The sequence below is a fragment of the Molothrus aeneus genome, chromosome 4 (assembly GCF_037042795.1).
Source record: "Molothrus aeneus isolate 106 chromosome 4, BPBGC_Maene_1.0, whole genome shotgun sequence".
Classification (NCBI taxonomy): domain Eukaryota; kingdom Metazoa; phylum Chordata; class Aves; order Passeriformes; family Icteridae; genus Molothrus; species Molothrus aeneus.
In genome coordinates this window covers 13,121,331-13,191,068 of record NC_089649.1, presented here as the reverse complement: position 1 = coordinate 13,191,068, position 69,738 = coordinate 13,121,331, and the positions used below count along the sequence as shown (strand labels likewise).

General features: G+C 46.0%; 5 protein-coding genes across 7 annotated transcripts in view; 1 reads left to right on the top strand and 4 right to left on the bottom strand.

Annotated features, from left to right (window-relative positions):
* Positions 1–9,485: 9,485 nt before the first annotated feature.
* On the bottom strand, positions 9,486–13,465 carry LOC136556155 (ovocleidin-116-like). The gene is made up of 4 exons (XM_066549207.1): positions 13,406–13,465; positions 11,801–11,854; positions 11,566–11,658; positions 9,486–11,465 (listed from the first exon to the last, which is right to left on the bottom strand). Exons 1-4 carry the CDS (start codon positions 13,463–13,465, stop codon positions 9,486–9,488), a joined length of 2,187 nt encoding a protein of 728 aa, XP_066405304.1.
* Positions 13,466–16,591: 3,126 nt separating this feature from the next.
* IBSP (integrin binding sialoprotein) lies at positions 16,592–20,138 on the bottom strand. The gene is made up of 6 exons (XM_066549012.1): positions 20,085–20,138; positions 19,955–20,005; positions 19,764–19,835; positions 19,526–19,579; positions 17,473–17,574; positions 16,592–17,177 (listed from the first exon to the last, which is right to left on the bottom strand). Exons 1-6 carry the CDS (start codon positions 20,136–20,138, stop codon positions 16,605–16,607), a joined length of 906 nt encoding a protein of 301 aa, XP_066405109.1. The 3' UTR covers positions 16,592–16,604.
* Positions 20,139–29,745: 9,607 nt separating this feature from the next.
* Positions 29,746–56,328, bottom strand: DMP1 (dentin matrix acidic phosphoprotein 1). 2 transcript variants are annotated; one of them, XM_066547941.1, is made up of 7 exons: positions 55,803–56,328; positions 54,515–54,585; positions 39,855–40,063; positions 32,679–32,752; positions 32,538–32,579; positions 31,825–32,079; positions 29,746–31,710 (listed from the first exon to the last, which is right to left on the bottom strand). In XM_066547941.1, the coding sequence occupies exons 3-7, from the start codon at positions 39,877–39,879 to the stop codon at positions 30,400–30,402; spliced, it is 1,707 nt and encodes a 568-aa protein (XP_066404038.1). In that variant the 5' UTR covers positions 39,880–40,063; positions 54,515–54,585; positions 55,803–56,328; the 3' UTR covers positions 29,746–30,399. The 2 variants fall into 2 exon arrangements, with proteins under 2 accessions (XP_066404038.1, XP_066404039.1); XM_066547942.1 differs by lacking the exons at positions 39,855–40,063; positions 54,515–54,585; positions 55,803–56,328 and adding an exon at positions 33,596–33,833.
* LOC136555353 (SPARC-like protein 1) lies at positions 47,682–60,533 on the top strand. Its single transcript, XM_066547940.1, has 11 exons — positions 47,682–47,717; positions 50,876–50,993; positions 51,096–51,149; positions 53,631–54,782; positions 55,486–55,555; positions 56,229–56,356; positions 56,928–57,048; positions 57,795–57,931; positions 58,379–58,527; positions 59,432–59,580; positions 60,108–60,533. The coding sequence occupies exons 2-11, from the start codon at positions 50,940–50,942 to the stop codon at positions 60,134–60,136; spliced, it is 2,043 nt and encodes a 680-aa protein (XP_066404037.1). The 5' UTR covers positions 47,682–47,717; positions 50,876–50,939; the 3' UTR covers positions 60,137–60,533.
* A 2,040-nt stretch (positions 60,534–62,573) lies between these two features.
* The window catches only part of NUDT9 (nudix hydrolase 9), an 8,116-nt gene continuing 951 nt past the window's right edge, over positions 62,574–69,738 (bottom strand). For both annotated transcript variants that reach the window (XM_066547944.1, XM_066547943.1), the window contains exons 2-8: positions 69,257–69,493; positions 68,125–68,220; positions 67,550–67,636; positions 64,773–64,884; positions 64,450–64,596; positions 64,116–64,200; positions 62,574–63,168 (exon numbers count right to left, since the gene is read on the bottom strand). In XM_066547944.1, coding sequence (XP_066404041.1) covers positions 62,993–63,168; positions 64,116–64,200; positions 64,450–64,596; positions 64,773–64,884; positions 67,550–67,636; positions 68,125–68,220; positions 69,257–69,493 — 940 coding nt within the window. In that variant the 3' untranslated portion in view covers positions 62,574–62,992. The remainder of the gene's footprint in view (positions 63,169–64,115; positions 64,201–64,449; positions 64,597–64,772; positions 64,885–67,549; positions 67,637–68,124; positions 68,221–69,256; positions 69,494–69,738) is intronic.

The window sequence follows — 69,738 nt, the reverse complement described above, 5'->3', positions numbered from 1 at the left end:
AACAACACATGGATCCTTACCTCTAAGTACTCATCCATCCAGTTTGGAGAACTAAGAATACCTGATGACCATGCACTAGAGAGAACACAGCCAGAAAGAACATGCAGCCATTAATTTCACCACACATAAAGTGTTACTGATACAGAGAATGTCAGAAATTAAAACATCCCCTACACTGAACTTAGCAACACCCCAGCCCAGCAACACAATTATTCCAAAAACTCTTATGTACTGCAAGCATTTCAGCACATCTCAAGCAATTATGTAAGACACATTCATTAATGACCTCATGAACAGAGAAGAAAAAATTCCACTGGATTTTGCTAGAATTTCTTTTTTTTTAAAGTAGTTCTCTTCCAGACAGGATATTATATTCTAGGCCTGAAGTTTTTGCACAGAATTAAGCAGAACCCAGGAATGTGACAAAAACATCTTTCTACCCTATGTCAGAAATTAGACTTTGGAGAGACGCTTTATCTCTCACGTACCCATCACTATCTCGTGGTTCCACGTCATCATCACTTGCCAGTAGCACGGCTGAATTATCATCTGCTCTGGAAACAAGTGGGTGCTGCTGGTTCTGCTCCCATTGCTAGAATGGGTTAGAAACAGAGGTAACTTAGGAATCACATGAACACCTTCCACCCTGCTCCTCTGTTTCAGTTCCCTGGCTGGATTTAGGCTGGAAGTGTTTCTTTCCCTCTTTCTCCCACAAACGGGCAAGTTCAGCTGTGATAGCCATAAACTCTTTGTATGAGATGAACAGCTGCTGAAGAAAAAAATCCACCCCCAAACCCACAATTATTTTTGAAGAATTGGAGCTGGGTAATGCAGATTCTTCCATAAAGTTCAAAACCTTTGCCAGCATCACTGCTGCATGTTTCTGCTTTGCCATGCAAAACTCAGTGAATAAACTGCCCTGTGGGCCAGATCTTTGTAAAATACTTCTTGGAGTAAAAAATAGAACTGGATTAATAAACTTTAAATACTTGGACTAATAAACAGTTGATCCCCCAGCCAGCTACAGCTGTGCTTGTACCTAAGTGACAGGAGTACCTCAAATGAATGTTGCAGCTAAATACTTTGTATTTGGGAAGTCAAAGGCTTCCTCATCTTTCCTTTTTCCTTAAATCACTGGCCTATATCTTGTGTGTTTCTAGAACATCTTCAGTTTTGAATTGGCACCTTATATTCTATTACCAATGATTGCTAAACATTCTCCCCAAGTTTTAGAGCAACAAACATTTTAAATTACTCTTTAAATCACTCTGCAAGTGATACTCAGAGATGCTGATGCATTCACAGGTGCATTTGGGGTTGACTGAGAGCTATATCTGAAGTAGGTAAGTCAGATCTGTGTTTCAGCCCTGAACATTTGAATGCCAGAAGGCAGGCCTGGCAGCACAAGAGAAAACTAATTTGGCTGTGAGATAGAGAGAAGCTTGTCATTCACTACTTACCACAATACTGCCAGAATCATTGCCAGTTAGATTGATGTCTTCAGAGTCAGGAGAGTCAGCTGTGACACCTATGAATTCCTCACCAGCTGAAAACCAGAATGTTAGAATCAATACGAGAAATTGCAGAGGAATTAAATGGGCAGTGCCAGAGGAGCAGGCTGAGGTAGGATTCATCTGTGCCCTGGGTCTCTTCTTTTCAGGAATGTGTCCAACATTTCACTTCAGCTTTGCTCTCAACAGTCCACAGGAGAGCATTGCCAGCCCTGTCCTCTGCAAAAAAGAGGGGCTGAACTCCTCAACAGTTCTGTTGGATGACAGCAGCTTGCAGGAGACAAGATTTATCTAACACGGGGGAATGTTTATCACACAGGAAAAAAAAACCAAACCAAAGCTGGAATCATAGCAGGTATCCTGATTTTACAGTACCCTACTGTAGAGGTTCCCTTGAGGGATGGGGCACAGCTAATGACAAAGTTTCCTTATCTGCTTCCCAGGTGGGAGATCCCAAGCTTAAGTTTGCTGCCCTGTGTAGTGGCAGTTGGGGCAACTGCCAGCTGCTCAGAGTGGACACTAAGGTACTTGAGCAGCACTTGGACCTTTGCTACACATTCATCTCCCACTGGTGCAAATGTTTCATAGTGCAGTAACAAACCCATGTGCTTGCCGGGAGCCTTGCTGTTTACAGACGCCATACTTGGTGCTTCCTAAAATCCCACATTTCCCTTCTTCCCCACTAAAGGGCCTAGAGGCTGTCAAATGCACACATTTGAGTGGACCCCAGCCCTCCAGAAGCAGATTCTGTCCTTACCAAGCTCAAAAGAAAGTGTACAACTTTCCTCGAAGTCTACTGGCTCTGGCTCTGAAGCTCCACCTGCGCTAGGAGCCAGCAACCTGCTCAATTTCTGAGCTTGACTAGAATCACCTGCTTCTCCACAGTGCTTTTGCTGATTCTAAGAGGGAGCAAAGCCTTAGCATTTTCTGTGGGCATAAGGGTAACGTGGCCCCCATTTTTGCAACACCAATGAAAGCACGAGGGTACAGATAGCACTCATGAAAAGGCTGGAATATGCATCACATGGTGCTATGGGTCACTCCTCCCTGAGCACATGTCATCAAGGAAAAGGAGTCGCCCCTGATCTCTTGCCAGCTGTCTCACCAAGAAAAAGCCTATCCCAAAATGCTTGAAAATGAGGAGACTACTTCACATTTTTATCAGGTCATTATTCACACTGTAAGCATTCCTGAACAATTGCTAGCACCCAGAGAGATTAAAAATCTTCCATCTCCCAAAACATGAAGTTACGTGAAGTCTTAATAGGCTTCTGTTCCCATGCATTTGCTACAAACTCTTTAAATCCTTTCCAGAAGTATCCCAGACAATGTGTTTTAGGAATAGGATTTGCATTGAGTAGTAAAGTACTCACTGTGCTCGTGGTGTTTCATGACCTAAAACCACTGGAAGCGTAAGCGTGACAGGTATCAGAGAAGGATGTCAGAGAAGCTGCAGTGATTGATCCCTGAGATTCCTTTAGGTAGCACACTGCTACAAAACCCTGACTTCTAGGGGTCAGAGGGCTCTTCCAAACCTACCAGAAGAGAAGAGAGGAGATTATCTATCTGGAATACCTGTTCTCTTAAATACCACCCCTGCTCTAGAATTCCCATCCCTGAGTCCCCAGTTTCTGTACAAGTTCAGTACTGGACTGGAGCCTCAGACACCTGCAGCTGAGCCAGAAGCCCAGAACAGCCCCTCAGCATCAGAAACCTTTTCAAAAATAGTCAGCACTTACCTGTGTAGTCAGCCAAGAGTTTTCCTCATAAATGTCAGCGAATCACCTTCTGTTCCCACCAGGGATGGAGAAGACATATGCTGCACAGAGGAGACGGACACTCTGCATCTGCTTCTGAGCAGAGGACCCATCAACTGTCTTAACAGACCCCAGGTCACCTGGGCACCCAGGGATGGAATCCTTGTGGCAACGGTTTGGCTGTGGCAACATTCCATTAACGGTAGCAGAAGCCCTCTTTGCACCCTCCTGGTGTCCCAGAATGCTTTGGCACGGAAGGGACCTTAAACATCAGCTGGTTCCAATCTCCTGCCATGGGCAGGGACACCATCCACCACATCAGGCTGTGCAGACCCTGGCCAGACTGGCCTTCCAGGGAGAGGCATTCCACAGCTCCTTCATGTTTTTTAGTCTGTGGCTGAAAACTCTCATCAGACTGTTTTAACTTTAATCCCTAGTAAATAGAAATTAAAACTAAATGAAGAGATTTTTTGAGTTTGGGTTGAATTTTTTTTTCTAAATTGGTGAAAGTCTAATAATTTAGATTCTTATTTAAAGTCTCAGAAGTCTTGAATTTTTCAGGTGTTCAACTATTCCCATTCTGAGCATTTCACAAGAGGATTGGGAGGAGATTTGCTCTGCTCCTGGAGACAGCACCTTCCCCTTGAAGCCTTGCTCTGCTATGAAAGGCAACACAGCAAGGAAAGCGAAATTAAAATTCAGTTTTTCTTTTACCCTGTCTGCCACTGGACCTGTGTTCAAAGGGTTTGGCTGGTGCTCCTGAGAGTAGCAGTGAACCCATCCCAGCCCTGCTGGATACAGGGATGCTCCTCAGCCCCTGGTCCCATGAGTGCTCTTGGGTGTGGGGAGGATGGTGGAAATTCATTCAGTGCTGTGGATAGCATATGGATATTTTCAGCTCACAACCTACATGAGGAGGATCATTTCTTAAAATAATTTCTCTGTTGATACAACAGTTGCCCTTAGGTAATGGGAAAAGTATTGAGTGGTTAAAGATGATTGGGGATGACTTTCCCATTTTTCTCAGTCCTGTGTCTGGAAATTGAAGCAAAGGCTGCTTTTGGTCATCATACACACATCCTTCATTTCTCATATTCAGTGCCTAGCACAAAGTACTTACTTACTCATATATTAAATATGTATTTGGAATTGATCTAGCACCTTAGCATTTTTATTTCAAGCATTAGATCTCTTTTGGGATTTTTATTATCTAAAACTCTACCCTTTGGACCCAACATTTTTGGAAAGCAGGAGTGTTTAAAATGAGATGAAGCACAAATGGATTTACTGGCATATGAAATATCCCATGTGTTAAGGCAGGGAGCCTGTTCACTCACTCTACAGGTACAGCTGAGGTTGGCTGAGCGAGCTCAGTCTCACTTGTATTTTGGGGTGGAATTTGATGGCTTTTTGCAGGAATGTGTCAACAGGGATAAGGGAGGAGGGAGCACTGAGGAAAAGCAGGGTCAGCTTTCAGTAAGTCAAACATTTGAAGGCTGTCAGGCTTGATCTTCCTCATCACTGGTGGACAATGGCAGCAGGGGGCTGGGAGAATTTATTGTAAGGCCCAACATTTTTTAAATTAAAGCCACTATTGAAAATATTCATCACTTGGTGGTGGGAGGGAGATAAAGCTCCTACCCCTTCTCTGCACATTGCAGGGAAGCTGGAAAGGTGACATACCTATTTTATCTCCTCCCATGCAGGCCAGCATTGAAGCAAGGTGAAAGATCTCTGAAACACCGCCTGCATTCCATTTCATGACAGAAGAAGCTTTTGTCTACCAATTTCCCAAAGTTATTAATTATAGCCAACAGCCTAAGCTGAACCCAGACTGACTGGCTTGGTATATTAATCACCTGGAGGAATAGCATTGGCATTTTCACACAGTGGCTACAGTTTGCCAGGATTTTTAGGTGGGAGAAGTTTTTTCCAGACAACCTCAGGAAGTGTGAAAAACCCGCAGTTCACTGGCCAGAGATTGTCAGCTCTGTACTCTTCCAAATCAGGGGTACCCTGATGATCAGAGCAAGGCCCATAAAGTAATTTAAGAAGGTTGAATGTAGTATAGGATGTTGTTTAACAAAGTATCCAGCTGCAAGGCAATTGCTCCCCAAAGAAACCTTGCAGACTAGTCCCTCTAAAGCTACCATGAGGATGCAGGGAAATAGGCAAGGATTACCAAAAGAGGCCCCAGACAGATTGTAATATTGGCTAATAATATTTTTACTTATGTCACTGAGATTTGCATTTTACTCCATGCATCAAAATGTGCCTTTAATTGACTAGAGCAATGGTTCTGACTTCAGAATATGTTTTCCAAAATGTTTACAGGGAAGTGTGGGTGGATGGTCTATTAGAGACTGTTCAGAGTAAGTAAAAACATTTTTTAACCCCCCTGATAACAGGCAGTACTGTGTGGCTTCCTCTGCAGAAATAAAACCCAAGTTTCCTATTGTTGGGGCTGCTTTGCACCCTCCTCGACATCAATGAGGCAAAGGATGGAGGTTTTGGGGCATCTTCCATTGTCCAAAAACCTGGATGTACTCAGGCCCCCTGCAGCTGCCCAGCCTTGGCTGCCAACTTCGGAGCAGGAAGGCTGAGCACTGGGAGGAAGGGTGTGCTGGGGGTGTGCACAGTATTTCAGTCCCTGTCAGTCCCTGGTCTTCGGTGTGGGATGAAGATGGATCTCACTGAGTAACTACAGTAGGTGGCATGGAAAATCATTATTGTTCTGTAGCCATGCTCAGTCTCTTTTGAGAGATGCTGCTTTCAACTGCTCCCTCTGGCTGTCTGCTTTTGCTCTCTTCTGAAAAACCATGGTGTTACAACGGGGAAGGCATTCTTGTCTCTCTGGGAGGTTCCCGCTACCACCCCACAGCCAAGAAAACATCTGAGAAGGGCTATTTGTGATGGGCACCACCTGCCCTGTCCATAGAGCCAGCATTGATCTCTGGAGCTGAAAATATACAGTTCAAAACTCCATTTGAATGGTTCCTCAAAGTGCACCATTGGTTTTTAGGCTTCTTTTAAAAAGCATTTTAGCAGTTCTTTGCAACCTTGCTGGCCTGAAGCAGCAGTGTGTACCCATACTTGCCTGGTCACATGACCACAATTAACATTCATAAGAGTAGCTGGGATTTTTAGGGACAATTTATTTTTTGTTCTGCACCCTCAGACAGTACATATCACTCCTCACTTGGGTTCACACTCTTACAAGGTGGGATGAATGACCTTAAATCACTTCAGCAACAGCCTCTGCTGCCCCAGAGTGAAGAAACACCTGTAAATAAATCACTGCTGCCCTTGATCAATAAAACAAAACAAAACAAAACCCAAAACACAAGGAACATAATGTAGATGTATATTTATTAAAAGTCTAAATTAAATCTTTTCTCAAAAACACACAGCTCAGCCGAGCCAAAGAGCAAAAGGCCACAGAAGAACCTCTCCCAGACTTGGTGACTACCTCTAGCTCAGCTGTAAGCTTGCTGTGGGTGTTTGAGCATGAGGGGTGGGCACTGTCACCCTGCCAACCCCCATCCTGCCAGACCTCATCTGCTCACCCTTCAATGCAAGGGAAAACCAGCTGCCTGCTTTGCTCCAATACTCTGGGAAAACCTTTTCCTAGGGAAACTTGCAATTTTTATATTCAGTGGCCTCTTGTGCTATTTGGCAGGTGAGCTTTGAAAGAGCAGGACCAGGCAGCATTGTGGTGCTGAGCAGGGGGCTCAGGGTGAGCATACCAAAATACTGTATTCTCCCAGATGTAGAGCCAGGGTCACAGCACAAAAATTCCAGGTGCTTTTCCAGTGACTGTGCAAGGAGGTAATGCTGGTTTAGGGGTATGCCATTTATACCTGAACTAGCCAGTTTTATACCTGACCTCGCCATTCAGGCAGAGCTCCCCAGGACCTCGGGGAAGCGGTGGGACAAGATGCCAGCAATGCCCACGCCAGCATCAGGCAGAACCGGGCATCATTCAGTAGGCACAAACCATTCCCAGCAACAGGCTTTTTATTCCACTAGATGGTGCCCAGCCCTCGCTTAAGGATGTTGCTTAATCTTTTGGACAAGGGTATGGTCAGGACTGAGGATGGAGGGGCCTGGGCACTTTGCCGGGGCTGCAAACTCCTTGGTTCCAACCCTGTCAATGGTGAGGCCCAAAACCATGCTCTTCATTCGCCAGGCAGCCATGCCGAGCCCTAGACCCCCAGAGCATTGCCATAGTCCATAAATTCAGGGGTGTGATGGGCCATGGCAATTCTAGGGGTGAGTTATCCAGCCCAGACTGGCAGCAACTCTGCAGCACCTTTTAGTCTGAGCTGGATGGGACAGCATGGGAGGTCCATGAGCCCTTGGGGGTCTTCTTCATGCTGCCCCAAGCCTGGGAAGCTGCAGGCAAATCCCTGCCACAGGCTGCCAAAATCTCCATGTTTCTCCAGCACTGGGACCAAGGTACACAGAGCAGCTTCCCCGGAGACACCAGGGTCTAATGACCTGGTGGGGGCCATGGTGGGCACATGCAATTTTGACTTTTTCTGCTGGAGAGCACGAGCAGTAGCAAAGCATAGTCCCAAGAGCTGGTGGTAACTCATAGCACCAGTGAGACGCCGTGTCCTAGTGTTCCAGCAAGAATCAACTATGTGTGATCCCTAAGTACCAAGTTGCTGCAAGAAGCTATGGATGTTTCATCCCTGGAAATGTTCAAGGCCAGGTTGGATGGGACTTCGAGCAACCTGGTCTAGAGAGTGGCATCCCTGCCTGTGTCAGGGGAGTTGGAACTAGATGATCTTCATGGTCCCTTCCAACCCAAACCATCCTGTGATTCTGTGTTCCATAACAGGATCTGCCACTTCCCTGCATGCAGGTGTGCAGAGGGCAGGGAAGCAGGTACTCTGTGAGTACTGCATTGACATCACGGCTGCTCCTGCCTGCTCCTGCCTGCTTCCTGGATAGGCACAGCACTGGTGGAGAGTCCCCTGAGCATGTGCTGAGGCAATACCTCTCCCCTCGAGGCTCAATGCCTCTCCCACTGTGCCGTTCACTCTGGCATGCTCCTGAACATGCCTGTGTCCTGAACACAGTCTCAAGCTGTGCCAAGGGAGATACAGGCTAGAATTAAGGAGGAAGTTTTCACAGAAAGAGTGGTCAAATACTGGAATCATCTACCCAGGGAGGTGGTGAAGTCACCATCCCTTGATGTGTTTAAAAAAAGACTGGCTGTGGCACTTGGTGCCATGATCTAGTTGAGGTGTTAGAACATGGGTTGGACTCAATGATCTTAAAAGTCTCTTCCAACCTAGGAATTCTGTGATTCTGTGATTCTGTTTTAGCAGCTTCTCAGACAGAAAAAGCAACCTGCAATTGCATAAACGGTGATTAACTTTGATTAACACTGAGGGCATGGCTCCCGTGTGTCGAAGCCCAGCCTGGCCTGTGTGCAGGGGCCAGTGGCAGGAGTGGTGGTGGCACAGTCAGAGTGTTATGGTGCTCCTGGAAGGACAGTGTGGCCAGGAAATGTACCATCAGGAGGGCATGATGGGGACTTCTTGCTGGGGGAGGTGGATGAACTGAGGGGGAGGATGCTCTGTGGGCCTGCCTAGCAAGCCCAGGGATGCTGGTGGCCCTGGGCAGGATCTGGTATCCCAAGGGAGGGATGTGTAGGGCTTGTTGGCTAAATTGCAGTCCCACTAGGAATGGCAGGGCCAGGGATGTGCTGGGCCAGAAATCCCCTTATGCCCAGGGACCAGCCCACCCCCAGCATGCTGCTTGTGGCAGTGACTGCCTGAAGTCCCATTCCAAACACCAGAGTCAGCAGATCCACAGGTACAGAAATGCCTTTATTTCTCCAGTAGGCTGAAGTGAAACTGCGAGGACAGAGGCTTTTTCTCACTGCTTCTTGAGTTGCTTCGCATCAGTGCACAAAGATCGCTACCCTATGCCCTGTAGCATAGCTGCTGTTCCCTGGCTGTCCAGCACAGCACACCCGTGCATTCCTGCTGCTGTGCCATGCGCAGCCTCCCCCAGATGAACAGCAGATTGCATGAACCAGTGATTTTTGGCTCCTGGGCTGTGAAGCACTGTGTGCCCCCCAGCAACCTGCCCCTCACCCAGGCAAGAGCAGAGCCTGCAGGGGGGATGCCAAGGGAAAAACACGGTGAGTTACCCCCCAACTCCACCGCTGGAGCCTACCTGGGTGGATACTGGGCACGCCTCAGAGGGGCCCCTGGATCCAGCGGCCTTGGGGGTACCCTGGGGATCCCCACCCTGAGGGCTGCAGTCCCGTCTGTCCACTCTCGCTGTGGCTGCCCCGGTCCCCCTCGGAGGACTGGCTGCTGTCGGCACTCCCGAGGCCGGGATAGGGGCCGTGGGGGCCGCCGCCCGCCCCGCCAAGGCTGTAAAAGGCTCGCTCACGGACATGGAGCTCGTCAGCACGTTTCACCTGGTCCAGCTGCCGGCTGCGGCCCAGTGTTGCAATGGTGCCTGGCACCCCAGCCCCCAGCCTCCTGCCATGGTGCCCAGGCAGGCGGCCACCCCCGGCCCCCAGCCCTGCTGTCCCACTCTCTGCACCTCGCCCCCACTCCTGGCCCCTGCCTGCTGCCATGCTGCCCGTGGCTTGCCCTGCCTGTGGAGCGGGGCTGGCTCCTGCTTTGACAGCATGAGATCTGCCCCCAGCATCGCCATCATAGCTGCCAACACTTTTCTGGGCCCCGCTCGACACCCAGCCACTGGGCTTCCCAGTTGGGAGTGGTGTTTTGTCCATCCTGGGTGTCTTGTCCAGCCCTGCTCCCCCTGGATGGACCCTCATCCCTGCCCCGGGCCGTGCCTCCACATGGGAGGGTGTGGAGGTGGCTATCCCCACTTCCCCACTGCCTCTTCTGCCGAGCACAGTGCTCATGCCTGCCTTGCGGCTGCTGGCTGTCACTGACGGGGTGGTGCGGTCCCTCTCGGTAGCGGCTGGGTGGACGCTGCCCCCCTTGGCTGGGACTGTGATAGTGGCCTCCATGTCACCCCTGTGGTGGGGGGTTGCGGTAGCCACATGGTCTGGCTGCTTTCCCTTGGACTTCTGCCCCTCTCCTCTCACCTCATCATCATCTTTCCTATGGATGCTGGCCACTGTGGGGCTGGTAATGTCACCACTAGTGACTCTCCAGGGAACAGGGGTTACCAGTCCTCTATCAATACCAATGGTGGTGGCACCTTCCTCATCCTCTCCAGTGAGACGGTTGTCCCTGAGGCTGCTGGTAATGCTGTCCGCATGGGTTGGGGTGGCTGTGGTGGCCAGACTTTCAGGCTGCCTGCGGGCAGGCATGCTGTCATCTTCATCTCCACTGGGTGCCACAGTGATGTCCAGCCTGTGGAGGGGCCTGCTGCTTCCCACAGAGGGGATCCTGTCATTCTCCCTACTCACTGTGGCACCAGCCTGGGTGGTTACCTGCTCCCCCATATGGATGTTGGCCCTCCCAATGAATATGTTTACCTCATCATCCTTGCCTGGAGAGACCTGGGTGAAGCCATTGGCCCTGTCTGTGCTGCCCAGGCTCCCGTGGGTGATGGTGACGCTGCCTGAATCGGGGACATAAGCGTATTCATCCACACCTGCAGCATCCACTTGGACATCCTCCATCTTAGTGACAGAGGACAAAGCAATGTCTCCTGTCCCTGTACCCTGCTTAACACTCTCCTGCCCTTGGCCAGAGACAGTGGCCTCTCCACTGCCCTCATCCCCTGCCCTTCTGGTAGTAGGGGCCCTCCCCGCAGTCATGGCTCCCCCCACCGGAACCACCCTGGGGGCACCATCATCCTTATTCTCACTCCTGACCCTGGACCTGTTCCCTACCATGACCTCACTGGGGCGTTCACCCTGAGGAAGAATGGGAACACCGCCATCAACTTCCAGCACCAAATCCAGATCGCCGCTGCCCTCTGAGCTGGATGGGGTGGGACCCATGCCACCACCACTGCCACGTGCACGCATGCCAGTGCCAGGGTGAGGACTGGGACCATCCCTGCTGATGTCCGGGGTGCTGCGGTTTTCAGGATTGAAGACAATCCCATACTCAATTACTTCACTGCTGCTGTTGTCACTGTGCTCTGGGGCTGTCCCAGCTGACCCAGCTGGTGGCTCCCTCCTGGCATTGCCCTCATCCATCCGGTGGCTGGGGATGGTACTCTGGTGGTCAGCCTCTTCTTTCTGTGTAGTACACACAAGGGAGACGTCAGGGTGATGGACTGCTGCTGGAGGTACCACAGGCAGGCCAGGGTCCCGCAGTGTCCCCTGGCTACCTCCTTACCTTTATCTGTGTCTGGTTCCTCCGTGTTGAGAATGAGTAGACATATTTGAAAATGTAGAAGCCATGCTTGGCATTGCAGCTTTTCAGAAATATCTGGTGGGGAAAAAAATAACCAAACCCCACAATTTTCTTATTAATTGCGTTGGCAGGAGTTTCCCTTTCTGCGTCTGGCGCTGCAGTAGAGTCCCCTCAGCACCCACTGAGGCCCCAGGAGGTGGCAGAAGGATATACATACCCGGTGTTGTCCCACACAGTTCCCAGCAGCTCTCTCAGGCAGTGGCGATGGCACCTGTGGGCAGCAAAACACAGGGAAGAGCTGAGGCATCACACACTGCCTCAGCATACAGGCAGCTGCCAGTGCCAACTGCTGACCACCCACCCTTTCCCACCTTCAGGGAAGGGTGGGAAAACTGCATTGATTAGCCACCAAATTCCCAGGCACTAGCTGGGGTGCTGACTTAAAGACAGCAGTAGTAGGAAAGGTCAAAATCCCTTTTCCAGGGTCTGAAAAGTTTTGTGAATTTAGCTCCAGCATGATTGTATTGCATGCTAGCTTTCATATGGTGTTGTTGATAAATAACAAATAACCTTTTCCTGGAGACTGCTGCAGAGAATTTTACCATAGAGCGTTTTTAATACACAGCATCATTGTTCATAAAGGAATGCTCCAGCTTACTGCTTGGATCTGCCTGTGATGAGTCTGGAGCTGGTTAACTGGCTACAAACAGTAGCTTAAACAGTGGAATTTCCAGTGTTTACTAAGCTACTGCTTAGTAGGTTGCAGGTTTCCAGCTCTCCCTGATTATCCTGGCATCTTTTGTTGGGTATTGGCTAGTGCATCCCTCAGGGTTGGGGAACCTACTAGTGGGAGCATCCTGTGAGCCCCACAAAGCCATTTCAGGCATCCCTTACATGCCAGAGTGAGAGACAGCCCCATGGAGGACAGTCCTCTTTCTGATTTCAGAAAAATTAGTCCCTGAAACATCCAAGCCCAGCTGAAAGAGCAGAAACACACCCCAAGGTATAGAATATCCCCAGGTTGTTTCATTGTTTGTGAACAGTGTCAAAGGCCAGATTACAGCTCTGTAATGCTATACACGGCATAGCATTAACTCCCACATGTGCTCCTATCTGAAAAGCAAATCTGTGCTGATTTATTGCCTTCCCCTGGGCTGCTCTGCTGCAGACCAGGTTGTAAGAGCTTGCTCTATGGGGTAAAAGACACATGGGAGGGGCCATCTCAGGGAAGATGGGATTTCCCTCCTCCTTACCCTGACAAAAAAGCAAGCTTTTTCTAGGAGCAGACTTTCACTCTAGCTGTGTATTTAGTAAACTGAACAACAGTTATGCAAGAAAAAATGGGTCCTATTATATTCATCTTAGCTTGTCCTAGTTTTAGTTAAATCTCTCAATATTTCAAATTAGGAGAGCTGGAAAATAATTGTGGGTGCCCCTTTGACCACTGTTCCCCACACAGGTAAAATGAGCATCCTTCCCGCACCTCCCTGCCTGTGGCTTCATTCAGGTTGTTTGCAGGCCAAAAGCACCAGGCAGACCCCAGATCCACAGAAATCCAGGAGGTACAGCCACCCAGATAGACACTTGTGCAGTGCCCTGATTGCTAAACTGAAGGAACATGCTCAGCCACCTCAGTGCTAATATATATTTTTTCTTCTGGGGTCACCTCTGCTGTTTACCTTACTTCATTCCCCAAGCACAAGAGGTGGTGTACACAACTACAACCTATGTTTTCCCACTGCTGAAAGCAGGCCAGGATGCACCGGATAGCACATCTCATGCTTCCAGCAGTAGCTGGGAATCCAGGAAAAGCCATACTTACAGGTGTGGTGAAGGCTGTGCTGAGCAGGCACAGGCACAGACAGGCAAGGGATGTTTGCATCTTGGGCTGCTCCTGGAGGTACAAAGTGAAGCATTGCTGCAGTTTGTATTCCTGGGACTTGTGGTCCTCAATAATCCTGGTTAGCAGCAACCTAAAAGGTCCTGCTATCCCAAAGCTCCCATGGCAGCAGGGTTTTGCAGTCACCCTGGTTTTTCCCAGGCTTTGGTCCTTGGCATTGTCCTGCCTCTTTGCATCCCTCACAACAAGGGCAATGCTCTCACCATGTGCTTAGGGCACAGCCAGCAGCTCCAAGTGGGAGCTCTGACACTGGCTATTAAAACTGCCTAACTTCCTCTTTCAAAGCAGCTTGGGTGGATGTTTGTAATAAATGATCCCCTAAAGTTGCTGCAAGTTAAGCTGTTCATAAATTCGAATCAAGAAAGCAGCAGGCTTTAGGCTTTCACAGCACTGATAAATGGCAGCAGCAGGCAATATCTCCATTGGCCAATTCTCATTTCACCCAACCACCCTTGCTTGGGCTTGCAGGTCCATCCCAGAGACTGAAGCCATACCAGTATTGCTACAGGAAACACCAGAAGGAGATACATGCACAAATATCAGCAGTACAAAAGCAACGTAAGCTCAAGAGACGTGCACAGCCAAGGATCAGGATGTCCCCATCCCCACTGTGGCTTGCCCAGAGTGAAAGCAGGAGAATCCCTGCTCAGGGACAGCAGAGCTGAAGGGCTAGGGAGAGAGAGGGCAGGAAGCTAGGTAAGAAGATTACCTTTTCCTGTCGAAGGCAGGTCCCACAGGCAGACTGTGGAGCCTGTGCCCACTTTGCTGAAATTTAAAGTTGGCCCCGGGTGCACAGAGCCAATCAGCTCCTGCCCAGGGACATTTGTCAGCTCTGGCAGCACTCACAGATAACCAGGGGGAGTAATTTCCAGCTAAAAATGTGTTTGTGGTAAAAGACAGCTATCAAATGTTCCACCTGGCTGGATAAACAGAAAGCACAGTTTATAAATATCTCTTCTGAAGGCAAAATTGCTCAATGATTAGTGCAGATCTTAGTGTGGCACACATCCAACTTGGTTATTGATAAGAGGGTGTGCAGTGGGTCTTGGCTTGCTCGCTGTGACCAACATGGGAAAGCTGGCAGGGCTGCAGAAATGGAAGGGCCAGATCCAGAGCCAGGCCTGGTCCTGGCCCTTTGGCATAGAAGGGCAGTGTTGGCCAAACTGAGAGCCTCACCATGCTGTGTCTTCTGACACTTGCTTTTTGGGTTTCAATCTCAACCCCTCTGAGTTAAACCTGTGCAAGCACAAAAGAGAAGAAATACGTATGGCAAAAAAGAAAAAAAATATGTATGTTTTTCCATGCACTGCTTGCACAGGTCCCTTTGAGCCCTACTTCATTACAAAGAAGTGCTACAAGGGTGTGGACGATGTACAAACCCTCCTTCTCTCCACCTATACTTTTGGTGGCATTGCTGGTCACCTACACCCTTGCCAAGAAAGGTTCCCACTGCTGCAGCCAGCCTGGCTCAGGCAGTCACTGTGGTGATGGTGGCAGCAGCTCCCATCCCACTCTCCATTCTGCCCTAACCCAAACCCTGGGAGCTGGCACAACGCCCACGTTAGCACCAGAAATGTTTCAGCCATCAGCATCCAGCCTCAAGCAGGAACAAATCCTGGAGCCAGCAGGAAACTGACCCTAGCCACTGGCCAGGGAGTGGCAGTCAGATGCCACCCCACAGGGCAGCCAGCCCATGTGCCCTGGCTCCTGGAGAAGAGCCTTTGCCAGATGCCTGGGGGGCTGACGCACACAGGACTGGGCTAAGCGCCCTGTAGGAGCAGGACCTGGCCCCTGGCAGTGCCAGGGCTCTTTGTCCATGCCAGTTTCCTGACACAGCTGAGCACCCCCTGGGGATGTGGATGATGGAGCTCTTGTGTCCCTGCACCAGCCACAAGTGCACGCAGGGCTCCTCAGTGCCGCCATAGGGATTTGTCCCCAGGGGTGCCCATGCTGCAGGCAGCACCTACTGCCTCCCCAGAAGCTGCAGCCTGGCTTTGGCATACAGAAGCAGTTTTGTACAATGGCCAGTGACTTGTTGCTGCAGGAATAGACTAGTTCTGCAGTTGGACCTGCATCAGAAGCTGAACTCAGGTTTCCTTCCTAGGAGTACAAGTGAAGCACGGTACCTGCCATAAACTGTGAATGAAGGCCATCACTATTCCCAGACGGTGGCATCTCTCTGGAACCCAGAGGGATTTGTTCTATCCCTATCCATAGTGCAGATCACCAGTTGGCCAGGGACATACTCCTGTTGGGAAGGGACCCTAAGCAGGGATCCTGAGGATTCTCAGCTAGGCATCGCCATCGCTGATGAAGGAGGGGAGTGGATGCACCACTGTCACTGTGACAGCCCTACCTTGTTCTGGGAATGGGCTGTGTGACAGGGACATTTTGGGCTGTAGTACTGGTGTTCAAGACACACATCCAAGTTGCCCAGCCTCGTACCCTTATGTCTGGTGCAGGGACAAAGCAAAGCCCTCATTACAGGGGTGTGCATCTATAGCTAGTGATGCACAGAAAGAGAAATTAGTGGTTTTGCCCTTATTAAAATTGCCTGATGTGTGGTCAGGCCATGGGAGGCACATTGCCAAGGAATAGAAGACATGATAAAGTTATCACTGCTCACGTATTGGAAATTCACATCAACTTTATGTAAAACAAGGCTGTAATCCCACAGCAGTGTCCCTGAGAGCACCCTTTCATTTTTCAGAGGGCACTCTACAGAAGCCTTCCAAGTTAGCCTTGCTATTCCTCCCTCCTTTCATGTGCATCTAAACTGGAATAACAAGATTCAGCCCTAAGCATCATGGGCAACTGCAGCCCCTCAGCCCCTTCCCAAGTGCTGCGCTCCTCCACTGACCACAGAAAATTTGGCAGCAAACCTTTTGTCACCAACAAGCTCAGTTCAGTTGCTTTATTTCATTTCATTTCATTTCATTTCATTTCATTTCATTTCATTTCATTTTGCAAGATACAAAAAAAAGCCTGGGATGGAGCCAGGGATGGAGCCTGTGCATGACAAGCTGCCTGGCATCCCCTCTGGCATGCGGTGGCTCCAGGGAGCCTTCGAATGCACCTTCCTGAGTGTCTGGGGCTGACAGGGACAGCACCAGGGCTGTGCTCACTGGCTGTAGTAGTAATCCTGGCCATACACATCGTACCCGTGCCCTTTGTAGTAGCCGTACTCATCCTCATAAGCGCGGTAGCTGTCCCCACGTGCATACTCATCCTGTTCCTCATACCCACCCTCAGTGATGCCCTCGTCCCCCCGGCTGTGGTCCCTGGCTGTCACATCATACTCCCACAGCTCCCCAGCTGTGGTGGCATCTGTGGTGACATCTGTGGGTCCCCCATCATCCATAGTGGTCGCCTGTATCAGACCCTCTTCGTTGGTGGTGCTTGCAATGGTGGTAGCTTCAGCTTCTTCCTCCTCCTCCTCTTCTTCCTCTTCTTCTTCTTCCTCCTCCTCTTCCTCCTCTTCCTCAGCTTCACCAGTGCCCTCCTCAACCACCACAGTGCCATTGCCATGAGGTCCAATACCCTCTGTGGTGTTGGTGCTTGTGCCATTGACACCATTCTCATTCTCATCTACTTCGTCTTCCTCCTCTTCCTCCTCATTCTCATCACTGTCTTCATTTTCAGAGTCTTCCCCCTTGCTGGCAGTTCTCTGCCTGATCCTTTGGCAGCCCTTGCCCTGGCAGAGGGAAGACAGCACAGCATTACTTGGATGTCAGGAGCTTGTAGCTCCATGTGGAAAGGGGAAGGTATGGGCAGAGCTGAGCTATCCCCCTCACCTTTCATGGCAGGACTGTCTTTTTGGGGTACCCTTTCCAACCCCAAGTTAATGCCCAGAGCTTGGTCCAGCTATAGGTATTTCCACAGCAACCCTCCAAGCAGAAACAGAGTGCAGGGGATCCCATGGGTACAAGCAAAGATGCAATGAACAGCCCCCTCCCCATGGGTGCTCCCTCTATCTCCCCAAACCACACCTGCTGGGGGGATGTGATGTCTCCTCCCAGTGCAACTTGGCAGTCCTCAGGGGCTGCTCCAGCCGGGTGTCCAGCTGCCTTGGTTCCAGCATAAAATGGCTCCTACAAGGACAGGGACAGGACAGGGCAGGGGGTCAGCAGCTGGAGTGGAGCACAGGCTTCCCCGCAGTGAGAGGGATACAGGGCATCCACACAGAGCATTTGGGCATTGCTCCGAGTTCCCTGCTTTCTCACAGGTCTAGTTCCAGGCTGAAATGTAGAAGCTGCAGCAGGGCAGATGGAGCTGTGCAATTACATGGTGGAGTGGGATGTTCCCATTCTGGCTCCAAGTTTTGCTTTGCAAAGCATCTAAAGGTTTTCTTCTGAAGTTACCTCCCCAGTTTCCAGTAAACAAAGAAAGCCACAGGCACACTACATGCGAACACACTGCATGTCATGTGCGGACGGTCAGTGAGAGTGTGATGGCTCAAAGCCAGGCGTGAGCCCAAACCCCACCAGCTATCAGCCATTGGCAACACTTGGCCCCAGAGATCAGCAGCAGAGCGGGGCTCACAGTGGGGTGCACGGCTAAAAGAAGGGTAAGGAATAACCCAAATGCAAACAGAGCCTGAAGCAGACACTGAGGAGCTGGTGGGGCAATTCACCCAGGGCCCAGCCTGGGAGGTGGAGCTGTTGGCACCAGCACATGAGCCCAGCCATGGCAGGGAGACCTGAGATCAGTGTCATCACTGCCCTGGGCAATCTCTGCTGCTCACACACTAAGACCAAGGACACCTACCCTGGCATTTTGGGCCACCTCAGACCTTGAAATACAGGTGCACGTGCTGGCAGAGAAAATCCAGGATGCTCTCCTCTGCAACAGGAGAGCCATCAAATTGCACAGTGCATCCAGCTGTGCCAGTGGAAGTGATGCTCCCTATACAGCAGCCAATATAGTGCTTTTTACAAACCAATATGCTTTATAATGCTTTTTACATTACTGACCTTGGGGCCTTTCAGCATGATTCATCTTGCTGACCACCCTGCCAGTGAAGGCACATCCCTGCATGAGAGCAGCCACGGCTCTGGTGCCCTCAAAATGAAAAGGGCAGACCTAAAGAGTAGCTACATTCCTGCATACCAGTTAATTTCTTCCTGAGAAATGAAATTCCACCTTTTGCTACCCATCCCACTGCTCAAATTTATCCTTAGAGATTGCAGTGGTAGGGGAGAGAAACAGCTAAAATGGGGCAAATTGCAGGGGGTGCCAGAGCTGGCACAGGGGCCACCCTATGCTATATCCCAAGCCCTGACAGGCCTCCAAAGCGGGGTTTAAAACCAGACTCCCTGCTTTCATTAAATAACTTTTTAAAAAGAAAAAAATAAAAGACTTGATTAAGTGTGACACACAGGATTCTAAGCATACCAGATCCTTATTTCAAAGCACCAATGTGCCTGAGACCACTGGACTATTTTTGAGCATTTGCAGCCCAATAAGGTACAAAAGATCTTTGTAATCCCTTCCATTTAATTTTGGACTTGGGTTGCTCTCACAGCTCCAGAGGTGCCCAAGCTCACACTGATCCAGCAGACAGGAGCAGCTTTACCATCTGACTGATACAAATTTGACTTTCCCAATATTGCATCAGTTTGTGTCACTCCACAGTCACACACGCAGAGCATAACTGGGTTTTCTGTAGGGGTATTCCCCAGTGTTACAGGGGTAACAGATCCTGAAAGACGAAGGTAAGAGGAGTTCCTAAGAGCACCTTCTTCCTTGTGTGAACCTCTCTGGTTCTGTTCTTTGGCCTGTCCTGCTTTCTGATCCATTGGAAATGGAAACCCAGAGAATTTGTCTCAGGGTTGTTTGGTGCAAACCCTGCCCAGGAAGAAAAAGGAAAATATCAAAAAAAAAAAAAAAAAAAAGGTCCAGAGTAGAAAATCCAGTTGTATCCAGAGTGCAAGCCTGTGGGAAGTCAGTGACCACAAATGCTGATGAGCAGAGACTACAAAACCAAAGAAAGTTCCCAAATTCCTGTATTTGTTTTGCAGAGTGCTGGTTTGCCATACTCACCCCCTCTTCCTCCTCCTCCGAGCCATCCCCCTCTTCCTCAGATGAGTCACTACCCTAAGAGGAAAAACCAAGTTGGAGGCGGGTGGGTGGGTTCCCAGTGGTGTCATGAGTACAATGTTCTGTGCCCAGGCCCACAGGCCATGCCAACAGGGCACAGACCATGACCCCATCTCATTTGGGCCAAAATCTCTGCATTTGGAGGGCAGCAAAGCAGCAGCAACCCCTCGGAACCACCCACCTGGTACCGTCGCTGCGGGGGATACACGTAGATGTATCTGTACAGGTAATGCCGGTGCTGGCTCTTGAAAACCTACCAGGAGAAGGAGGGGGGAAATCCCATCAGTCTGGGGCCTTGGGTACAGGAGCTACCAAAATGTGCTCTTCCTCAAGATCAGCCCTGTGTGGGACTAGGCACAGGGGACACCCTACCGCATTCTCTTCTGAGTCATCCAACTTGGGTTTCCGCAGCCAGCTCTTGACCTGGGGGAAAGGGGGAGTTGGTACCTGCCCCACACCAGCCCTGGCAAGGCCAGGGGGTCCCCCCTCAGCTGGCACTCACCGAGAAGGTGCACGCCATTCCCACCAGGCAGACAAACACCAGGACACTCCTCATGGCTGCTGTCTCTAGGAATACCGAAACACATTGAGGGCTTGCTTTTCAGCTAGAAAGAACCAACACCACTCCAAACCATCCACGTGTCTGTGTCCACATGGGTGACTGGGGAGAAGAAAGGCTGACCTCCAGCCTTCCTTGGTGAGGTCACCCAACCCCTCCATAGACTAAATTCTTTCTTTTTCTTCTTTTTTTTTAAAAGCTATGCCTCAACTTCCATTAATACATTTTGTTTTTTCTAGAAGCCACAATATACCAGAAAAGCAAGTTTCACCATGTAGTGAACTCAAAGCTTTCCTGGAGAAGGATGACTTATTCCTGTTTCCCCATTGCCCTTAAGGGAGGGGAGAAAGCCAAGCACCACTGGAGATGCAACAGGAGCAGCTGGGAGCACTGCCCACCGTGGCCGCCCTTCCATAGCTCCAAGACCTGCTTGGGCTTTGCCCGGGAAGCAGTTGCTCCTGGGAATTACACCACAGACAGTGTAACCTCACTGAGGAAAAACAAACAAGCAAACAAATAATGGAAGCAATTGGCTTCACAGGCTGCCATTGGTAAAAACAGCAGTGGCAAGGCACCAATGCAAAGAGCTCCTCACAGGCACAGCTGGAGGGGACTTAGCTCTAGGCAGGTCTGAGCTGCACACCCAAAGCACCAAAACACAGCTTGCCCTCATGCATCAAGGAGAAAGGAGCACACCCAATCGTTTCCAGCATCACCCCAGCCTTCCCCCAGGGAACAAGGCTCCCAGCATCCCCCTGAGCTCAGTCAGGCTTTCTCCTACCCTTCCTCTGCCTAAACCCAGTATCAGCTGTTCTTGTAGGGAATTGTTCTTACATTTATCTGTGCTTGAAGTTTCCCAAGTTTTGCTTAATTCAGGCTATAAAACAAGTGTCCACAAGTTTCTCTGACCTTGCAGCAAGGCTCTGGATTCTTATCCCCTCCACCCAAGCACTTCATGAAGCCACAGATCCAGGAAAAGACTAAAAGCAGTACCCCAATCCTGCAAGCAAGCTGACCCTCCCATCTCCCTGCAAAAAGCATACATCAATGCACAACCTAACTGAGAAAAGCAGCAGCAAGCTTACCCTGCCCCAGCAGTGAGAGCTAACCAGGGAGTCAGCCGGCAGAGATTTCCTCCTGCTGCTGCCCCGCTGGGATATAAGGTCTGGCTTTGCCCCCCCTAAGCCAGTCACCGCCCTGCCCAGAGTGACGCCAGCTCTCCAGCATGCACCAAAACCCCTCCAAAACTTCAACGCTGGCAGATTTGGTGCACAAACATAGCACCCCACGCCGCTGCCAAACCCAGAGAGGTTTGCACTGCGCCGCTTAATTGAGGGTCTGGCCTCAGATGTGCGGCTGGGAGGCCGAGGGTATAATAACGCTCTGGGTTTTAATTAAAATAAATATTGGGAAATATGTTGCTGGGGGGTGTCCACCTCCCTTTTTGGGAAATCCTGTCACTGTTTTTTCAAGTAGACAAAAAGATCGACCTCAAAGGCCCAGCCCCACAGCCACTTGTGCAGAGCCGTTAGACAAAAAAAAAAAGCTAAATCCAAAAAAAGTCCCTCTCCAGGATGCCTGCAGAGGCCTTGGTAAGGGAAGGGAAAGAAAAGGGGACTCAGATACAGGTGTCTCTCAGTGCCCCTTTGAGAGCCATTTCTGCCACAGTGCTGCTACAAAATGCAGGTCTGCTTTGTTTCTAATGCCCTGCAAACTACGCAGACCCACACAGGGGCCAGCCCAGTCCCCTGCTCTGAAAAATCAGGCATTGCTCAGCTGAAATCTGTGTATGTCCCCAGCAAAGCAGAATAACTTCCTGGGAGTGGGGGGAGGAAATGAAAAAACCCCACCCACACGTGCACTCAAATCACACTGGGGACCTTAGTGACAGGATACAGCAAGTGGATGCTGCCCCCTGCACCCACCTCTACAGGGATGTCTTCTCTCCTTTACCTATATTTATCATTTCCTGCTCGGATTTTATCCACCCAGCTCTCCAGTGCACCTCTGCTCCCTCTTTCCCGGATTTTTCTCGTACTCATCAGCAAAGGCCCCTAAGCTACAGCAGTTCAGGGAGTGACTATTCACCAAATGCAACTCTGCTTTCCACAGTGGCAAGGAGAGCTGCAACTCCCACTTGATGCTTTCAGACCGGCAGCCCGAGGACAAGGAAGAGAGTTGCTGAAAAATAAATGCTTTCAGGCAGATCTGTAATGGTCAGCTTAGCCAGTGGTAAAACTATGGTTATTTAGGACAGAAAAATCCACTTTGCCATGAAATGCCTGAATGTTTCTTCTCAAAACTAGGGGCAAAACCAGCCTCAACTACACACAGGGGAGCCCATCATTGACAGGTACATGATGGGGAGTTGATAATTGCTGATGGAGCACTACACACATAAGTTGTTTCTGAGGAGGGAGAGGTCCCCCATAGCCCCCCAATGGTCCAACACCCCTGGCAGCAGACCATGCCACATGCCCACCATGCAACCCCCTGGGCCTGCAGGGCACAGCTGCCCCATGGGCTTCAAAGCCCCTTTTGTGACTGTGAAGAGTCCTAATTATAAGGGAGGCCTGTAGCTGGCTGTGGCTTTCAGCTGACGCCTTGTGCCAGGAAAAGCCACACAAAAAAAAAAAAAAACAACAAAAAAAAAAAAAAACCTCAAACAAACAAAATAAAACAAAACCCAATAATAAAAAAAAATACAAAAAAAAACCCCAAACCCAAAACAAAAACCCACAAAAACACCTCAGCCATGCAGTTCTTCAGTGCCAAAGCAGCAGCCTCTGAGACAAAGATAGAGATCAGCATTTATGAGGATGAGGATGAGGATTCCCATGTTCCCCCATCTCCATGGGGCAGGAGCAGCTGGAGGGGCTGCCCTGCTAGGCATTCAGGGCAGAGATAGATAGCCCTGCTTCCCATTGTCCCCTGCTGTCCTAAGCTGCCTGGCCTAGGAAAGCAGTGAGCAAAGTGCCTGGCTTTGAGCTTAAAATTTCATCAGGGCTTGGGAACAGAGAGTCCTGGTGGGAGGTGATTTTTAATGTAATTAAAGGGCTTCTACTCCAGGCTGCTTAAAAAAAAATATGGAAAACTGACTATAAAAACACATGTTTCACCCAAGATCCCTAAAAAACACCAGGATAATTAACGTGTGCTGAAGTGCCTTGTGCAGCCAGCACCTATGTTTAGCTCCTGGAGCGGGTGCTGCCCAGGCAGGCTACCAGCAGCAGCAACCTCAACGGCACCATGGTGGAAAACCAGCAACGAGCTCAGCCAGCTCATCCTAAACATTTCCATTTGAAATTTATTTTCTATTACTACTTTAAAATCATCACATGGCAGGCCTGGAGCATTGGTCCCAATGCTTTTGCAAGAACTCCATCTCTCCAAGGTGGCAGGGCTTGGAGTGATCACCCTTTTATCTGAAAGGAATCTGTTATTAAAAGTGAATGCAGGCTTTGAAAGCTTTATGAAGTGATATCATCTTGCTGGAAACAAAACATAGAACAGCTTATCTGCCTCCAAAGGATGGGGTTTTAACCAACGTGGTCTAGTGGAAGGCGGGGTTTGCACCAGCCACTGGCTGCAGCTTTGTGCTGCAGCTTGCACCAGCAACGGCACCCTGTACAGTTTGGGTGTACTTACTTGCCTGAGCCCCTGAGGATCTCAGGGTCAGAGTGCCCCTGTCTGGCTCAGGCTGACATGGGTCCTAGTCCAAATTTAGTTATTATTTTTGCAGAGCGGTAAATGAGCAGAGCAGAGTGCTCCTGCCCTACCCGGCACACTGCAGGGCTGAGGCCACGCCGTCCTATTTCCATGCCCTGAAGCTATTCTGAAAGGAAACCTCAAAGCCAAAAATAAGTAAAGAAAACAAAACCAGAAGGACACTTTGAGCATGGTGGGAAGAGACAAAGGTGCTGCTGCAGCCAGGGAAAGGGGCACCCCTGTGTCGCCCTGATTTTTTAAGATTTTCTAAGCCTTCTGATGTTAACATTCTTGTAGCAAACTTTCTCACACACTTTCTGTAAATAACTTACTGTTTCGCATTCTTTTATTTGAGAAATTTGATAGACTGTTTGTCCAGTGTCATTGGAGGGGTGGCACTTTCACCCTCCAATCCATTGTCACTTTTAGAAAACTATAAATGCTAAAGTCAGAAAATAAACTTCCCTTTTCTTCACCTTGAAAGAAGCAGTGTTGTGCACTTGAGCTGTTTCGTGTCCTATAGTGACACCCCTGCTATGCAGCTCAGTGGCCAGGGCACCCCCAAAACCTGTATAGGAGTCACCTGAGAGCTTGCCCTGGCTTCCAGCTCTCCTCACATACTGTCAGGGACAGGAGTGTGTGTACCACGGTCACCAGCTGGGGAGAGAAGTGATGAGAAAGAAGAGGGAGAAACAGCATAAGAATAAGGAATGCCTCTCTTTCCCCTTACCTCTCAGAGCACAAACACAAATGCAAACCAGCATCAGCTGCACACACAACTCATTATTCTTTTGCCAACATCCAATTTTAGAATAAAAGTGTGAGGGGAGAATATCTAAAATGCACCTTGTATCAGTCTCCATTATCAGTACACAATCTTTATATATTGGCCCTCTGCAACTGAACATTTCACATGATTTTCCTTTTTCTCTGAGCAGAAACCAGAAAAAGGAAGTTAATTCTATTTCCTGGCAAAATGCAGGCCAGGAGTAGCTCTGTAATGTGAGCACTTTGAAGCACCCTGAACTCTGGGAACCAAACCCAGCAAATCACTGAGGCTAGGTTGCAGCATTATCGTAAATCCCAGACTTGCCACCACCCAGGCCCTCACGTGTTTGAGCAGTATCTCTATATTGGATCTCCTCTGTTTGTTTGTTTTTCTTTTTTTCGGGAACAAGAAACTCCTCATCAGCCAGAGCAAGTTACCAGGTCTGGTCCTCCCAGCTGTCTCTGCCTCCATCCACATGTGAGAGCTCTCAAACACGTCCTCAGGAGAAAAAGCCAAATAAACCCCCCAAAAGGTCTTATTTTCAGAAGGCAAGCAGGAAAGTAGCCTCTGTTCATTGCAGAAGTAACAACCAGCCGCCTGCACATTCAGCTCAGGAACTGAGCTCTCTAACAAAGTTAAATCAGTATCCCTGGACCTTCAGGCATCTGGAAGGTGTGGAAGCACACTGCTTCTGTGCTGCACTGGTGATGGCTCCTACCTCCCTGTCACTGCATACACTGCTCTAACTTGGTAAAACCCCTGAGTATGGCATTAAAAAGGCCCTACTTGCAGCAGAGGCAGAGTGTGCTGTGTGTATCAGCAGGAACTGCTGCTCTTGAACTGGTTATTTGCTATTGTGTACACACATGGGTTGCAGAAGAGTGATGTATGTATCCACATATCACAGAATGACAGAATGCTTTGGATTGGAAGGGACCTTAAATTTCATCTAGTCCCAGTCCCCTGCCATGGACAGGGACACCTCCCACCAGACCAGGTTGCTTAAAGCCCCATCCAAACTGGCCTAAATACATAGAGAAGAGCGTGTCTTCTGCAAAAAGTACCTTGACACTCAGGCACTCATATCCCTTTTTTTAAAGGTGTCTTTACAAAGTTTTCACACTGTCATAAAACTACTTTTTGCTCTGCAGGTGAAACAACATCAGGTCTAGGACAGAAAGAGCAGATGTTGCCCTGGCCCCCAAGGTGCAGTTTCAGCCCCTGTGTTCAGTAACCTGATGCCTTCTGCTAAAATACAACAGCTCTTTGCAGCTTTGCATTTCAGGAAACAGGAAAAAACTGAACTGCAAACCGCTTGCTCACTCTGAAGGTTTCCATCGTGAATTTGAGGAGTGCAGTATGAGAGGATTTAAGGTTTCCATCATGAGCTGGGGGAATGCAGTACAGGTGGATGCTAACACTTACACTTTACTTGTACTATCCTGTGATTCCTGGCTTCTTGGGGCAGTGCTGGGGGAACCACAAAACCCCCAGGACATGGCTAAGCCAGGTATGGGAAAGTTATTTGCCATCAAAGTGCATGGCAGTAAAGAGAACTGGAAGAAAAATTTCCTTCAAGCATTCAAAAGGTTTGTAACATTTTGGGGTTTCACTGAGGTCAAAGGCTGTTTTCCCACGTCTGGGATATTTCTTTTGTTCAGATTGATGGCCTCAGTGATTCCGTCAGAGGTTTTTCCTCCCCATTGAAAAGGGCAGAGAAACGCAATCAAACTCTCCTGGCCCCACAGTGTGCTTGGGGAGGAGTGGTTCCCACAAGAGAATTACATCCCAGGGGGCACAGACGAGACAATCCCATCAGACCTGAAGGTAGCCTACAAGGAAGAGGAAGAGAAGTTTCTTACAAGGGCATGTAGTGCAAGACAAGGGGGGGATGACTTCAAGCTGAGAGAGAGAAGCTTTAGATTCAGTACTAGGAGGAAATTCTCTGCTGTGAGGATGGTGAGGCACTGGAACAGGTTGCTCAGAGAAGCAGTAGGTGCCCCATCCCTGGAAGTGTTCAAGACCAGGTTGGATGGGGCTCTGAGAAAACTGGTCTAGTGTCCCTGCCCATGGCAGGGGGGTTGAATTGAGATGGTGTTTAAGGTCCCTTCCAACCAAGATCATTCTGTGATTCTATCGTTGTTTCTTTCACAGATACTCCCATTTTGCTAAACACAAACACAGGCCAAGAAAAAGCCTGCAGCAGCTGTGGAACTCAGATCACCATGGGAGGCCCAGGAAATTTGTCTGCACTGTCAAAAAAGCCACCGCTGGATGGAGAGGTGGCCTGCAAGTGCAGGGGTCTCTCTGTTTCTCCCACCAAATCCAGGAAAATAATGGGGTTGAATAAGTATAGCTTGTATGCCATGGCTGCCCCAAATTCAGCTGCCACAGCCAGGCTCAGCACAGCTGCCTCCCACCACTTCAGCCACCAGCTACTTATTTAAAATAGAATTTTTTCTTCTTAGGACACAAAAAAAAAAAAAAAAACAAAAAAACAAAAAAAAAAAACCCCACAAAAAAACAAAAAACCACCAAAAAACACAAGAAACCTTTATTTTAAGGTTATGCAAACTCATGTTTTCAAAAACCCAAATGGATCCAAAAATACCTGCTTTAACCCCCAATGCTGATTTCTGGGTAAATTGCTGAATTCAGCTATGGAGACCACCCCCAATGCACAAAGAACGTCATGTGAGTGGATAATAAAAGCATCCATTGACGTGGGCATTTTTTATCCCTGCCTAACCCGTCAGGAAAACTGAATCTGACAACTTCATCACATAATCATCCTGAAACTGGAGGCAGGAACATCTCCAGCGATGGCATAGCCTGTGGCTGACCTTCCCAGCTGCTTATCCTGCCAGCCCAACAGCAAAGAGCAGGAATTTCCCCCTCCAATGCTCACAGTGCACAGACACATGGCACAAAAACCGAATACATAAACTCCTAAAAATGCCTTTAAATCCTCCCAAAGAGCATCTTTTGGTCTCACTCCCTCTGCCCATCCAAAACCTCACTCTGTGAAATCCTGCCCATCATCGAGCCCTTCCAGATGTCAAGCAGGGTGGTCCTGCTTATACGCAGATGAACAGCATTTGATAGGGATAGTCCAATAACACCAGTGTCCCCCAAAACCTTGCAGATGTCCTTGGCAGGTTTTGGGCAAATCCCTGCGTGAGCCCAACATGAGCCGCTCCCTCCCTGAGGCCAAGCAGGAGGTTTTCCCAGAGAAGGGCAATGCCCAGGAGGGATGGTCCCGTGGGAAGCTGTCCTGGCAGGACCAGCAAGCAGCAGTCAGCTCTGGCACCGGCTCCCTGGCTTTTGGGGAGCAGCCAGCCAGCGGGAGGCAAGTTTTGGGCGTTGCTGGCCAGGACACAACTGTAGTGGCAGCATGTCCCCAGGAGCACACAGCCGGATAACCTCAGCCCTGTTTGCAAGGCACTCGTGCCTCCCGCTCACACTAAACCCAAATCAATCCAGTTTTTCTCTCCATGCATGAAATGAGGAGGACAGGGACATGCAGTCCCCTGCCCCGCTGTGCCAGGCCACTGTGCACCCCAGCACCACTCCCCCAAGGATGAAGATGGACACAGGGTCATGGACAGAATCGTTTCCACTGTCCTTCTCGCAGGCTGGGCTCACTGCAGAGCTGCACGCCTATTCCTGGAGGGATCCGAAAAAAACTGCTCCATCCCCGCCCCCACCAGCTGTCGCTACGTGAACATGACCTCCAGTGGCCCCCGGGATGTGACCCAGCCGTGTGACAGAGGCGGCCCCAGAACGTCGCCGCTGCCTGGACAGCAGCACCGCTTGCTGGCCGCGGGAGGGCTCCCAGCCCTGCCTGCCCCACAGCAGCAAACACGTCCTTACTACAACTGTAAACTACAGCGACAGGGATGTGACCCAGACCTTTTGGCTGCAGACAAACACAAGATAGCCACGCTTGCTGTCTTTCACCCCAGTGGTGGAGCTGCGCTCTAGAATTTTGGTGCTCATGACCCTGACAGGCATCACTGCCATCACAGTATCCCCAGCTATTCACACAACCGATGTGAGAGGTCCAAAAAATAAGGGCCAGGTCACAGCTGAGGTATTCACAGTGAAGTGGGGACTAGTGGGATGAAGGGTCAGGAAAGAGGCTCATTCCCAAGACAGCAGCATGGGGAAGCCACAAGTTTCAGAGCTGATCTCATACAGAAGCAGAAAAAGGTTTTCACAGGGTGAAAATTAAAACACAATTTCCATAAAAACCACTAGTTGTTCAGCTCCCAGCCTTCAAGTGGTGAAAACAGGCTAAAAATTAAGTGCGGTTCTGCTAAAAGTAGCAGGAAAAGATTTCATTTTTTTTACTGGTTCTTGAATTTGGTACTGCAATGCTCAGCCCTGAGACTTGACAGCTGAAGGGAATGTACCCACTCACCCTGGCCCCTTGGGGACTGTCCCCTGCAGAGCCACAACTCCATGCTGTAAAACTGCACAGTGACACAACAGCCCAAGGCTTCACCTTCATCATCGAAACCCACATTGTACTGCTTGTCTTGCACATGGGAACAAGGAAGAAAGGCCTGGGTGGAATTTAAAATAATGTGATTTTAAATAACATGTTGTTTATTTGCTGATAGAAGGAAAAAACCAACCAAATGTCACATAGAGTAAAACAGGCTTTATGCATGGTAACACTTTTACCTTGCTCACCTGCATCTCTGCTGCAGGGAACTTGGTAGCAGGCGCCACCATGGGCACACAAAGCCAGTGGACCAGAAGAGTCCTCATGCCCAGGGACACCTTTCCAGCACCTCAGGAAGAGCAGCACAACTCTTGCTCACATTGCAGGAGGTGATGGCCCTAATATAGCAAAGCCTCAGGCCCAGCTCACTGGGGTCATCAGCCAGATTTTCCACTGCACTGTGGGCTCACCAAGGGGCAGGGGTGGCCTTTGGGGCACCTGGAAATAGAGGGAGTGGGAACACCCTCAGCTTTTGCTTTCCCCCTCCTCCCAGTATGCTGTGGCTCTCCACACAAATATCCTGCCCTTTGCTTCCCGCTCCTTCTGGTCCAGCCCCAAACTGCAGACCCTGACACAGCCAGAAGAAAAAAAAACAGCAACACCTCAAACCACACTAGTGGAGTTTGGTGGTTTTAATGGTGATTAAAGAAATCAACAGGGTATATTTCAGCTTTGAAATACAAGTGCAAAAAGGATACAGTATAATGTTTTCTGTACATTTCTTACAAAATAATAAAAATATTACATACATCCCATCCTGAAGTGGTACTTCACACCCTGCTGTACCCATGCACCACATGTGCACACCAGCTGTAGCTTTTCCTTTTTATGTGCTGGACATAGAGTTAATGAAAGTGCCAACTGGAGTCTGGGTAGGCAAACACAAGGAGTGAACACAGGGACTTGCCCAGCATGCCCAGAAGTGCCAAGCCACCACTGTTCTCCTGGGGCAAGTGGGCAGCATCACCCTGATGGCCCTCACAGCTCTCAGCTGCTCTCCAGTTTGATACAGAAAATACCCTTTCTTGCTGTGGTTTGGTGTTTTCCCTTTGCCTGGCAAGCCTTTCATTCCCTGTGTAGCATGCCCAGGCCTAGCTCTGGCAAACCCGACTCCACTTTAACCACAGCATTAACCACGCCATTTTAACCACGCCATTTTAACCACTCCATTTTAACCACTTCTTGAGAAGAAGTCAACCAGGCTATATGGCAAATAAATTAACCCCTCCTCCCCCCACACCCTTCATGCCACTGAGGTCCCGGGGCACAGGTCAGTACCCATCCTGGCAGTCATTGTCATCATAGTCAGCAGCAGGTCTGTGGCGCAGGGTGCCCAGCTGCTGCTTGTGGACCCCACTCTCCAGGCTCTGCAGGGAGCTGTCGTCCCCGTGGCTGCTGGACTCGTGAGTGGCATCCTCCTGGGAGTGGCTCTCCACATCATCCTCATCTTCCTGGGACTCGCTGTTGTCGCTCTCTGCGGACCTGCTGTCCTCACCTGTGTTGTCCTCTGGGCTGCTGTCATCCTCTGGCACCTCTGGGCTCTCAGCTGATGTGCTTGGCACAGAGTCATTCTCATCCTCCTCTGACTCCTCCACAGTTTCCTCTGTGGAATGGCTCCGGTCATCATCATCTTCCCTGGACTTGCTCAGTTCATTCTCTTCTTCCCTGGACTCACTGTCAGGTGTGGACAGCACACTCCTGTCCTCAGCAGAATCCCAGTCCTCCTGACCTTCCCAGGTTTGACTGTTGCTGTGCTCATTCAAGGTTCTCACCACCTCTGGGGTCTCCCCTGGCTCTTCATCTGACTGCTCATCAGTGGCCTCCCTGGACTCACTGTCCTCATCTTCCCTGGAGGGGCTGTCCTCCCCATCCCCATCCCCATCCCCATCCCCATCCCCATCCCCATCCCCATCCCCATCCCCATCCCCATCCCCATCCCCATCCTCCCTGGAGTGGCTGGAGCTTTTTTCCTCTGACTGGCTGTCAACAGGCTCTTCTGACTGACTGTTCTCCACAGATGGGCTGTCTTCTCCAGAGTCACCGTCCTCCACCTCGGGGGACCTGCTGTCACCCTCCTCCCAGCGGTGGGAGCCAGCCCCCTGGGCACTCTCCCCACTGTTCCCCAGAGCATGGGGGCCAGTGTGGCGCATCCTGTAGCTGCTGCCTGGGCCGTCAAAGACAGAGGGATCATCCCCCTGCATGGCTTCGTCCTGGAAGTCATAGCTCTCCTCCTGGCTGCTGCTGCTGGCCCCTCTGTGCCTGTAGGTGTGCCCAAAGCCATAGTTCCTGTAGCGTCGGTGGTCTGCCCCAATGCTCTCACTGCTGCTGCTGCTGCTGCTGTGCCCCACTCCAGCCCCATCATCCCCAAGGCCAGCATCATGCTTGTGTTCCCCTGCCCCATCAGCACCAGCCCCGTAGGTAGGGCCTTCACCCCTCTCTTCTTTCCCATTGGCATCGAAGGTGTCATCCCCACTGTCATCCTCCTCATCCAGGAACCCACCACCATGGGAGGGAAACGCGTTGGCTCTGGTGCCGTAGTGGTCTCCATCGTCAGCATCATCAGTGTCACGGGCATCCACCTCCTATGGAGGTGACAAACAGATGAATGCAAAGCCAAGCACAGCCTTGACCAATGCCAGCTTTGGGGCCAAGGGAGCTTTCCTGGCAGAACAAAACATTCCTCTCCACTCACTCACCAGGAAACCAAGGTCATTCCCATTGCGGGCGCTCATGTCTTCATGGTCCACCTGGTTCACGTGCTGAGCCTGCCCAACTTGGTCTCCCACATCTTGGCCACTGAGCTCACCCAGCTCCTTATCCACGGCATTCCCACCTGCCAGGTCCCTGGCAAGTGCATTTTCCCCTGTCTCTGGACTGGCAGGATGATGTCTGCCATCCCCACCATCCAGGTGGTTGCCCAGCTTGTCAATGTAATCTTCATTTGCAGTATCCTGGAGGCAAAACATTACATGGTACTTTTGGTTTATTAAACACCAACCACAGTACTTTTACTGTTGCTGCTGCAGGACCTCACTCCCAAGCCATGCAAGAGCTCAAGTCTTTTCTAATACTTGCACCTCAGCCCTTTAGTTATTTCTGCAGTTACAAAATAAAATGGTAGCCACCAACAAAAGGGCAGCCCAGAAAAGCCCAAGTTGGGCTATCTCAGGGCCAGCACAGCAAAAGGTGTCAGGTGAACTGGGAACTTTTTCAGGGAGGCAAGTCAGAACAGGGTGAAACCAACCCAGCTTGAAAAGACTGAGCAGACAGACAAAGCTCAAAGACCCATGGAAGCAGCAGATCCCTCCTAGGCTCCTGGTCCAAGGATGCCTGTCCAGAGCTGGCTCCCCATCCCAGACTTGCTCCCTGAGGGGCTGCTCCCTGTGGCACAGCAGCACCTGTGGCTTACCTCCTGCAGGGCGCTGGGGTGGGGGGGTTCATGGCCAGGCACCTAAACACATCCAGGAGACATTTGATCAGTGATCAGTGTGCCTTGGCTGGGCAAAACCAAGGGGTTTGGGGTGGGAGTGTCAGTCCAGGGGGTACTTACAGGGTGAGCACAGGCCACAGCCCATAGAAGCAGCACCAGGAATGCAGTCCTCATGTCAGTCATGGTCCCTGTGGCTGCAACAAGGAATGAAATATTTGCAGGCTAGAGCAAAGCCTTTGCATGTGCCTCTGGCTGGAATTTTGTCCCACAAAGCCCTCCCAAATCACAATGCTCAGCCTGGTGCGTCATCAAACAAGCCAGGGATTTGTCCTTGTGCCACCTCCTGGCACCTCCTGTGCAGAAACCTCCCTTTAGTTTGGGATTTGAAATACCCAGCCATGTACTGGCAGACTTTTTGTCTGAGCATCATTAAGGAGCAGGAAAGCTCTCCTGAGTTTCCTGTTCCCAAAGTAATGTCACCACTCAGCTGAACTCAGTGGTTGTGACAGGAGCCTACACCTCAGATGGGCAGCACTGTGAGACCATGGGCTGCAGAGCTGCACCTCCCACCTGGAGTGGTCCCCACAGCCTCATAAAATCTCCTAGCATTCCAAAGTGGAGCATCCCAATGAGATAACGCCACAGAGAGCTGCATCTCCAGAGCCCTCTGGGTGGCCACCCCAGCAGCACTGCTCCCTGGCAGGCAGATAAAGCAGTGGGGGCTTTCCTCCAGCTCTGTTCTCATTTTCCAAGCATTTTCTTTAAGCCCAGCCCAGCACCTCTTCCCTATGGGATACACTAACCACACTGAACATCACCCTGCACCCAAAACGTGCTGGAATGAGCACACTTCTGATTTCTTCCCTGACAAAGCAACACCTACATCTTCCCTGACAAAGCAACACCTTATCATCCCAGATGATAAGCCTCCTGCTTTCAACCAAAACTTGTGAGGAAATCTTCAACTCCTTTTTCCAAACGTTGTTGTTTTCCCTCCAGGCAATGCCAGATCAACCCAAAGAAACCAAGACCTTTACCTCAAGGTGTGATGCAAGCCTCCGTCTCCTATGGTGCCGGGGAAGGGATGAGCTGGCTCTCTGTGTAGGAATGCTCCAGGCTGTGTGTCCCAGGGTGCCCGGGCAGGCATTTAACTGCTGGTCAGTGCCAGCCCCGGGCGGGGGCAGCCAATGGCACCACTGGGCAGCGCTGCTGTGCCTGGAGGTGTCACCAGGAATTGGCCTCCCACACTTCCTCTGGCCTCTGTCATGACGCCGGCCCTAAAAAAGCTCCTTGTGGTTGCAGGATGATGAGATGGGAGGGCACTTAATGACAGACTGTGCTGGCCCTGTGTTTTGACTGCTAAATTTATCCCATTCACACACTTCCCTCCATGACACACGCAAACAACTACAGCGTCACCCACGCCAAGCATTGGACCCCATCCCAGGGATGATGTCCTCCTAACCCGTGCAACATAACCTTGGGAGCAGAGTTTTCCCTGTGCCATGGGCCAGGGTGCTGAAACACACAGGGACCATTTCCCTGCCAGCTCTCAGCCCTATTCTGTACCTTGGGGCAGGAGCACAAAACCACCCTAGAAAGAGAGTACTCATCTTACTTTCATGCCCACACAGGTACCAGGAAGAAGGGAAATACTAAATGGAAGTGTATAGGGAGCATCACACACTCTGCACTGAGTGTAGCATTGCAGTGCTCCTTCCAGCTGCTGGACAGGGAGGGGATGCTACCTCTGCTCTGGAAAACTCAGACCACAATATATGCCATGGGGACATGGACAGGGTTGCAGCTTTGCTGACATTCACATGAGATGCTGGCACTGTGAAATAAATTACTGAAGGAAACTTGGGCAGGGTCAGGATTGAGCCAGGGCTCTGTAAACTGCAGGTTATCTGAATTAGCTCAGGCTGTAGAAAACAGCATCCAGATGGCATGCCTCGTGCTGGACAGAGCATCTTGTGAAACCAGACATGTCAGTCTGCTGCTGGGTGTAATTTCATCCTCACAATCTCCTGCTGTTCCCCCCCTCATTACCAGCCCACAGTCCATGTGTGTCTGTCCTGCAAGGACTACAAGGTGCTGAATGTGATGAGTATAATTTTTCTCCTTCCTCCTGCTCCCCATGCAGGGAGGCCCCAGTGCCACTGTGGCCCCCCTGCTTTCCCCACAGCCCCTTGTCCTCAAGATGGTCACCATCAAGCTGCTCATTCCTGTGCCCATACCTTCAGCAGATGTTTTCCCTCTTCTTCCCCACCTGACTCCTGCTGCAGATACCATGGGATGTATTTTCCTTTTGACCTGTGTCAAAATTATACCCCTGTCCCCAGCCAGTTATGAGTTCATATTACCAACCTTTTTTAAGCACCTCCAACAATTACCATGTTTTGTCTTTTTTTTTCTTTTTTTTTTAATGTCAAACCTGCATTTAACTTAGCCCCCAAAGATCTGGTGGTGCCTCATGTCCAGGTGCTGTGGTGCAAGAAAGAGATAAACACCAAGCTCTGCATGCCCGGCTCTTGTATAACACATCACTCATTGCCCCACCAGCCACTACCCCAAGGTCACTTCCCTCCTTTGCAATGGCCCTGAAACACCCGCAGCACCAGCACATCCCACAATGCTCACTCACAGCACACTGACCTGACCCACATCCCTGTAATCTCCAATAGCCCCGGGTTCATCAATGAGGTCTGCACCCCAAATCCCTTCCAGAGATCATCCTACAGCATTAGCCAGATTGCCCAGGCAGACCTGCCTGTGTTTTTCAAGGAAAGGAAACCCCAGCCCACATACTGCAACCTTACATTTAACCTTATAAAGAAAAAATAATATTAAGGATTATTGTTGTTACATCAAAGGTGAGAAAGGGATTGAGGGGGGGAGCAGCAGCTATCTGTTGGGTGTTTTAAATGCCACTGGGCATTTCCACAAGTCCTACCCTACCAAGATGCTCAGTCCCTGGAAGGAAGGTGGGGGAAGCCTGGCCAGGCTAAAGTTGGCACCCTTGGACTACCAGGGAGTATGTGGCCAAGTCAGAAACTAGAAAACTGGCAAGGCTGGTAAGAAGATGCAGGAATATCACTCCTCTGTTTGACAGTCTGGACTGTGTAGTGTTCATGAGAACAGAGGAAAGAAATGAGTGCAGACAGCAGGAGGGATAAGAGACACCAAAGCCAAAAGACTAGCTGGCACTACAGCCAGCCAGCTGGGGGAAGAAGAACATAACAGCTGCTCTCCTCCACTGATCAGCTCGGCATCAAAAACTCAAGAACTAAATAGTGTTGAAAAAAAACCACTGTTTCCTCTTTTTTTTTCCAGTCCAGGGTATTTTAATAATATTAATGTTGCTGGTGCACTTCTCTCCTGAGTAGACTTAAGGATTTTGACAGCAGCATCAAAAGGAAAAGGATCAATGAATGAGGGGAGTAGGGAAGACTAGGATGAGAGCAGGATGTCTTCAGCACTCAACCAAACACTCAGCACCAGCTCCTACCTTATGGTCAGATCCAAATCCAAATCCCTTTCCCCCACACTTTCTGGTGACAGGTGTTATAACACAGTTTCATTTTGTTACCTGAGTAAACATTGTCTGCTATTCACAGCATTAACATGACACAGAGCCCAGTAGCTAATGATGACATTTTAGGTGTTTGAAGAGCAACTCCTTCTGGGAGCAAGCCCCATAGCTGCAAATGCTGTGGATTTGGAACTACCAGCATGCTTGTCACAGCACAGAACCATACACAGGCTTGATTTCTTCTAAGCCTCTAAAATTTGCTACTTCTCTTGCTGGAAAAGAACATCTCACAGGAGCCTGAGTCCAGGGGCCCTGAAATACAGACACACACAAGGCACCTGCTAATGCTAGACCTCTGCATAAGACCAACAGCCCTCTCCCCTGGCATCCTGTCAGCACAGGGGTAGGATCATTAACCCTACTCCATGTCCACCATGGAGTTTCCTCTACAGCCAGAGAAAAAAGGCACTTTAAAGGCACCAGTCATTTGCTCTATTTCAGGCACCTATTTCAGACATCACAGATTGTTTAAAGTCTCTGTGACACTGTCAAAGGGAGCTGCCAACCTTATCCTACTCACAAGTTGAACCATGCCCTTTCTCAAAACCTATGCAAGGCAAGCTCCCCAAATCCCTCACTTCCCACCTCCTGTGCCAGCCTCACACTCTATATATATCTATTTATAGCATTTTTCTACCATCCTACTCTGAGCAATGACCTCCAGCAAAACCAGCATATAGCCCCAATGGTCTGTTGGGACAAAGTCTCACAGGTGTTGTACCTGCTCTGTGCCACTTTTGCCAAAGCAAAACACATGGAGGAATAACTGCTATCCACATCATGCCCACTGCAGCTGGAGCTCATAGCTGGACAAGTGCTTTGTGCCATCCCTCCCAGATGTGTGTGACTGGCTTGTCAGGTTCTATAAATCTATATTCATCCATCAACTTGGCTGAATTCACTAATTTGAGGCTGTGACTTCATCAGATGTAGATAAGGATGTCTCATTTCTGCCTGGCCACTTTCAGATCCAACACACCTTCCCGCACACAGGCACTGCTGCATCTTGCTGCCCTCAGTCAAAGTAAGGGCAGGGACAGATGCTCAGCTCTGCCTCACAGCAGGGACCTGTTTTGACAGTGCTGGCACAGCTACCAGGTAGCTCCAGTGACACTGGGCTGTCAATAGGTCAGCACTGACAGCAGTAATCATAGAGACACTGGAGGGTAATTACAGCTCCTAACATCTCACTCAGAGTACAATATCTTTTACAATCACTTCCTGCTCACAATTCAACCCCTTGGGAGGTCAGAGCAGTAAGTATTTGTCCATCACAAGCTGGAAGTGGAACAATAATGCAGCCTTAATATGAAAAGCTTTCTGCAGCTTTCACCCTGTGCTTGCTCCCATCCAACTGGAATTGCAAAGATCTGGAAAGCAGCATAGTGTCAGTGCTCTCAGGAAGGAAAATATAGCAGCGATCAGGGGCCAGCCTTGCCCCTGATCACATCAGTGAACTGCTCAGGGTGACATAGGGGCAGTTGTGCTGTTTGTGCAGGTCAGGTGTGTGTCTGTCTCCTGAGTCACAGCACCCTGATTTCTTGTTGGAGGGGAAAAAAACATCAGAAGGAAACGACTGGTGGAAATGATTGTATGATTGTAGGCACTGCAGGAGTGCAAACGGGTGCAGGAGTGCTCCCAGAGGGAGCAGAGAAGTCAGGACAGGGCTGGCAGCTCGAGGGATGAAGATGTCTGTATGGAGAGCCAGACCCTCTTGGAGAGTGGTCAGGAGTCCTCTGATTCCTGTACTGTCATTATGGCTCCCTTGGGCTAAATTTATTGCTGCTCGGTGTAGCTGGACAGGAAGCACTACCACAGTCCCCTGGGAGCCTGGAAAAACTGACACCATCAGTGCAGCTCTGAGCAAGAGATCATCAGCAATTTGGCTCATGCCTCCAAGGACATTTGAATCCTCAAAATCCTAATAACTTTAAAAAAATAATATAAGGAACCAAAAAAAAAAACCAAAACACCACCACCTGAAACCCCTCACTACCAAAACCCAAGCAATGCCAAACAACTCACAAAGCCAGAGAAGTCTCAACTAATACAGCCTCAGAAAATAAAAGCATAGCACATCACACATCTGGTGACTTTCATTTGGTTCACAATCTAACTTTCTATTAACTATTATTATGTGAGTGTTGTACCCACATCTTCCACAATATTCCATATTGCACAAAGGTCTACACAACAAAAATCCCATAGAAGCTACTCTATACAGGAATCTACATGCTTATGATAAACTTCTTTTCAGCAAGAAACAAGTATTAAATACAAGGAGATGTTTCTTGGTTTTCCGTGGTTCCTAAAGAGGTCATTAAATACTGGGGGGAGGGGCAGGCCAAGCTTAAGCAGTATAAGTGTGTTCTGAATATCAGAGCAACAAAGAAAAATCTGGAATTGCTTACTGGATGTTGTTTTCCTGAAAACAGTATGTGGGATTGTTGGTGACAAACCTGTATAAGCATTCAGCCAGCAGCCAAAATGCTGGTGTGCACTTCCCAGGGAAGCTGTGCACAGCTGACTCCAGCATCTTAAAATACAGCACAGGAACATCACTATGGCAACTGACCACCTCTGATCCTGAGGCAGGGATCTGCGTTTCTGCTCCATTTTCACAGGGACTGCAGTAGGAATTGAAGCTGATTGCTTTTAAGACCTACATTTATGAGATCTTCAACTTATTCCCTCAGTAGTCAATTCATCCAATTTAGATACCAGTCATAAAGGCTGGATCCAGCCTTCACTCTTCCATGATGACTTTAACACTCTTCATTTTTTGATTTATCGATAAATAAAACTTCCTAACCATTCTCCCTGCCCCCCCAGGTTGTTCTTTGTAATTTCATACCAATCACCTTAAATGAGCAGCTGTAAATGACAGATGAATTCTTACACAACTCATTCACACTGTTAAACCTCCAGTAGAATTCAATGGTGTACCTCAAAGCAGCTGCATATGTGTGATTGCACATGACAATCAATGCCTTTTGACTCAGTCTGGTTCCTCTTCACTATTTCTGCTGGAATACTCTCTCATTACTGGTGGTTTTTTTCTGAATGCTGAATGCACAAAAGATTATTGCACAGGAGATTAGAAGCAGGAATCTTAAAAAAAAAGCTTATAAGAAATGAATACAGGGTAAGCATTGACTTTCGTGCACAGAATTTGATTTTGCATAACCAGTCACAAACAAAAAGATGTGAAAATATGTTTGATATGCAAGCAGGGAAGACTGATGCAAACAAGTGAGAGCAAGGTGCTGTCTGGGGAAGCATGGTTGAGAACATGTGCTGCCTCTTACCTGCCTGCATGGTCCCACAGCAGGAGCAGGAACACAAAGCTCCCCTCCAACTTTTTTTAGTAACTTCAGGGCTTCAGTTATTGACAATACCTTTCCTGAGGGTTTCTAGTATTTCTGACTCCTGACATATCTGCAAATTCCAGCACTGTCTGCTCCAGTCACGTACGTAACTGTGCTGTGGGGGCAGCCCTGCTCTGTCCAGATGTAATTACATGGTACACTTTGTGGCTTTCTACGAGGAAGTAGCATCACCACCTCTGTCTTCCACCAGGCTCCTCTCCAGAACCAACCCAAATGGGAATGCAAAGCCATGAAAGGACTTCCTTTGTCTGCCCAACCACATAGGATTGCTGGAAGTGTCACCCCAGCTTATGTGCCAGGGCATCCTTTTACCTTCAGCAGGGTCTTGGCACTCCATATTGAAGAAATCAGGCCAGAATCACAAAAGCTGATCGATCTCACCCATAATCCTCTCAGCACTGTGGGCTTAAGCACTTCATTACCCAGCTCATGTTCAAATCTTGTCCATGCCCACAGCCATCATCTCTTCATATGACTAATGTGCTCCAGCAGGTAAGCTCAAATCTTTCCATTCCCTCCAACTGAAAAATAAATGGAATAAAGGGAGGTTTCAGTTTGATTCACTTCCCCTTTTTTTTTTCCTTTCAATGAAACCAAAACCCAAAACAAAGCCAGTGTGAGCTAGCTGAGCATTAGTGCACTCAAAGAGGCATCATCAAACCCCACTCAGGTTGTGATATTTTCCAGAAAAGCCATTTCCCATTAACAAACCCAGCCCTCGTTGTGCTGTACCAGGACAGCCCCACTGCCAGCAAGGGGCTAATAGTCTTGATTCCATCACAGTGGTGCAGCCCAGGGAAATGCTCCATGATGGAGCTGTGGGATGCAGCACAGAGGGGCTGACCTGTGGGAGCAAGAGCTGGGCATGGGCTAGGCACCGCAGACCCCAGAGTGATGCACAGCTCACCAGAACTTGGGCTGAAACCTCTGCCTTTAGGGGATAACAAAGAAACTAGAAAATATGTAGTAGTATGGAGAATTTTAAATGTAGAAACATTCCAAACTATTATCCTTTCTTTCCTTTTCTGTAATGATTAGATCCTGAAGGGGTTGCCATGGAGATCTTGCTCTACACAATGTGGGGTGCTGCTGACAGGCTGTTCTTTAATGGCTGTGGACCTCAGGAGATGAATTTCTGGGGCAAAGCAGGCAACAGCCAGGGATCTCTACAAGGTGATACTTCCACACAAGTGCTTGGCTTGCTCCCAGTTTGGGTCCTGCTTCCTTCTGAGCACAGGGAGACAGGCACTCATGCCCACACAGGGAGAAGGTACAGCATACTTTTCCTTCCCACTACCTCATCCCATGACAAAACTATAATTTGATTTCTCTCTCCTCAGCTATTTTTGGATTTTTCAGCACTGAAATTAGCATAACTCATACAGACAGGAAGTTGTTGCTACAGCACTAGAGAAGGGTGCTTGGAAATGAAAACCAGTCTTTGATCACCCATCTCATTGCCCCTTTGCTCCCCTCTCCCCAGTACAAATCCAGTGCCCTGAGTGACCCCAAACAGGCATTAGAACTGCCGTGAAAGCCACCAGCCACTCCACCACGGATATTTATCTCCCCTCAGTGTCCTGTTCCCTTCATGTTTAGTAAATTTTGTTTTGATATAAACACCTCTTCAAATACCTTTCCCATCAGAAAACTGAAACGTGCTGGTTGTGGATTGCCTTCTAAAACTACTCTCATCAAGTCATTCACAAGTGGTATTTTTAAACCCCTGGCTGGCTGAACAACAGACATTACAGACATTACACCCACTCACCCACAGCCCCGTTTTTGTCTTTCGAGAGGCTGAGACATCACACACGCAGATGGCAGGTTTGATAGTAGCCTGACCTTAGTGCTGGCATGAATAACACACTCTCCTCAGTACTTATTTCTATTTGAGGAACAGGCAGTTGCATGGAGTTGAGGATGCATGAAGCAAGGTGAAAAACCTGAGGGAAGAGGGGGGCAATCACCCAGAAACTGGGGACACAATGCCATGGGGAGGATACCAAAACTCTCCTGTGCCCTGAAAGCCCCAAAAGCAGCTTTCTGATTCAGGGAAATGCCTAGCTGCCCATAGCCAAGCCAAAATGCCCCAAGAGCTGCTGTCCCCAAGCTCCCAGGAGTGAGGGAAGCTCTCTGAAATGCTGACTTGGAAGTAGGGTAAGAAAGGCCAAGGAGCAGGAAAGGCTCATTTAGCTGTACAAAATCACACTTGGGTTTTTCTGATTCCTGAGGAAGACAGGCCCAGCATTAGAGCTGAAACAAGTCACACACTGATAATGAGTATCAGCAGAACCAGGACCATGACAGGAGAGGGTGACACTCCATGCTAAGACCATGCTGTTCCTGAAATAACAAGGAACAGATTAATTGCAGTCTTTCACAATCCTTGTCTTCTTATGGACCAAGGCTTTCTGCTTGTCATAGAATCACTCAGGCTGGAAAAGACCTCAGCAATCATCAAGTCCAACCCATGACCAAGTACCACCATGCCAACCAGACCATGGCATCAAGTGCCACACCCAATTTTTCCATAAACAGCTCCAGTGGTGGTGACTCCACCATGTCCCTGGGCAGCCCACTCCAATGTCCAATCACCCTTTATTGTGAATAAATTCTTCCTAATTTACAACCTAAACCTCCCCTGGCACAGCTGGAGGCAGTCTTCTGGTCCTGTCACTGGTTGCTGGGGAGAAGAGACTGACCCCCACCTGGCTATACCCTCCTTTCAGGCAGTTCAAGAGACTGATAAGGTTTCCCTTGAGCCTCCTTTTTTCCAGGCTAAACACCCCCAGCTACCTCAGCCATTCCTCAACAGACTTGTGCTCCAGACCCTTCACCAGCTTCATTGCCTTTCTGTCATCACCAAAAATCACAGCACTCACTAAATAAACAACCTTGACAAACTCCTTTGTGTGTATTGACACACTTTTTACATCAGATTCCCCGTCACAGTGGACTTGGCTTTTTCCTCCACTTGTATTTGCTTCGTGGTTCTCCCAAACAGCTGCAGAATTGCTTCACAGGGCAGTCAGGTTGGAAATCCAATTAAATGGCACCCGTGCATAATATAACACTTGTTTTTCCCCTATCCTAAGATTTAAACCCATCTACACAGGCAGTTTTAAGGAAAGTGCTCAGCAGAACACCAGAAACAAGGAAGATGAGCCACAATGAGCAGTCCTAGCTGTGTTACACTTCCCTGAAAGCCTCCAGCCATGCTGTGCATCTGAAATGATTAAGTGAAATAACAACCTGCTCATGAGACACACGTGGAGATTGCACAACCTCCACAATGTGTTTTCAGCAGTATTGCTCTTAAAATCCTCACATTGAACTTAATCTCTCTGGCTCATTATTAAAGCAAACGCACACTACAACTATAAAAATAAAGCACATCTCTACAGCCCCAAAGAACAGAAGGGTATAGATAAGATCTTTCCAGGTTTAAGCCCTGTCTACCTCTTGCTGGCTTAAGGACTCTTCCTGCTCATTTTCGTTCCTCTTTTTAAGAATTTGGTCAAAAAAATGGTTTGAACAATTTAGACCATTAGCTGAGTCTGTCTGGCTGAAGGGCAAAAATAGACATCTTTCTGTCTGAGCTTTAAAATAGCTCCTCCCCAATGGGACTCACATGTTCCCCGGCTGGGCAAGATGTTTATTTCTCTCCCTCCTTTTTAAACATATAATTTCAACCTATGCAGGCACTGTGGTCAAGCATGACACAGTCCAGAGCAGCAGCTCTCAGGAGAGAGGGATGAGAGTCTCTAACACCCTGACTGCATCACAGACAAAGCCTGATATAGCAGCAGCACAGGGGCAGCCGTGCTGGAGCCTGGGCCCTGTTTGGAGTTGCTTTCCGCACACCAGGAAGCATGACTCATTCCATACATCCAGGGAATAGGAGCTCTGCCTGGCACTTCTTGTCTTCCCAAGCATCATGAAAATCACAGACAGAATTGCATCCCATACAGCATTTAACACAGGTAGAATAAGAAATAAAAAGCCACAACAGGGTTTTGACTAACTGAGATTGCTGAAGGGTTGGAAAACTCAGTGCAATAAAGTAAAGAAATTGTAATGTGAAAGTAGGCAGAACTACTGCTGTATGGAATAAAACACTGGTGGTGATGGAGGGCTCCTGGATTAGAGCAAAAGATAAATTGCAACCACATCATCTGTATTCAAGAGAACCTGATTTTAGATGCAGAACTGACCAAGTAGCAGGCCACAAAAAGAACAAATAGGAAGACCTTTAACTTCACATCTCTGTGATTTTTTAAAAGTTTTTAATGATAAGCCACACCTTGTGAGATTTTTCACTGTAAAGCTCTTGGGAGATAACTAAGTTTCAATATACTCTAAGTTTCAATAATATAATTATTATTATGCTCCAGAGATGCTTGCTAATCTTGAAAGGACTCCAGGCACTGCCTTTGGAGTCAAAAAAGATGGTAGAGAAGGGCAGCCTTTAGAGTAAAAAAAACTGTGCCAAAAATTCATTTCCCAGAATATAAAAAACTTAATTCCAAATTCAGCACAAGAAGCCTCCAGAAGGAAGTCAAGCTTTCTTTCTTCTGAGGAAAGAGAAAAGGAGTAATATACTAATATTACTTAGTCCAGGGGTTATAACTTATATTTGTCTATGTACACATCTATATATTATATTTACCATAATTATCAGTGATTTATTTTTGGTAGATAAGTTAATTTAGAAAGAAATGCATGCAAAAATACTTGGGCAAACTTCCTGGGCAGAATCACCATTATAAGATATCTAAAGAGCCACAATTGATATTCTCCTGCCTCCCCAAAAATAAGGCATAGAAGGCCCCCACCTCCAGTATTCCTTTGGTGTGGCACAACTGAACAGAACTGGTCAGAGGCATCAACTCCCTCCTACCCTCAGCACTGTCCCCAATCAATTTTTCTGCCTTTCTCAAGAAAACTAAACTCCCCATGAAATGCCTCTATGGTCCACATGAACCCTATCAATTATTTCCAGTAGGAAAGGACAAGCAGTACTTGCCAACATTTCCAATGGGATTTGCTACAGGCTGTGATCTTTTGAGAATCTAAATAATTCCTATGGTTATTTAAATGAAGGCCATTTCATCAGTTCATGAAAGGCTTCAGATGCACCTTTTGTTAAGGAAGTTACACCAAGATTTCCCTAAATTTCCTGATCACTTATTTAATGGCTAAGAGGCAACCAGGGATGTGCTTAGAGCCCTCTCAACACCACCTGGCAGACTGTGATCTTCGCCACCTGGAACTCCACAGTACACACACATCAGCACTGACTGCAATCACACTCAACTGTTTCATGTCTGACTGTTGTATTTTGGTTCATTTTGTTGTTTTTTCCTCTGTAGTAAAAAGAGAAAACACATAGACACACAGCTAGGTATTATATCGTTGGTATACTGTGCCAGTATATGTGGACAGTTTCTTTATCTACACTAAAACACTTGAGTTCCACCTTGCTTACACCTTTTCATTTTGGGGTAAAGCATATTTGATGGAACAGCCAAACTTTATTTGTAAATCAGAACGAGCACTGATGTTAAAATTTACTTTTCATTTTAAAAACCTGGAAGTTGAAGCCTGGTACGTGGTCTGGAAGCCAATGGCTCAACACCACTCTCTTGTGGGCAGAAATATGAACCCTCTGGCAGGACTGAGCATGCATAGTGCAGACAGCTCCAATAAAAACAAATGCCTCTTGAGCCTAATCCACAGTCAGTTTGACCCACAGATCATTGCTGCCAGAGACAGGCACATTAATAAATATAACACAAAATCCTCTGAGGTTTTGGTCTTCTTCCCTTGTTTAAAGTGTCTGTCTAGCAGCTGCCACAGTGAGACAGATAAATCAAATTTTTTCACCTCCCTGTACTCCTCTGTTTTCTTTCTTCTATGTTTAATCTTTATTGTTTGCTATATATCCTCCCTTTCACTTAGCTCAGCAACTGCTTGCCTCTCCTCTTCCTCCCATACTTCACCTCAATAGCACAGCATCTCTTTCTGGTTAGAGAATTACTAATCCACCACTGAAAAGGTTTCCAAAAAGCACACTGCCTGACACAGTGGGACTGGCTGAGGACTGGAGCACTAGGACTGATGGCTCCAAGACAAGCCCAGACCTCTCAGTGACATCAGAAAACAACCAGAGATGTTCTCAACTGAAGTATTTTGTCATCAAAAGCAAAGATTGAAAATTTTGCTTAATGAAGTATGTTGTAAATATGTAACAGCTCTGATAAGCAATAATTTCTCAATATCCTCAAAACCAAAATGTTTCCTCCCCATTGTCCTGCAAGTCCCAAGAAAGCTGTTTAAATGCAGAATCAGGCAAAGCCTACAAATCACATACAGTTTTCCAATAATAACCTTCAAACTCCTACAAATTTCCACTTCAAGTTTCTGCACAGTTCTTCAGAGTCCAGCACTTTTTTTCTGTGAATTAAGAACTTCAAAGCAAGGTTAATAGCCATTATCAGAAAATCTTATGACAAAAAGAGTTAATATATTTAGTTACCATAAAATTAGCATTGCTGTACTTGTCCTAATTTCTGGGTTGCCACCTGAACAGTTTTCTTTTATCGGCTGAGAGTCCATCCACATCTCAAACATTGAAAAATCACAGCAAAGCCACTTATCTTTGATAACCCCGTAAAGCTAATCTGATGGTACAGCACAAAGAGTTTTGAATAGATAAAACCAATCATCTTTTCAGCATGCACAACAAAAGAAAAAACAAACAGGAAGTTCTGAAATAATGCCCACTCCTTTCAGGCACCGACTGGCTGACAGACAAGCAGAATTTCAACTCCAATAGGCATGGATTAGTTTCCAGGCAGAGAAGCAGAGATAAAAGGGAAAAGGATTTAAAGAATTTCTCATGGACTTTTGTCAAAGGGTTTTTTTTCTGCTTGGTCTACAGAGTGAGGGCTCAGCTCTGATTTCAGGCTCTTTTGGTTTTTTAAAATTTTTTTTTATTAACGATAAACTTCACAGTTGGCCACATAAAACATAGTAAATCTTTGTACATTTCTCACTGTATTTTTTCTAATCAACACCCATTGTCTATTGCCATTTTGGGTGAACAGAAGAGAAGCCAGTAAAACTGTAACTTTAAAAAAACCAATTAAAATATTATCTGAAGGGACTGAATTTTCAGCATTTGCATTACAGTTCTTACCATTCGCACACTTCATTTCATTTTGCTTCAACTTCTCTTGCAATCATGTCAACACAATATGTAAAGTGTGCTCCCTAGGAAGAGAGGATATTGGCAGAATGTGGAATTTGAGACTGGATTGCTGCCTTTATCACTGAAAGTGCTTTTGCTCTTACATTGGTGCATGCCCTCCACTATTTCTGGACAACTTCCCAGAAAGCATAGCAGTTCAGGTGAAGCATTTTATAGAATAATGAGATGACCAAAGAAAAAAACAAAAAAAACCCCAAACTTATTAATGCTTGCAGAACCAGACTCCTCACCAGCTTGCTCTGCATTGTCACTACGGCAGACAGGCAGCACAGCCATAGCAACAGCTTCCAAGCAGCAAACTCCTCAGAGTTATGCAAGAGCCTCCAACCAATACTGGGTTTTACACACCTAATTTAGAATTTCTACCTTTTTGCAGGCTCACACGCACCATGTGCAGCATACTGAAACAACACTGGGCAGTTCAGCAGGGATTGGCATCCCCTGTGTTCCACTTTTCCAGCCAACAGTGTGGCTGCCCCAGCAGATCCCTTGGTTCAGCGCTTCTGGGAGCAGCTGATGCAGCAGAAACTCTTGCACCCACTCCCTTTGGCTCCCCTCCCTGCAAATCACTAAATATGTCCTTCCCACACAGCCGTTGAGCTCCACTGGCCCAGAGCCCGTGAGCACTAAATTGTCTTTCTGATTCAACTAATCCACCAGAATTCCACCAGCCCACTGCCCCCCACCTCATCCCATGGAAGCCTAGGATTCCTTGTTCAACCAAGACCCAAAGAGTACCATCCTCCTTCACTGACTATTTGCAGCACAAGGCACATGCTGAGAAGGTCTGTTCCAGACACCAAAACACATCTCAGGAAAAGCAGCAACATTTTGCAAGGCTCAAGGATTTCTGGTACATCAGTGGCAGGCCAAGAAGGAGCACCTCTTCTACTGCTATGGTACTGTTTCTTCTTTATTCCTAATTAAAACTTTAGAATGCTTTATATCTAACCCTCTGCAATTTTTTTCCACTGACTACAAAATAGCTGAAGCTTTCATAGAGTGTCATCTGTTTTAAGGATAACACATTTCAGATGTTTATGTCTACAACAGAAAATTACCTTTGTAAGAGAAAATAATGTGTAGTTTCTGTGTTTAGGAATACAACCCTTATCTTACCACTGGAATAATTATTTTGCCAGTGATCCTGCAAAACAATAAAGCATTATGGCCAACAAGAACCAAGACAAGCACACACCTCCTTTGGAACAGTACAGTGGTCCAGCTGAAAGCCACGGTGCAACCTAATTTCCCAACACTTCAACAGTCTCTTGAAATATCAGTTTAGGAACCTTAGTCCAATAGACAAGGCCAAAAAAACAGATTCACCTTCTTTTCTCATATTGGAAAAGAAAGAGAGAGAAATGCTGGCTGGTGTTGGAGGAACCTTTCAAAAACGTGTTGGTAGACCTAGTGAAAACATGTACCAAACAGGGAGCCCTTGAAAGAAATGTAGGATCTGGGAGGAGACCAAACCCACCAACTATTATCAAAATAATTCTGCATAATAAGTAAGTCTCATTTTGATCCTCCTCAAATTAAATCAAAGCAGCTCATTGTGACTTGATCTGGTCTTAAATTACAGAAAGCTCTGGTTAAAAAACAAAACAAAACAAAAAAAAAAACCAAGAAAAGAAAAACCAAAAAAAAAAAAACCAAAAAAAAAAAACAACCCAAAAAACCAAAACTGTAAAAACTAAAGATCTAACAAAAATCTACACAAGTATAAAATAAAATGAAATGGTAGAAAGGAATCATAAGAGATTAAACAATTACAGTAAGTTTATGTGAATGGTTTGTTAAAAATTGTTTTAACTTGTCCTGAAATACTTTTGGTTTGGTTTTGATCTTACTGCAGTCAGCCATCAAGGACTTATGTCCGATGGCTTTTGCAGCTGTAAAACTGGCAGTACCAGAGCAATCAATTCTCATTATCAGCTATTTACTGGTACAGAATGAGTGAAATAGTTTTAATGCTTTAATTTTTTTTCCTTTTTGTGATCTCTTCTTTTACTTAGATCAGAAATCTGCCTCAAAATCTGCCTTTGAGTTTTATGTGTGTGCACACATGAACCAGCTTCTACATGTATAATGTGCTCATGCTCTCACAAGGGTCTTCTGAAACAGATCTGGAAACAGGAATGTGCTATATCAGTTGTAATTTAAAAGTATCACACTTATGCTTTTATTAAAAATTCATGTAATTGACTAGCATTTCAAGTGACTGCTGACTCTATTAGAATGGCAGCCTGTAGCCTCCATGCCATGCAAACCCAGTACCCCTTGTTAGCATTGCTTGCTCAATAACCCAAGATGAAGTATTGTGAAATTACTCATTTCTTGGTCAAAAACCCCATTGTACACAAGAAATTTTCCTATTCACCTTTTGGCTAGGTCTTGCTACATATTCTCCTGCAGAGTATAATGATTTCATTTTCCCAGAGAGATGTCTCCCTGCTTATATTTTTAAAAAAAGTTTCTTGTGTAATCGTTCCTTTCTGACAGTTCTATTAAACTTACGTGTTACAAAAGCTTGCTTTTAAAAATTCTCTTTTTGAGGACATATTTGGAAATTAAAGCAAGAATGAAGTGTCTTCCCACTTAGTGTAAAAAAATATCATCTCACAATCCATCATAGGACACTCCAATCAGTGTGGTCAGGCTTCCCTAATAATTTAATACTTATTCAAGACCAAATACTTAATTCAAGTCTTATACTTCCTATGGGCTGCTGCGGGCTTGCTGCTAAAAAGAAAATACAAAAGCCCTGTCCAGTCACCTTAACTCAGATTTATTCCTACTAGTTTTTGATTATTTGAGCAAAGGTAGTAGAGGCAACTTTTACAGATAGAGACAAGCCAAATTATAAAATTGCAATTATAAATAAAACACAACATGGAGAACTTTTCATTTATAACTCTCAAACTAGTTTATCAAAACAAATATGACAAATGAGAGTTTTAAAAAAGGAAGCTCAGTTAAGTGACATGCCCAGGTCTGTGTTGCTCACCAGCAACAGAAAGAAATGGAAATCAAGCCTACCTGACATTCAAATCCTTCTTTCCTCAGTCACTTGCAAGGCTTTCAAAAAGCACAGTATGCAGTTTTTAGGGCTTTACATGAAATTGGATTATTGCCCTGCATTTCTGATAAGTTGCCTGCATAATCTTCAGTCTAACCACACTTGCCTTGATCTGAAGTGACTGCCCATATCCAGCCCAGTGAGGCATTTTGCATGTGCTCATTATTGGCTTTTGTTGTACTCTGCCTTTCCCTCTGAAAACATCTTAGACAACTAACTGTGAATGCCAAAGAGATAATAGATAATTAGTCAGGAGGTAATTTGGAGACTAACTGCAAGGAAAAATGGACTGCATACAAGATATGCCCCACTAATGAGTATTTTGATCTTCATTAAGGAAAGATAATGACATTAAACAATTTAACAGAGGGACATTAAACAATTTAACAGAGGGATCTTCCAAAAGTGTACACTTTGGGTGACAATTTCCAAGAAAAGCAGGACTGCATCCGAAGCAGGACTGTGCCCCTTCTTCAAGCAGCCTGGGCAGCACTTCTGAGCTTGGAGACCTGCTGAGCAGAATTTCACCACTTAATTCTTCCTACCAGACACAGAGGGGAGCAGCCAAGAGACACCTCAGCTGTAGAGGTGCCACAATCAGGCACTGCCTCACTTTATTGCCTTCAATAAAAAGAGGCATTTTTCATGAAGTGGTATCTCATAGGGGTGGATAAATACTTACAACTATTTGTAAGTATTTAAATACTTAACCTATGTCCATTCACAGCTCTGCCCTTCAGTAACACCCACCTGGTGTTTGTGAACACAGCCTATAGCTTAATCACTGTCAAAGAACTGAGACTAAAGTGTCCTCTAGTTAAGCTGGTCTCACATCTGAGTTTACAGGACACTCCATAACAATTTTGTGGGTCTCTAGCCTTAACAATTTACAGGAACCACTACATTGCTTCCATCAGACATTTCTAGGTCATTATACCCAAACCCTAACTTGTTTTGTTTTCATGTTTCTTGCAGAAAGGAAACCTCTAAGCTCTACCCCTGTACCATTAACTATTGTCCTCTACAAGATCTGGAAAACATGAAGGCTGTAGCCCTCTTCATTTGTCTTGTAGGACCAGTTTTTGCTATTTCAGTAAGTCCTCACCATGCTATTATTATCAGGCACTTAATTTCCTATTCTGAGAATATTCTATGCTTATGGATGTGCAGATATTCATATATTTGTCTTTTTTAGACCCATCCTGTAAACCACAATCTTAGAACTCACAGACAGAAAACTCCAGAAAAGGTACTCTTCTTGTTCTTTAAACAATAGGAAGTAACTTACATTATTAATCTTAAATATAAAAACACATTACCACCTACATACTGCTTGGCAAATTGATTTATGTTAAAAAACTTTAGGCCCTCTCACCTCAAGAATTAGTGCCAAGTATCTCATGCCTTGTATATTAACAATTGCAAACAGAATAAAATCTAAAGCTCAAAATGGAAGTTTCACTTATTGAGAAAATTACCTTAAATGAATCCCCACATATCATCATTACCCACATTTGCACAAGTAATAAGCTCCAGCAATAAAATTGTTGTTATCACAGCTCCAGTATAGGAGGAGGATGAAATCCTCAATTTATCACACCAGGGGATCATGTGCAGTCTCAAATATGTAAGAATTTTAGCCACCAAATGTTTCATTATTCATGGTGCAGAGCATTAGACACAGCTTATCCTGGCAGAGTAATCTGTGGCTGACTGGCCAGATGCCCTGATGGCAATGAGACAGAGGATTGCACCAGCCCTCCCGATGCCACATATGTGTGCTAATGATGAAGCCCATAGTTTTGCATTAATGGCTGACCCAAATAAAAATTCCTGTTTATTGCACTGAGCCTTTGTGACTCAGACACAATGGATCTTATCTCCAAGCCACTGGGGGTTTCAGAGCTACTAAACTCATATCATGCTCTGTAGTAAGAGATTCAAAATCCCAACTCTTATGCTAACCATTTTAAATTTTTTAAATTATAAACTATATCCCACTCTATACAGCTTTCCAGATACATTTCATGTCAATCTGGATCATGCTCTGCACTATGAAAACAAAAAATTAATTTTTCCTAATGAAGTATCCAGCAGAGGAAATGGTATAAAGATTAGTTTGCAGCCTACAGCTGTCTACCAGAAATAACACACATAAGACACTTGCATCAAAACAAAACCTCACAATAGCCAATGAATCATCAGTTCCAAGTGTGTGCATCATCTATCAAAAGCCAGCTCTCCCCCACAGTATCTAATCACAGATAGTGACTAAAATTTGCCCAAGTTCCTTCACGAGCACTTGAGTTCTAAGAGCTGATTTTACCCAGGGGACAAAGGTATAACAGAAAGCAGCATCTGGAAGCTGTATCCAGGCACATCTCTGCAGAATTGGTGCAGGACAAGGCTTCCTGTCAAGACACGAGCCAAATCTTTCTCAAACTGCTACTTCAAGCACAGGTAGCCACAACAGAAAATCTTAAAGATTGTTTGGCCTAGTGTTTTCTGAACCTGTAGAACTTTGGAAAAACTCCACAGTGAATTTCTGTTGCATTCTGTTAGACTCTGTTAGATTCTGTTAGACAATCTTCCCCTGAAAAAGTTAGAGTTGGAATTGATACAGTGAATATAGTTCCCAGTACTATTTCCACATCAGCAAGGACACCAGGCAAAAGACAAGATTGTAAAACATTAAGATACCACTTTGACATTAGGAAATAGGATATAGCTGATCTACAAGAATCAAATTAATATTTTCAATCCTACCTTTAAAAATAAAATAAATATAAGTGTTTGTGAGTAGAGTGCTTGTTTCCAAGCAGTCAAACTAAAGGAAAAAAGCTATTCCAGCAACTTGGGTAGACCAAGTGAGAAGGACCATTCTTCCCAAATTAAACCCCCCAAAAGCTTTAAGAAATATCAGCATCAGGTGCTATATTGTTGTAAGCAATAAGCAACACTGAACATCCATAGGTGTTGTTCAGAAACACACACAGCAGCAGAAAAGTAATTGCTTCAGCAAGACCTGACAGTCATTTCAGTACCTGCTTTCTCCTCAAGCATTTGAACCATTTCCACTGAAGGTATCACTTTTGCTATTGTCTTGACAGATTAAGAAAAAAAAAGGCACTCAAACATCTATTGATCTTATAATTGTCACCACACACAATAGTTCCTGGTGACCTCAGCCAGGAAGTAATGATATATTGGACTCAAAGCAGATTTATATATGGCTTATAAAATCAATGCAGGGCACTTCTCAGGAATTACTACCATGACACCTTGTGAAAGGTACTCTTTCTTCACTTGCTCCTCTTTCCCAGGTCCCTTATTTTTCCCTTATCTGTGCAGGAAGTTATGTTTCACATCCCCCTTCTCTGAGCTAAGTGATAATTACTGCAGCCTACAAGTGCCTATGGTTATGACTAAAATACTAATTAAGCATTCTGAGATTTCACAAGACACCCATATGCATCTCTCTCTGAAACAGAGTTGCATAGACCTCTCCAGAAACTCCATCAATAAAAGAAGGGACAGATAAACAGATTTTCTGAGAAAGAGAAGGCACATCAGCTGTGAATGTCATGCCCTAGGCTAGTTTCAGAGGAGCACATACAAAGAAAACAAATAAAGCCAGTGCCATGCTTTGCAATACAAGACAAAAATAACACTGCATCAGCTTCAAATAAATCCTAAGATTTATTAATCTGCTATTTTAAATTTTTTTAAGAGTGAAAATATTCATCCAGAAGCTTCAAAGGAAGAGAACACAGGGTATGTAGACGAGGGTGATTTGCTGCCCACTCCCAGAAACTTAAAACCAAGCTCTGAAGACAGGGATGGGCCCCAGACCATGAGGAAACAAGAAAGAACTGGGAGCAAGCATCAAGTGAAAAACAGCCTGAAAAGCATTGATTTCCTTGCACTGCACAATAAACTAGGTTTGGCTTCTGATAACCAGGACAGTGACTCTGGGAGCAGCGGCAGAGAACAGTCCAGCTCTGAGCACGACCAGCTCAGGAAACATGAGAAACATGGGAACACGGCAAACCGACACCTTCCAGGTCACACAGACCACCCAGTGGGTGCTTTCAGCCTTCATCATGAGAGTAACATGTGGAAATATAACAAAAATGCTGTTAGCCTGTCTGAAAAAACCAGTGAAAGCAATGATGAGGAAAGCATGGAAGAAGAGGATGAGAAATGGGGTGAAGAAACTGATTACAGAGACACAAAGCACAAAGACCATCAGACACGTCAAGGTGACCAATACAAAAGACAGCAACATGAGAACAGCATGCAATTAGATGAACTCCTGAGAGATTCCAGAAAACTAACCTGGAAAACCAAGAGACACAGCAAGAAATTTGACCTAGAGGAAGAAGAGAGGGAAAACAGGAAGAAGTCCTATAAAGAAGAAATCCCCCTCTCTCAAAAAACCCATAATGAATATCAGGATGGCAAACAGCAAAGTCAAGAGAGAAAATACCATATTCAAGTGAACTATCAGAGTGATCCTGACACAGTGGTGAAAATACAAGGTAGGGAAGACAGTAATGATGATGACAGTCATGACAGTGGTGACATTGGTAGTGAGGAATATCTCAGCAATACCTGGAAAGAAACAGCCTATGAGGAAGAGGAGAGAATCCAGAGTAATGACCAGGAGAGCACCAGTACCGAGCCTGCAGGGGAAGGAACCACTGAAGATGACACTGCAGTTCACAGAGAGACTGAGGATTACCAAATTGTCAAGATTAAAGACCTTGCTCACTCTGAACAAGATTATTATGATCATGAGCCACCCAATTCTGACAACAAGCAGCAACTGAAAATGAGTAGCTCCATTCAGAATATGAATTCAATGGACAGTGAAGATAAGGTAAATTATCATTAAAATAAAACTTGAGTACTACAAAAAGGGAGAGAGGGACGAGTACTAAATTTAAATTCCTGATGATTGAAATTACTTTTTGGAGAAAAACAGGTGACTTCTTAATATGCAGAAGTCTCATCTCCCCTTATACTCACTGTTCCTCTGGTTCATGCTGTGTCACTGCACCCAGAGCGCTTAGGTGAATTGGACTAGAAAGGAAGTGAACACCATTCACATAAGAGCTCCAGACCCAGTGGGGTGTGTAATGAAACACACAAATAAACACAGATACACAGATGAAAAACCTGAAACCCAGTCTCCAGCTTACTAGGCCAGTCTGTTCACTCATCTCTCACAAAGATTTTAAATGCTACTACACAAAAATGAATGGCTTGGAAAGGCAGGAGTAGAGTCAATAGAATAGTTATAAGAAACTCAGGCCTTACTGAGCTCCCATTTCTCTCTCTCTCTCTCCCTCTCTCTCTCTCTCCACCTCCTACTCTATTTTTTCCCCCACATAACAAGAGCATGGTAATACTACCAGAGGCTTCATGCTCTTCTCACAGATTTTGCATAGAAAAACAGAGCAAACTGGCAAACTGTGCCTCAGTCAGCTCTGTATTCAGACCTGAAAAAAAATTAGGCCAAGTATTTTTTATCTTCTCAAGATTTACCACAACTTTCTGCTTATCCCTCTGTGACTGTGCAGGTCAAGACTACAGACAGTTCCCATGGTGAGATGGAAAGTGCCAGCAGCAGGAATGAGGAGGCTCTCCTTGGTAAGCCCCAAGCAAAGCTGTCTTGTAACTCCCAACTCTCTGCCGCTGGGGAACCTGCTGGTCTGTATTTCTTCTCTTTTCTGTATTTTGCAGCACAGGATTTCACATGACTGAACTGTGCTTGTGCCTAATCCTGTGTTCCCAGAGAGTCCCTTCCACACTCCCTTGGATTTAGTAATTTGTTAGTGAAAAACATTTGCAGGCAGTGCACAAATTTTTGTGTCAGTTATACAGAAATGGGGCTTACCTTGCACTGAGAGCTTTCAGTTTCAGAACAGTAGCTTGAATTCAAGTAGGAGTGGGACAAAGGCCAGTGCTTGATTCAGCAAAGACAGATCGGGTATGTTTCACCAAAGGAAGCTGGTAGTCCGAAAGTGAATGTCTGAATGTCAGCCCCTACAGAACAAACAGCTTTTTCTAAAAAAAAATAAAATTATTTCCCCATCCAATTCAAATCTGGGACTGCTAGAAGTCTCACAAAAAATTCTCATTTAAAGTTTGGTTTGTTTTTTTCAATACAAGATCCAGCTTCATAACAAACTTAAAAATGCAAACTTAAAAATGAATTTGAACTTCTTGATGAATACTGGACTGTTTTGCTTTTGCTCTCAGTAGTATCTGACAAACACTTGGCTTTATCCCATCATCTTTAATAGTCCCTCTTTCCTGCTAGGACTGCCAGACACATGTCGGAACTTCCACTGCAAAAGAGGCAAAGTCTGTCATGCAGACAAACAAGGGAAACCCCACTGCATTTGCCAAGATCCTGCTTCTTGCCCTCCCACCAAAGACTATGAGCATGTGAGTATTTCACCCAGTGCACAGGACTGGGAAAAGCCACCTAAAGTGTTCACAAGATAACATATTCCCCTGCTATTATTTAGCATGGTTCTACCCTAAAAAGCATGCAAGTGAGTTTGAGTGATTCCAGTAATCGAAAAATTAAGTATAAAGCACACAAACTCATTGAGTGTGGTTTGAGAGCAGTACGAACCCATGTAACTACAGAGTAACTGACTTGCTTCACTCAGTCTCAGGGATTCTACCTTTTCCCTCTCACTAAAAATTCTATGTATCCATTTGGTATTTTAGAGGACATGCTTAGTACACATCCAGTGAAATAATCCCACAGCATCTCATAGGCTATATTATAACCATAGAATTAAACTGAAGTGTTGCATAACTGGGCATACAAGTACAGACAACTAGTCCTCATGAGGGCATACAACAACTACTAATTCCAATACTTCTGATCACATGTACTCCCTGTGGTATTCACCACATGTTATTGATGCTTTCATTACTGTAATGCCTCTGAGTGACAAGGATTTTTGTCAACACAATGGTGGGGTGGTGGTTTTCCTTCCTCTAGGTTTGTGGTACGGATAACAAGACTTATGATGGCACATGTCAACTCTTTGGCACCAAATGTCAACTGGAAGGGACAAAAATAGGACGCCAGCTGCATCTAGACTATATGGGCTCCTGCAAATGTAAGCTTCTTTTCCTTTGAAGAATTCAGCTCAGTATAGAGAGCCAATAGCTTTAACACATCTGCCAGCCCTAAATTGCCCTTCTTCCTGTAATCTGCCACTTGTGCATCAATTATTTGCTAATTAAGGCCTTCAATGTTTAAAAATTATCTGAAACCTAGACATCTCTCCTGTGCTTACACCAATTTTTTGTTGACCTTATCTTCCCCCTGCACTGCCTTATATGTTCCTATTGCTATAGCCTTTGAAGATTTTTGTAAATCCTTGACCAGAAAAACAGTGTTTAAAGAGAGGTAATAAATGAAAATTTATTAACTCTCAAACCCCCATGAAAAACAAAAAATTAAAAAAATCAATCAAACTTAGATGCAAAATGCAGAAGTCAGAATCTAAAAGCCAGAACTTCGACTGCTGCATATGGTAGGAGGAAAGTGCATTCCCAGCCAGAATATTCCTTTGCCATCAAAAACTCTACTTTCATGCAACTGACTGATTAGAGCTTTACTGCACAATTATGCTCAAAAGCTGCATGGATATATAAGGGTTGTGGCTTGCACAACTGGTTAAGCACATGCACTAAAAAAATTGTAGATTTATAATTGAACACATTAGGTACATTCAAAATTTTATATATTAACAGCTCCATCAATTCTAATTTTTACTGGAAGTAGATCTCAAATCTCAGAAATGCTTGAATGGAGACTTAACAGATGACTTCTTAACAAAAGCTTTTCTCTTTGGCACAGACATCCCCCCCTGTACTGATCATGAAGTGGATCAGTTTCCCCTCCGGATGCGAGACTGGCTTAAGAACATCCTTATCCAATTTTATGAGCGTGATCTGAACACTTCTGGGATTCTAACTGAAAAGCAAAGGAATAAGGTCAGCAATCCTTTTCAAATAAGACCATGCAGTTATAGGGACTAGCCCAGAACATCTCATACAAAATGGCATGAATTAGACAACTTCTAAGATGGTTTATTTCCCCCCAAAACATGCGTTGCTTGCCTCAGGACAGAAGATGGGATAAAACTGGTTTAATTTCCTAACAAGATGAGGCCCCCCTTAGCTGAGTCTGACAATTAAACCACAAGAATTTCACTTCCTTTCTAGTTACTGCCAAAGGTGACAGAGACAGCAGCAAAAATGTCGTGGACTACTAAGGCAAGCTTTTCATGCTGCATATGGTCACCAACACTAAAACACATTTCCCTAAGGGTATTTTATTATCAAGTTTCACTTCTCCAAAACACCTTCTTGCCAGATAGTTCTCATCAAGACAGATCTTCAACCTGAAACAAAAAATAACAATTTCTGTGTTGAGCTCAGGTAAAAAAGATCTATCAGAATGACAAGCGCCTTGTGGCTGGTGACCACCCAGTTGAGCTGCTCCTGCATGACTTTGAGAAAAATTACCACATGTATGTGTATCCTGTGCACTGGCAGTTTCACCAGCTTGATCAGCATCCTGTTGACAGGTAAAAAAATATATGTGGTTCAGTTCTGATTTGCTGATTAAACTCAAGCTAGTTTACTTTTCTACACACCTCAAGGGATTCTCTACATACAGAACCAGTCCCTTAGCTGTTAGAAGCTATTATCACCCCCTCTCTAACACAGAACTTTTTCTCTCATTGTTTTCCTGATCATATCCTAGGTCAGAATCTGCTATCCTCTTGCCTTGCACAATCAAGTATTACACTGTAAGCTCTACAGTGTCTTAATACCTACTAATGCTCTCAGCCAGGAAGAAGTCCTGTTATACTGAAGCTAAGAGAAACAGGCTAAGTACAAAGGACAGAGCCCTGGCAGCAAAAATCCACTAGTGAGGTATCCATAATTTTCAACTAACATCACAGAGGTCTCTCAGTTTAAGGAGCAAATATAGTCACAGTTCAGAGGAAGCTCCCACCTTCTGAGAACATAACTAAGATTTCAAGGTTTTGGTCATATCAACCAGTGGTGGAATCTGTATTTCCAAGTTCAGACCTTCAATATCTCAGGACAATCAGAGTTACTGTTTTAGAACATAGTTAAGCAATTTGCAAGCTTGATATCCTGAGGATTAACAGCAAAATTCCACAAGCGATGAGTTGTGAGCAAATTGCTCTTTTCAGTACCTGTAATTACTACAAAAATAATACTTGTTGTAGGAAAAAAGATGCTGGCAAACAAATATTCAGCAAAAGCATTTTAGCTCATCAGATATTAGACATCTTTATCATGACCTGGGACATATTCACTACAGAAGCACTGCAACAAAATACACTGGGGCATCTCTGATAAGCCATCATTGCTGTCTTGTACCATCTTAGATCAGCTTTGATAATTCTGCTGATTTATTAAGGAAATGCAGCTCTCCATACCTGCCCTTTCTTTCAGATTATTAACACACTCGGAGCTTGCACCCTTGAGAGCCTCCCTTGTTCCCATGGAACACTGCATAACCCGTTTCTTCCAAGAGTGCGATGGAGACCAGGACAAACTCATTGCTTTGAAGGAATGGTGCCACTGCTTTGGGATTAAGGAAGGTAAACCTAAAAGAATAGGCAAATGTATCTGACAGAATGTTCCTGCCAAGAACAGGAAGTAAGAGTAAGACCTCAAAGTAAGGCAAAGAAATTGTAAGCAGAAGCCCATGGCTACAGTGCCGAGAGGAAAACAGAACACTAATAACAAGACTGCAAAAGGTCAAGAAAGTTAACAACATAGCACAGGTTAATCCGAGAAGAGTTATGGGACAGAAGGCATTTGGCCAAACAAGCAGATGGAAGAAATGTGTTTAAAATCCTACTAGCAAGTCCCTAATTTAAGTGGAGGCTGATTCTGGCCAGAAGTCAGACACGTGGAACCTTTGCTCTTCTCAGAATTTTTCCAGCTCTTCTGATGACATTTCAACAGCCATGAAAGACAAAAGCTGCAAGGAGTTATCTCAGTACATGTATACTTCTGCCAGCGATTGCTCATTCATAGCATCAGTCACTTTATTAATAGTGATACAGCACAAGTGTCTCTTCGGCATAAAATGTTAATAATGTTTTCGTCTTCTTTGTTGCAGAGGACATAAATGAAAATCTCCTTTTCTGAGCCCAGCTGAACAGACTCCCACTACTGCACTAAAATCGATGAATCCTGCTTACTTTTGTAATTAACAGCTTAACAGCCTTCAAGAAAATGGTGGAATGAGGTTCACTGAATTCTTATCAAACAACCCAAGTGCAGAAAATTTATATATTCATTAACAGCAGAAAAATTTAACTACTTCATAGCTAAAAAACCAGTGTTGCCCACCACATGTATCCATGATCTTTCTGAACCAATAAATACTACTAACCTAATGATTAAGCTGTTCACAAAACTCTCCAGTAGAATTATAGAATGTAGATGTTATCACCCACTGAAATGGGATCTGTTTCCTTTATTTACTGTATTGTCAGCTTAACACGCTGCATAGAAGTCTCAAATAAAATAGAAGTCTGTTAGAGATATGGGTTTCGTCACAACTTTGTTGAAGAAAATTGTGCTTCTTTCACCTTTGCCCATCTTTTGCTCTCCTCAAGAGAGGCACAATTTAAGCATAAAAAAACCCAGGACAGGATGAGATTATTCCTGAATCCCCATAAATTTGTGATTTTAAGGTAAGCACTTCACTGAAAACATTCCAGGCATATTCTGCTTTAAGGAAAAAGCCCCAAATATTCCCACAAAGGATGATCAGCAAACACCTTTCACCTGAACCACGTCACCTCTCCAAAGAAAAGAAGATGGGAGTGAGAAATGCTATTTTGGTAGCTTAAATAGTGGAAGTCCCATCCCCCTCTGCTAATTTCCTCTTGAACCAGCAAAGGCTGATAATTGTAGTCCAATGCCAGGCTGATGCCCTTGGATACAATGAATTAAGCTGTGATTATTTTCAACACAAGGACTTCTTACACAAACCAGAGATTACTTCCTAGCACTGCCAGTTTTTTTCCATAATCCTGACTTGTTGCTCACTTCACATTCTGCAACATTACACAGCAGTGCGTAAATAACTCACCCTGGATGGCATGAACAAAAGCACATTCTCTATGCTAGTTCCATTTGGAAAAGATCCTTTCTCTGGGACTTCAAATATCTTGGGAGAGAAAGTAATTTTGACAGCACTTTTCCAGCCCGGCTGCAGGCTATTGCTTATTTGCTCTGTCTTTTCTTTAACCCACACAGAGTTGGGTGGCAAAAGCACAGCTCTCAAACTGCAAGTACACTGCCAGTACACAGCTGGCCTCAAAAGGTAATGACTCTAACCCACAAATTCCCATTTCCTCAGGAAAAAGAATTTATGCTGTCTCTAGTTTGCAGCTTCAGTACTCTCAGTATTATCACCCGAGTACTCCTCCAGCATCGCTACAGTCAGAATATCTACAGTGATAAAATAAACAAAAAATACTCTTTTCATAACACATTTCCACTACCAAGCCTGTCAATCCTCTAAGGATTAGTAGTGGTTGTTACAAAAAAAACCTGCAGTTTTTATCAGCTGAGAAGTAAACTAATAACACAAAACATCTGAAGAAGTGATGATTCATAAAATTTTGTGGTTTTCTGATGCAAGACAGAGTATTAAAAACTGTATATAGAGACTGCAGATCCACATCCCCTAACTCTCTAAGAAGGGTCTGCTCTTATGGATCATGCTTTCAAAACCCAGCTACACTGCTGGGAGTCTACTCTGCATAACGAAGCACATCATGGAAGAAAACAGACGCGGAGGAAGAGGTGAGCAAGGATTGAAAGAAAAATTCATACCTTTTGACACTACCTTTTCCTTTGAAAAGAACACCAATAACTCCACAAGATTCCCAAGGTTTTCTGCATAAACACCCATAACTCCTCCAGGTTTCACTGGCTAATTGGGAGGCAGAGGTAGGGTTGAAAAGGAGAAAGTCCTAAACCCATTAATTAGTTAAGCAGGATGTGGATAAAGTCTCAATAGTGCATGAGTGTGTCACAGTACTGTTACACAAGAATCATCAACTTACTTCAACACATGGATCAAAATTCCTGAAGTCCTCAGGTCTCAACATCAACTTTCAGCTGTCACTGTCACCAACTCCTGACACCAGTACACAATTAACAGCAATTGATTAAAAACACAGAGAGAAATGTCAGCAACTGTTGTGCAGCCCCTGTTAGCAGCACAAATGCCACAGAAAGCCCCCATCAGCCTCCTGACTGCAAGTTATTCACATCACCTGTAGGGTAAGAAACCAGCACAATTTACAAGATTATATTTCAAGGCTGCTCTTTCCAGTGATTCTGTTTATGATGCAGTCTCCACAACAGCTGTACTGTACCCCGCAAGCCGTGGGAAGAGAAGGAACCACAAAATTCAGCTCCTCAAATCAGTCACAACTTCTTTTGACACAGAGGCACAGTCACACATTCAGATGTGAATCCCAGCCATACTGTAAATTAAAAGTAATTGAATGTGAAAACTAATCACTCAAAGTAGAAAATCCCTGCAAAGATATGTTAAGTGAAATGACTCAGAAAAGAAATTTCACTTTATTATGCAGCACTTAAGTCATTATTCAGGTTATCCTACAAGTCTCTCATTCCTGAGGGATTCATATTCCTGGAAAGGAATCATTGCAAAAATAAAGAGCCTGTGAACTACCACCAGTCAGAATGCCAGTGCTGCCATGCAGATCTGCAGACATTATGAAAAAGCTGCAAATAATGAAGCCAAGAAAGCAAAGCAAGAGCTCCACATTCTTCTCATTTCACACTAGCTAAGAAATCAAAAGAAGCAGTCTGAAGTCTCTGAAAAAGCCTCTGTTTATCACTGTCCGGTGTTTCTCCCAGCTGAATTTCACAGAATTTTCACTGAGGGTGACAAGGACATCTGTTTCAAGGCTGGAAAACATTCTCCTCTCAGACTCTGTCAGTTCCCAGTTTCCATCACTTGTGGCACTCAGAGCCAGGATCCTCACTCCAGTGGGCTCCCTGTTTCTCAGTCACCAGCTTGATGAAGTAGCTGTGACTCGCATACAGCTCAAGCTTCTCACTGATGTCAACCCACTTCACCACTCCAGCATCATCACCTGCTTCCAGAGGCAAGTTATCCATTGTCTCACCTGTTCACAAAACAAGAGTTAGAACACACTATTGCATCTTTTCTTCCTGCTTTTTCCCCTCTCACATCCTATTAGTTCTGCCTTTCCACAATGCTCCTTCACAGGCAGCAACCTTCAAAGGCTTCTCAGACAAAAAACAACTAAATCTCTCACTGAATCTCTGCCAGAAACCTTTTTCAGACTTGCACTATTTTAAGGCAAATCTGAATGGCAGAAATGGTGTTAACACCCTGTCATTGTTCCTAGGATATCACCAGCAGCATGAAAAGTTACTGGAAACCATCATGACAATGTGTACTTATTAACCCAAGTTTAGCCAATACATCTGCCTGGGTTTTTGCTTGTTTGCCTAATATTTGACTGCTCCTTTTCTCACATACTATTCCACAGGACAAACTGAATTCTGAAACTTATATACACTTATGAAAAAAAATTAAAATTTTACCGAAGGCTCCAAAATAAAAAAACTAGTTTTTAAAAGGGGATGCCTTTGCTTCTGAATTGCTTTTTTTCTCTAAGTTTTCACTCTGTTTTTAAAAAGGATCTCAGGACTTCATAAACTACAACCAAGGAAATGCTTTTCTCTTCTGTATTGGAAACAGAGGCCAAAGATACACTATCTTCACTACTTCTGGGGACAAATAAATCTAGGACCAGTGACATGTGAAACTTCACAACTGGCACCTACTATCCCAAATTCAGTGGAAATGTCATTGCATGAAGTCTCTGGCTTGAACACATCAGAAACATCTAGGTAGACTGATTTATCTTACAGGTGAAAAATGGGAGTCCAAGGTAACAGATCAATTTAAGAATCTAGTCCCATATTTTACACCTGACTTTCATGCTCCCCTGATTTCACTGCCATTCTCAGCTCAACAACAGCCCCAATTTCAAACCAACATATGGAGTAAAAGGCAACGAAGAGCATGCCTGGAGATATTTACCTGTTTCATCATGATAGTTCACAGCCTCTGTCTCCATCCAGGCATTATCAGTGTTACGAGGGTCATCCACATATCCTCTGTACACCTATAAGGCCCCAAACAAACCAGAACAAGCTCAGTGTCAAAACAAACAAGGTGGAATCAGTCATCCTTTTTTTCTTTCCTTCTGAGACATTTGCCCTTACAGAGTTTTCGACAGTCCCTTCAATTTCCTACACCCCAAGAAGATGAGCATCACAACACACTTTCATTTCACCTGCACTTCTTCAGGTTTTATACAGCTATGAGTTACATGCACAGCTCAAAAGGCTACCACGAGAGACACAGAGCTCACCACAAAGTGTTCCTGGCTGAACAGCTTCTGGAGCTGCTTCTCCAATTTTGCTTTCTCCTCAGGGGATTTCTGCAGAGAGTTCAAGGCCTCCTCCTCAAATTCTCTCTTCAAAGTAGCAGTGATTTTTTCCCCTGGGTCCACCATTCCCTTGGAGGGGGGGAAACAAACAAACAAACAAAAAAAAAATGCCATCCCTTAGATTCTACACATTTTAACTCCTAGCTCTTAGTATATTACATGCACTTGCATCACACGTGTGCCATATCTGTCTCATGGCTTCACCAGCAGGGAAATGCCAGCTGCCTCTGAAGCTTTGCCCTTACCCCTGGAATGGCCCACTCCCCACAGTCTCTCCTCTTGATGGCTACAAACTGCAAGATGTTCTTGCCAGAAACTGGATGAGCAACTTTATTGCCACTTCCATCCCTTTTCCACCTGCAGAAAATGATAAACAAGAACATGTTTTGCTGCTTCTTGACACCTGGGCCTGAGAGAGGAAGAGCAAGACACTGCAACCTGTGTGGAGACAAACAAAGCAGAGAATGAACAGCTGAGGCAACCAACAAATGCCATCACAGAATCATAGAATCACAGAATTTCTAGGTTGGAAGAGACCTTTAAGATCATTGAGTCCAACCCATGTTCTAACACCTCAACTAGATCATGGCACCAAGTGCCACATCCAGTCTTTTTTAAATACATCGAGGGATGGTGACTCCACCACCTTCCTGGGTAGATGATTCCAGTATTTGACCACTCTTTCTGTGAAAAACTCCTCCTTAATTCTTGCCTGTATCTCCCTTGGCGCAGCTTGAGACTGTGTCCTCTTGTTCTGTCTGTTGTTGCCCGGAGAAAGTGACCGACCCCCAGTTCACCACAGCCACCCTTCAGGAAGTTGAAGAGAGTGATAAGGTCACCTCTGAGTCTCCTTTTCTCCAGGCTGAACAACCCCAGCTCCCTCAGTCGTTCTTCATACGGCTTGTGTTCCAAGCCCCTCACCAGCCTCGTTGCTCTCCTTTGGACACGCTCAAGCATCTCAACGTCCCTCCTCAACTGAGGGGCCCAGAACTGGACACAGCACTCAAGGTGTGGCCTCACCAGTGCCAAGTACAGGGGAAGAATGACCTCATTGCTGCTGCTGGCCACACTATTCCTGATACAGGCCAGGATGCCATTGGCCTTCTTGGCCACCTGGGCACACTGCTGGCTCATGTTCAGCCGACTGTCAACCAGCACGCCCAGGTCCCTTTGCTCCTGAGCACTGTCCAGCCACACCATCCCCAGCCTATAATGCTGCAGGGGGTTATTGCAGCCGAAGTGCAGGACTCAGCACTTGGACTTACTGAACTTCATCCCATTGGATTCTGCCCATCCATCCAACCGTTCCAAGTCCCTCTGCAAAGCCCTCCGTCCCTCTAACAGATCGACACACACTCCCAGCTTAGTGTCATCTGCAAATTTGCTAATGAAAGACTCTAAACCCTCATCCATGTCATCAATAAAAATATTAAACAGAACTGGCCCCAGCACAGGCCCCTGAGGGACACCACTGGTGACTGGCCTCCAGCTGGATGCAGCGCCATTCACCAGCACTCTCTGGGCCCGGCCATCCAGCCAGTTCCTAACCCAGCAAAGAGTGCTCCTGTCCAAGCCACGGCCTGCCAGCTTGTCTAGGAGTATGCTGTGGGAGACAGTGTCAAAGGCCTTGCTGAAATCCAAATAAACAACAGCTACAGCCTTCCCTGCATCCACTAGGCAGGTTACCTGGTCATAAAAGGTGACCAGGTTGGTTAAACATGACCTACCCCTCCTAAACCCATGCTGACTGGGTCTGATACCCTGGCCATCCTGTAAATTCTGTGTGATGGCACTTAATGTAAACTGTTCCATTATCTTGCCAGGTACTGAGGTCAGGCTGACTGGTCTATAATTACCAGGATCCTCCTTTGCAACCTTTTTGTGAATGGTTATCACATTGGCAAGCTTCCAGTCATCCGGAACCTCACCAGTGAGCCGGGACTGTTGGTAAATGATGGAGAGTGGCTTTGCAAGCTCATCTGCCAGCTCTCTCATTACCCTGGGGTGGGTCCCATCTGGTCCCATAGATTTATGAACATCCAAGCATTTCAGTACTTCTTTGACTGCCTCCTCTTGGATAATGGGGGGGACCATTCTGCTCCCTGACACCATCAACCATTCCAGGTGGGCAGGTGTCTTGAGGGCAAGTCGTCTTCCCACTAAAAACTGAGGCAAAGTAGGCATTAAGCACTTCTGCCTTCTCCTCATCTGTAGTTCCCTCCCTTGTCCAATAAAGAACGAAGGCTGGTCTTACCCATCCAGCAGAATTGCAACCAAGGACGGAACAATGAGGGTTTTCCTCAGCCAAAAGGGCAGAAAATGCCCATGAGGCATGTTTCTGCAGCCAAGCTGGTAGCAGCAGCTCCTCTGAAAGCTGTCCAAGCTGCACTTGTGCTAATTCATACTAAGAGGATGAGAATGTTTCTGCTGGAACAGAATGGTCACACAAGCTGCAGCAGCACCAGGACAAAGCCACAAGCAGTCACCATTGCCTTGAGTAAAGAACTAAGAACTACCAATAGGCAGAGCAAAAATCTGTCTAAAAAAAAATTAAAAGAAATAAATAAATTTTTAAAAAATTCCAGCATTCACTTTCAAGGAAGCAATTCAGTAGCATTGGCATCCTTCAGGAAAGGGGAAGAAGTGAAATGCATCAGGATGATTTTCCACAATGTTTCTGTCTTCAGCATGGCACTTTCTAACTCACACTTCTGTTAACCACACAATCTTTTCTGAATACTTTGTGTAAAATGGTTAGCACGTACCCACACATCCTTCTGGAAAAGCACATCAAAACAAAGCATACAGTAACAAAAAGAGCATCCTAATCCTACCTCCTCCTGTCATAGACTAAGTCAAGTTAGTGTTTCTTGCATTAACAAAAGCAGAATGGGCTTACAAACAGAAAACAAACAGAGAAAAGGGCCATGAAAAGTAATATCCTGCCCAGAGAAGCAGAAAAGAAGCAAAATGCATGTTTTTTTCTCTACTGCAGGGTACCTTGCAGTTACCTGCCCCTTACCTGGTAACAACAGGATCAGCAGCGTGGTTTGGTCCCCAGCGCCCTAACAATCCTCGGCCAGTGAGGCCAGTCCTTCCCACTGGATTGCTGAAATAAATGCCACAGTACATGACTCATGTAGTCCTGAACTGGTTCCAACTGGAAATTAAGCCCAGCCATACCCAGCTCCTCTGATCTCTGAAGACCAGCTGGAATTTATTTTCTGCTAAATTTTCAAACCCTTAACACATTAAATGTATTTATTTCCCCACATTCAAAACATTCTACCAAAAAAAAAAGAAAAAAACAAACAAAAAACCCCAACCAAAACAAACTCAAAAAAACACAGATCAAGATTAAATAACAAAAAAGGGAAGGACAGCAACACATATTTTGTGTTAAAGCACATGCATGCTTTAAAGGGCAAGAGACACAACACATTTTTCTCATTCACCAACTTAGATTCTTCAAACTAAATTCCATTTTTCTCTCTTGGCTTTGCCCTAGTAGGTACCATGTATTGGAACTGATGGACCTGTAAGAGCACTGAAACTACACCACTGAAATGAATATACAAACAAAAGCTCCACACTCACCGGGGTCTCCCATTTTCGACCACATACAAACCATTCAGACTCTTCCTCTCCACTTCTCCATCTCTCTCATTGAATTTGGGAGAAAAACCTTCATCACTGTGCGGCAAATAAGAATTTAACAGAGACAAATTACAAAACACAAAAGCTTGTATGCCAGCCATCAGACCAGCAGCACCCCTTTGTGTGTTGATGAGCAGTTTTTACTAGAACTGGAGTTGCAGGCCCTCCCTTTTCTAAAGGAGGCTATGAAGTCCTAAGCTTTTCTGATTACAGTCCCTCTGTATTTAGGTCTGCAGGGAAAAGTGCAGAACTAAAGTATTTAATATTGCATCTCTCTCAATCTTCACTTAGACAAAGTGTTTCAAAAGTATTTTTGTTTAAGATCAGAGGTGTAGAATCACAGAATCATTTTGGTTGGAAAAGACACCTAAGATCACCAAGTTCAATGCAGCACTGCCAAGCCCACTACTAAATCATGCCCCCATGTGCCACATCCAAATATCTTTTAAACGCCTCCAGGGAAAGTGATTCCACCAGTTCCCTAGGCAACGTGTTCCAGTGCCTGATAAAGTTTTTGGTGAAGAAATTTTTCATAATATCAAATCCAAACATCCCCTAGCACAACATGAGGCTATTTCCTCTTGTCTTATCCCTTGTTACTCAAGACAGAAGAACTGACACCCACATTGTTACACAGTCACAAAAAAAATCTGTGTATCACAACCTTTCACACTTCCTGAGTCAGAGCGCTCCCTTCAAAAACTACAATTACACTTTCTTTTTTCATGTTGCATCCCAACCATGAATAAACAAACAAGTGTATCACTAAAATGTTCTTCCAAATTCTTAAGAAGAATTAGATTTTTATTTAGCTCACAACACAGAGAAACATATGCACAGCATCAACAGCTGTCCATTATTCCAGTCTCAATCATCAGCTCAGTAAAATCATGTATCAAAGACCTTCACAACAATCCAAAGTACTCAGTTCTCTAACTACCACTTTCCTTAATCTTAATTTTCACACATCACTGTAGAATTACACATCACTTAAGATGATCTTGTTAACTCAATTCATTATTATTTCCTGCTTTCATGTTCTCAGGGGAAAAGAGCCACCATTTCTACTCACTTGATTTGGGGATCTGCCCAATTGGGTCTGGCCAAAACAGACTTTGCAGTGTACTCCACAGGATTATAATCTTCCCAATCAGTCAGCCAGCCCACTTTATCTTCAGGAACTTGGCTACGCTCAATGTGTGATCCTGGATATGGGGAGGTGAGAGCTTTTCTGTGGTGGAACTTCACATTATAACTGTTGAACATGTTTACAGGATGAAGACGGGACCAACAGCTTGCAGATAAATTACTAAAAGAAAAAAAACCAAACATCTCATTCATGCTCTTTAATATAACATGCTCTTTAATCCCCAGTCATTAAAGTACAATACAGCAAATGGAATAGACTCAGCTCTTTCACAGAATCAACTAGGTTGGAAAAGACCCTTGAGATCATTACGGCCAAACTGTGAACAAGTACCGTCGTGTCGCCTCGACCATGGTAGTGGTGACACGCGCCACGTCCAGGCTTTCCTTGAACACCTCTGGGGATGG

Bases quoted from the DNA above. Each gene is read 5' to 3' on its own strand.
- LOC136556155 (XM_066549207.1), bottom strand. From the start codon at position 13,465: ATGCAAACATCCCTTGCCTGTCTGTGCCTGTGCCTGCTCAGCACAGCC. The intron at 11,855-13,405 runs GTAAGTATGGCT...TGCTGCCCACAG, and splicing joins GCACAGCCTTCACCACACCT to GTGCCATCGCCACTGCCTGA. The intron at 11,659-11,800 runs GTATGTATATCC...TTTCCCCACCAG, and splicing joins ACTGTGTGGGACAACACCGG to ATATTTCTGAAAAGCTGCAA.
- IBSP (XM_066549012.1), bottom strand. From the start codon at position 20,138: ATGAGGAGTGTCCTGGTGTTTGTCTGCCTGGTGGGAATGGCGTGCACC. The intron at 19,580-19,763 runs GTGGGTGGTTCC...TTTTCCTCTTAG, and splicing joins CCCCGCAGCGACGGTACCAG to GGTAGTGACTCATCTGAGGA. The intron at 17,178-17,472 runs GTGTGGTTTGGG...TCCCTCTGCCAG, and splicing joins ACATCACATCCCCCCAGCAG to GGCAAGGGCTGCCAAAGGAT.
- DMP1 (XM_066547941.1), bottom strand. From the start codon at position 39,879: ATGGAGTGCCAAGACCCTGCTGAAG. The intron at 32,580-32,678 runs GTAAGTACCCCC...GGATGTGTTTAG, and splicing joins CTGTGGCCTGTGCTCACCCT to GTGCCTGGCCATGAACCCCC. The intron at 31,711-31,824 runs GTGAGTGAGTGG...TCACCTCCATAG, and splicing joins GGAATGACCTTGGTTTCCTG to GAGGTGGATGCCCGTGACAC.
- LOC136555353 (XM_066547940.1), top strand. From the start codon at position 50,940: ATGAAGGCTGTAGCCCTCTTCATTTGTCTTGTAGGACCAGTTTTTGCT. The intron at 50,994-51,095 runs GTAAGTCCTCAC...TGTCTTTTTTAG, and splicing joins GACCAGTTTTTGCTATTTCA to ACCCATCCTGTAAACCACAA. The intron at 58,528-59,431 runs GTAAAAAAATAT...CCTTTCTTTCAG, and splicing joins GATCAGCATCCTGTTGACAG to ATTATTAACACACTCGGAGC.